The 72,089-nt window shown below is 37.1% G+C and overlaps 1 protein-coding gene and 1 pseudogene across 1 annotated transcript; both read left to right on the top strand.

Annotated features, from left to right (window-relative positions):
* The first annotated feature begins 1,728 nt into the window (after positions 1-1,728).
* Positions 1,729-15,481, top strand: LOC125825720 (uncharacterized; annotated as a pseudogene).
* Positions 15,482-48,965: 33,484 nt separating this feature from the next.
* On the top strand, positions 48,966-53,020 carry LOC125825719 (uncharacterized; the record flags this gene model as incomplete). Its single annotated transcript, XM_049505033.1, has 5 exons — positions 48,966-50,068; positions 50,519-50,775; positions 51,217-51,851; positions 51,969-52,763; positions 52,901-53,020. Coding segments are annotated over 5 exons (2,910 nt in total), but the record flags the coding sequence as incomplete, so codon positions are not given.
* Between the last annotated feature and the right edge of the window lie 19,069 nt (positions 53,021-72,089).

Raw genomic sequence — 72,089 nt, 5'->3', positions numbered from 1 at the left:
AAAGGAGGAAAGGGAAAGGGCAAGGTGCCCATAACTGAGACATCAAAGTACAACTCCGGCAGTGAGAGAGAGTCATATGATTCTCAGGCTTCTTTCTCTGAGCCTGAGGAAGATCAATTACTGCAAGCCTAGAGAGCAGAGCTTCACTCCAAGGCGATGCATGATTTGTCTAGGATCCCGACAGCTCAGACTCCTAATCCTCCAGCTCCAAAACATACAGCGGTCCCAACACCACTAGTACAGGGTCCTCCTCCCCGGTCACTCAACTGGTTAAAGGCCGAAGGATTGAGGACCACTTTAGAGTAGAAGAGACTGTCCACAGATGGTGTGGTGGACAGACATCCAGTTGTGTGGGACACTCTCAAGTTCCACATATTCGAGGTCTTCACCAAGACCCGTGGCCCATACATTCCTACATGGGTCCGGGATTTCTATGCTGCCTATAGTGACTTGGTGCCTCAGGAGAAGAAGAAGGCTAGTGCCTTCAAACCAGTAGACTCTGCGGTTGTTCAAGGAAAGAAAGTAAAATGCTGAACTGATGATATAAATGTTGTGTTTGAGTGTGCTACCAGATTCATGCATGACTATCAGAGTATGATCCAGACACAGACTCTGGATGACCTCAAGGGTTGGCTAGCACCCCTGATTTCTGACACCACCCTAAGGTGGATTGAGGCCGGAGCGCCGATAGAGAAGAAGGACATCAATGTAGTTACTAGATATTGGTTTGGGTTCATCAGTAACACGATCATGCCTTCAGAAAATGAGTCCATTCTCCGCCAACCAAAGACGGCCTGTCTTGGATATTTCATAGCTTGGAAGCGGCTAAATTTGGGTTTGATCATTGAGTAGGAGATGACCATGAGGGCCAAGAAGCGTGAGTCGTCTCTTTTTTTTACAGTGTTGATCACCGAATTATGTCGACGGGCCAGAGTTCCACGTGATGAGAAGAGGGATGTTGAAATTACACCCATATCTTCTATCGACATCCGGCAATAGAGGTTGAGTACATGAGAGATGATTCTGACAAGAGGAGAGCACCTCTAGTGGACACATCCCCGGGGATTTATATTGAGGCACTACCTGCAGAGGCAGTTATGCCTACTCTTGCCACCGGACCTTCAGGTACTTCTAGCTCCGCTACTTCCGACACTCTTAGCACTTTTGCTACTCCTCTGCCCCCTAGATCTACTGCGTGTACTTCTGCCTCTAGACCTCCGATCACCTTGGCGATGTTGTATAAGATGGGGAATTTGGCTCAATCCGCCGATGTGCGTGTTCCCGACTAGAGGCCGTAGTTTGTAGGATTATTGAGAGATTTATCACTGCTACATTAACACCTCTCAAGGCCTCGATTGATGCCCTTATAGCGAGAGTAGAGGTATGTGAGAGAGGATAGGGTGCTACTAATGAGGTAACGACCTTGAAGGCTGACATTATTGGATTGACGAAAGATGTGGACCAGCTGAAGTCCACTGATTTCACCTCACTATTTGGGATAGTGGAGATCCAAGATGACACGAGTGCAGATATTTCAGCCTGTTCTGAGGTGCCTCCGGCTACCACCAGAGATGAGATTAGGGCTGATGTTGTTGCTGCTGCTGATTCCGAGGCCGAGACAAATGAGGAGCAGCTTGGTGTGCCTGAGGAGAATGTTTATAAGGACCTGGATGACTTAGAGGGTGCCATGTTTGAGACAGCTAGACAGGCCTCCTAAGGGATACTTTGATGGTTGCCTCCAGTGAAGCCAAGGTTGATGAGATACCGGGCACTGATGCCCCGACAGATGGAGTGGATGAGATGAAAACTTCACCCAGGCTTAGCCTGGCAGGATGATTTCTCCCCTCCCTCTCTGTTATTCATTTTATACTAATTTATTTTTGGTTGCATTTGAGAACAACTGCTTATTTTTTATTGGGTGGGGGTGAGCTATTTCCATACCTACCACTTGTGACTATTTTATGAATAGTGGTTTTGTTTTGATTGTGAATGTTGAGCTTATTGTGTTATATATATATCTTAGTTGTGATATTGTGGATGTTCTTAGATTGTGGCCCTTTGTTTTGACATGAAAATGGTTTTTGAACCAATTTAAAAAAATTTCCACCTCTTGTGTGTATGATTGTGGTTGTTCTTGTGCAAATTTGAGTGTCAATTTTGATCAATACCGATTACTTGAATAGTTCTCTGAATTGAACGAAATGAATGTACGGCTACGATGAGGCAAACTAAGTTACATAGGCAATATGTGAACTTTTAGCATCTCATTGTGACTAGCCGGTTGTCGAATGAGTCTCTTGTAATAACCATTGCACGCTAGCTAGAAAATGTGAAGTATTGTTTGATATTGGTACCGATGACTTGTGTGGCGAGGCTATCTTGAACATTATGCTTGATAACACCTAAAATTTGCCCTGTTGGTCCGATAGATTGAGTGAAGCAAGCAATTGAAATGATCTTAGGTAAGAATTTTGGAGAGTGAGCCAATTTGACAATATACCACTTTGTGGCCAACCCTGTGAGATGTGTGAGCCTACCTTGGCACCTTTTGAGCCTATCCTTTTCTTGGAAGAAACTTGAGAAACTTTTACCCCTTTATCCCATCACCTGTAACCTTCATGAAGTATTGGTATGTTTGAATAGACAACTTACGCCAAAAGCCTAAGTTGGGGGTGTGGTGAAAAAGAAGGAAAGTCAAGAAGTGTGACAAAATTCCCCCTTTTTGGGATTGTTTTGAAAAAAAATAATTGGAACCCTTCCATATATATAAAAAATAAAAGAGAAAGAAAAAGGCTCAAAAAGAGCAAAAATTGTGAAATAAAGTGTGTGAACATAGTGAAAAATGGGGTATCCGGTGATTCATGTCTAGTTGAATAATGGAGTGGAGTTTGAACATATTTGAATGTGAAAGAGAAGGAGAAAGAGTGATTTTCAAGCCATACTTCATGAAGGTAGATGCCACTAAACTTAAATGCCCATACCTTTGCACTCAGCCCCGTTACAAGTCTTTTTTTTGTGATCTTTAGTGAGCTAAAATGAATGTTGATTGAAAAATATGGGCAAGCCTATGGGTGAAGTCATGCATGCGTTCGTCTTTTTGAGTGTGAGAGTTGTATGTGATTCTGAGACTTTAAATTGTTGAAGAATTTTGTGTGAATGTGGAATCATCTTTGTTGTGAGGGCATTTGAGTACCTTTGTTGAGCTTGAACTTGTTTTTGAAGCAAGTATTGTGAACTTGTGTATCCTTGACAATGGTGAGTCACAATTTGAATCTTTGAGTGCACAATTGAGCATTGTATGTGTAGTTTGAACCCTTTTGTGTGCATTCATGTTGAGTCTTATGCAACACTATTTGAGACATCCTTATTGAACTGTTGATCTTGAGTTTTACTTGAGGATAAGCAAAAGTTTAAGTTGGGGGTGTTGATGAGTTCGAGATTCAAACTCATTAGGGCTTTGTTTTCATAAGTATAAGTGTCCTCAAATGCCTAATTTATGCTAAAAACTGATGTTAAAGCATTGAATTTCAGGTATGTGAGCTAAGGAGCAAGGCAAGGACACTACCCGACAAAAAGGAGCAAAACGAGCTGAAGAAGTGAAGAAAAGTGATCCTAGTGATTGCCAAGACCACTCAGAGAACCACCGAGTGCTCTTATGGTTAGCCTAAAGTTCCAGGTTTCCAGCCCTAAGGAAGAAACCAAGTTAGCAACAAAATTGGCCAATCGGTGACTCGCTGATCCATTCCGCGACATCAAGTTGGATCGCCCAAAGTTACATAACTTAGGACGCTGAAGATCAATGCAAAATAGCGATGAAAGGGAGCAAAGGGAGGGTTTCCGAATGACTCGACGAGTCCCGACTTATCTCGCCCAATGGTTTTTCAGGCCAAATTTTGGGCAATTATAAATTGAGTTTTGAACTGTAAATTAATGAGGATGGGATCATTGAGTAGAGTTTTCTTTTGAGTTTTAGAGTTCCATTGTAGACTTTGAATCTTTTTGAGGCTCAAACTTGAAGATTTGCAAGTGGGTCTTTGAATTTAACCTTTGGAAAACATTGTAAAGGCTTGGAGACTATTACCCAGCTGATGCTTAATCGAGTTGGTAATTGTTTTTATTTTTTTATGATGTTTAGCTAAAACCCAAATTCTTGGGTTGTGATCATTTGATTATAGGTTGAATTAGCTTATGGGTATTTTTATTTACCGATTAAAATGCTTAATTGAAGTGGGTTTTAATTGATAGCTATGTTTTAATCTAAGAATTGTTATTTCAAATGCAATTTGAAATTCTGGGCTTGCTTGAAAAAGAGGTTTTAGAATCAAAGCTTTCAATTGATGATTGTAGTTATTGGGGTGATATGGGTTTAGCTCGAAAGAGTAAATCCTAATCATGATTCTACCTATCTAGCTCAAGAGAGTAGATAATGTGGGTTGTTCTTATTTGTTAAGCTTGTTGATGTTCGAAAGAAAGCACTTGAATCGTGATAGTTATTCCTCACGTTTCCTGGGTCTCACTTTCTCAAGCTAAAAGCATCAAGACCCACTACTGAGGATGCTAAAATACTACGTTGGCTCTGTACTTCTCTCTCAAGCAGGTACAAAACTCTGAAATTTATCACACCAAATATGCAATAATGACGTTAAACCACCATAATAATTTAGACCCACTTCGAATTACCACCACAAATCACTAATTGATGACACCCATTTCGTAGAAGGAAACAATTGGTCACATTGTCAAACCCCCAAGGTTAGGGTTTTAGCCAATCATGATGAAAAGATGATAAGCAACACCTGCCACATTTTCCATAGCTGGCTAAATGTAATTCGGAAGTTAAAATCAACTACAATCTTCTCTATTCCAAAATTACAACGAAAAACCTTGCTAAAATCACTTGAAATACACAATGGTAGTGTTTTCACTCTCAATCTTTTGTTCCTCACATTTCTGAATGCCTTCTCTCTCCTCCAAAAATGAATTTATGCAAATCTGATGTGTGGCTATTTGGGATCAATCGGTGAGATAAGTCACGCTTCGTCGACCGTTCGGCGACTCACCGAGTTTTCTTCATCTCGCCTTCATTTTTTACCTCTTCTTAGTCCAACCACCGTAACTTTAGGCGAGCTAGATCGGATCGCCGAGTGATTACACGACATTCCCTTTTTCCTTTCCTCTCTTTCATTAGTACTTTTGGCGACCTGGTCTTCCATTGCCGATGTGATCGCCGACACACCGAGTGGAACTGCTGCTCGCCGAAGGTACCCCTAATTCAACCTTTGCATTCTGTAACTTTAGCAACTTGGCGAGTCGCCGAGTGACATCAGCAATTGTCAGGATTGTTTTTACCTTCTTTTTTTCGATCGTGTTGTCTCTATTGCCCATTTCTGTCCTAGCTTTGTTCCTCAATCCATGTATATGGAAATCAATTACATCAGTTTTTGGCACAAAATAAGCATTTGAGGACACTAAATCTATATAAATAAAACCCTAAATAAGTCCAAATCTCGGACTCATCAACACCCCCAACTTAAATTTTTCCTTGTCCTCAAGTAAAACTCAAGCTCAGCAGTTCAAAAATGATGTGTCAAATAGTGTTTCACAAGACTCAATCATGAATGCACACAACAAGACTCAATTTACTCATGTAAGATCAATTGTGCACTCAAATATTCAAGTTGTGACTCTATATTATCAAAGATTCTCAAGTTCACAATACTTGCTTGAAATGCAAGTTCAAGCTCAACAAAGGTACTCGAATGCCCTCACACAAGATGATTCCCTATTCACACACAATTTGTTCAACAATTTATAGCTCCGGAATCACAACAACTCTCACACTCAGAAAGATGAACACATGTATGACTTCACCCATAGGCTTGCACTTATTTTCCAATCAACCTTCGTTTCAGCTCACTCAAGATAAAAAAGGCTTTCAAGGCTTGTAACAGGGTTGCGTGTAAATGTATGGTCATTTAGGCTCAGTGGTTGCTATCCTCATGAAATGTGGTGTGCACAACACTTCGTTTCCTTTTGTTCTTTATTTTAATTCATTCTCAGAATTCACCCATTATTCATTTTCCATGAAACTTTGGACACCCCATTTCTTTTTGCAACTTTATTTCAAAAAAATTTCATTCTTTCTCTTTTTCTTCCTTCTTTTCCTTTCTTATTTTTTTTTTGTATGAAGGGGTCCCATCTTTTTCAAAACCATGGGTAGAGGGAAATTTCTTCATATTTCTTGATTAACCTTCTCTTTTCACCACACCCCAACTTAGGCTTTTGGCCTAAGTTGGCTATTCAAACAAACCACATCTCATGAGGATTATAGGTGAAGGGATAGAGAGAGGTTTCATTTGCTCAAGTTTTTTCCAAGGAAAAGGGTAAGGCACAAAGGGTGTTCAAGCAAAGTTCACACACTCACAAGGTAGGCCCAAAAAAGATGTAGTGTCAAATTGTTTCACTCTTTAAAATTTTTGCCTAAGAGCATGTCAAAAGCTTGCATCATTTAGTCAACCGGACCAACGGGGAAAATTCTAGATGTCATCACACATGGTTCTTAGTAAGCTCATCACACAAGGCATTAACACCAATGTCAAACAAGACTCCACACTTTTGCTAGTGTGCAATGTTCATCACAAGATTAAGAGCACTATTCAAGTCATCGGTATTGATACCAACCGTCACTCAAATTTGTACAAGAACAGTTCCAATTAAATACACAAGAGGTGGCAAAATGGGTCCAAAAGGGTCCAAAAACACAAAGGAATTCACTGACCAAGCACACACCCCCACCAAAAGCATTTAACATTGTCCCCCATGTGAGTAGAGAACGGGCACTCCTGCAAATAAAACAAGAATAAAATTAAAAACTAGCAAATAAAGACAAAATTCTAGTAGGTAAACATTCAGAGCAAGGTGAGAAAGAATCTTCACTAAGTGCCTAGTTGGCGAGAAAATGAATCAGTCACCAAATACTTCGGCAGTGCGCCAAATGAGCTGAATATCGCATTTAGTCCAGTGGGTGACATTATCACACATGTTTTGAATGGGTTCGGCGATTCTCAGATCTTCATTTCTTCGATCTTTCAGCTACTTTTGTTCCTTTTTGTTAAGTAGTGTCCATGCTTTCCCTCAACCTTCAAATACTTGAAACTTAAGGGTTTTCATCAGATATTGAGACAAAATATGCATTTGAGGACACTAATTCAATCAAATTATAGCCCTAAATGAGTCCAATTTGTGGACTTACCAGGAAATCGCTGAGAAATTAGAGAAGATTTCCTGGAATAATAAAGCATGGAGAACGCAAAAGTCAAACACTAGAAGAACCACTTTTGCAGTTCAATCTGCACCTAGTCAATCCGTCGATGACATTCGTGAGGAGATGGCTCAGATGAGTACAAAACTTGGGTTGGTGTTGAAGCGTGTGAGTGGAGGTACCAAAAAGGTAAATGCTGTGAATTATTTGACTAGGAATCCACCACCAGTTGAGGAGTGCTACTATAAAGATGATACTTATGCGGTGAATGATCAGACGGGGGGTTTCTGAGCCAAAGCCCAAGGTTCCAATTCAGAAAATTAGTGCAAAGGTCAAGAAAACCAAGGACAGAACTATGGTAAATATAATCGAGAGGGTCAGTATGTCAGGGATGGGAACTACAATCGCGACAACAACTACAATCGAAACAACTATGCCAACAAAAATGATAAGGGTGGTCCTTATGTTCCTCCTCAAAATTGGGAATCTGGTAATAAGGAATCTGGGTGTAGTATGTCACGTATTGAGGATATGATGCAGAAGATGATAAAAAGGTTTGATTTGATTGATGAGAATGTGAAGGAGATGTGAAATGACTTGTCTGGTATTGGTCAAAAAGTTGACGCCCATGCAGTGTCAATCAAGCAACTTGAGCATAAGATGAATCAATTGTCTACTACAGTAAACCCATGCCAGCCTGGCACACTTCCTAGAAACACCATCCAAAATCTGAAGAATGATAGGCATTGTATGACAGTCACTACTTGAGGGGGTAAGAAGACCATTGATCCACCTATGCCGTCTGAGGTTGAAATTGTGGTTGAGAAAGATGATGAAGAGATTGAGGTTACTGGAGAGTCCAGGAATTTTATAGAGAAGGAAACAGAGATAACCGAAAAAGTTGTCCCCATGCCTAGACCTCCACTTCCATTCCCACAAAGGTTAGTGAAGAAGAATGAAGATGGGAAATATCGCAGGTTCATCGCTATATTGAAATAACTTTCCATCAATGTTCCATTGATAGAAGTTTTAGAGCAAATGCCTGGGTATGCAAAGTTTATGATTTGGTGACTAAGAAAAGGGTCGTGAGTTTTGAAGATGATGATAGGTTGCAACATTGTAGTGCTATTGCTACAAGGTCCCTTGTGTAGAAGAAGGAGGATCCTGGTGCCTTCACTATTCCATGTACCATCAGGTTGTTGCATTTTGCTAAGGCGTTGTGTGATTTGGGTGCTAGCATTAATCTGATGCCATTGTCTATTTACAAGAATTTGGGTTTAGGGGATCCAAAATCGACTTCAATGCGATTGCTCATGGCCGATAGAACTGTGAAGAGGCCCATTGGTGTGCTCCAAGATGTACTAGTGAAAGTGGAGTCTTTTATCTTTCCGGCAGATTTTGTGATACTTGATTATGAGGTTGATTTTAAGGTTCCCATTATCCTGGGGAGACCATTTGTTTCCATTGGGTGCGCCTTGGTCGATATGTAGAAAGGGAAGATGAAGTTCCGATTGAATAGTGAAGAGGTGACTTTCAACATCTGTAGATCTATGAAGTAGAGTAGTGAGCTCAAGTTGGTATCAGTGGTGAATCATATTGTAGAGAGTGGTTCTGAGGTGTCTATTGAAGAGAAATTGGGTGTTGATGCACTAGCAACAATTATGATGAACTTTGAGGGTAATGATATTAAAGACTATGATGAATTGGTCGCTGCACTTGATAGGTTTGAAACCCGTTCAAAACCAAAGAGATTGGAGCTAGACATGAAGAATCGCGACTCTCCACCCTAAAGACCGTCTATTGAAGAGGCCCCAAAATTGGAGCTTAAGGCTTTACCATCACATTTGAGGTATGTATTCTTTGGGAGAGATGGTACTTTACCGGTCATCATTGCGGAAAATTTGAATGTGACACAAGTTGAGGCATTGGTTTCTGTGTTGAAGAGGTTCAAGCGGGCTATAGGGTGGACTATTGCGGACATCATTGGGATCCCTCCTGGCATTTGTTCTCATAAAATCCAACTCATGCCGGATTACAAGCCTAGTATTGAGCACCAAATGAGAATTAATCCGCCTATACAAGAGGTAGTTAAAATGGAAATCATCAAGTGGTTGGATGCTGGAGTTATTTATCCTATTGCTGATAGTGGTTGGGTGTGTCCTGTTCAGTGTGTGCCCAAGAAAGGTGGGATGACTGTGTACCTAATGCGAGAAGCAATCTTGTTCCGATGCGGCCCGTGACTGGATGGAGAGTCTACATGGACTATCGAAAATTAAATGTGTGGACAGAAAATGACCACTTCCCTATGTCGTTCATGGATCAGTTGTTGGACCGACTTGCTGGTAAGGGTTGGTATTGTTTTCTTGATGGTTATTCAGGCTACAATCAGATTTCCATAGCTCCGGAAGACCAAGAGAAGACCACCTTCACTTGCCCTTATGGGACTTTCGCCTACAAACGGATGCCATTTGGGTTGTGTAAAGCTCCAGTGACCTTCCAGCGTTGTATGATGTCGATATTTTCTAATATGGTAGAGGAAACTATTGAGGTATTTATGGATGATTTCTCTGTTGTAGGTGACTCTTTTGATTGTTGTTTGGATCATTTGGCCGAGGTGCTTAAACGGTGTGAAGAGTGAAATCTTGTGCTCAATTGGGAAAAGTGCCACTTTACGATGCGAGAAGGGATAGTTCTGGGTCATCGTATTTCTGAGAAGGGTATTGAGGTTGATAGAGCGAAAGTCAAGGTAATAGAGAAGCTTCCACCACTTATCTCTATTAAAGGTGTTAGCAGTTTTCTTGGGCATGCAGATTTCTATAGGAGGTTCATCAAGGATTTCTCCAAAATTGCACATCCATTGTGCAAATTGCTCGAAAAGGAGCGTAAGTTTGATTTTGATGATGTTTGTCTGGGAGCATTTGGAGAGTTGAAGGTAAAGCTAGTTTCCGCTCCTATCATTATTTCATTGGATTGGGGCCTACAATTTGAGGTAATGTGTGATGCGAGTGGAGTGGTGCTTGGTGTGGTATTAGGATAGAGGCGAGAGAAGATTTTCATCCTATTTACTATGCCAACAAATCTCTAAATGTGGCTCAAAAGAGCTATATAGTGACTGAACATGAGCTTCTTGTGGTGGTTTTCGCATTCAAGAAATTTCGATCCTACTTGCTTGGTACTAAGGTCATAGTGCATACTGACCATTCTGTATTGAGGTATTTGATGGATAAGAAGGATGCAAAACCGAGGTTGATTAGATGGGTGTTGTTGCTGCAAGAGTTCGACTTTGAGGTGAGATAGAAAGGGGACACAAAGTCAAGTTGCCGATCACTTGTCCAGATTGGAGAAGGAAGTTATGCTTAAGCTAAGAGATGGGGCTGAAATTAATGATACTTTTCCGGATGAACATGTATTGGTTGCTTCTCATGATCTGATTCCTTGGTTCGCAGACTTTGCTAACTACTTGGCAAGTGATTTGGTGCCACCGGATTTGTCGTTTCACCAAAGGAAAAAGTTTATGCATGATGTGAAGAAGTTCTTTTGGGATGAGCCTTATTTGTACCATATTTGTGTTGATGGGATTATTCGTCGCTGTGTGCCCGAGGTTGAGATGTTGAGTATACTAGAGGCGTGTCATTCATCGCCTGTTGGTGGGCATCGTAGTGGTATTTGGACTGCGTATAAAATTTTGCAGTGTGGGTATTACTGGCCTACCATCCACCAAGATGCTCATGATTTCGCCAAGTCTTGTGACCGTTGCCAAAGAGAAGGAGGAATTTCAAAGAGGCAAGATCTTTCGATGAATCCAATATTGGTGATCTTATTTGATGTATGGGGCATTGATTTTATGGGTCCAATTGTGAGGTCACATGGGATGAAGTATATTCTTGTTGCGATTGATTATGTGTCGAAGTGGGTGGAAGCAATTGCGCTTTCCAACAATGAAGGTAAAAGTGTCACCGCATTCCTGAAAAAGAATATTTTCTTCAGATTTGGTACACCTAGGGCGATTATCAGCGATGGAGGTTCCCACTTCTGTAATAAGTTGTTAAAGCTGTTACTTGAGAAATATGGCATCTGCCACAATATAGCCATTCCTTACCATCCGCAGTCTAGTGGGCAAGTTGAAGAGTCCAACAGAGAGATCAAGCAGATTCTAGCTAAGACTGTGAATGTGAAAAGAACCGATTGGTCAAGGAAGCTTGATGATGCTCTATGGGTCTATCGCACTGCATTCAAGACTCCCATAGGTATGTCCGCCTACCAATTTGTATATGGGAAGTCTTGCCATTTGTCGGTAGATCTAAACATATGGCTATGTGGGCTTTAAAGAAGCTGAATTTGGATTGGGGCGCCGCATCAAATCAGAGAGTAAGTGACATGAATGTGCTTGATGAGTTTCTCTTAAGAGCTTATGAAAGTCCAACCATGTACAGGGAGAAGATGAAGAAGTATCATGATCAAAAGATTGAAAAGCGAGAATTTGTTGTGGGTGATCTGATGCTTCTCTTCAACTCTAGGTTGCGCTTGTTTCCTAGCAAACTCAAGTCCAAGTGGACCAGGCCATTCATAGTCGTGCAAGTGTTCCCACATGGAGCGGTCGAGCTCGAAAACATCGAGGGAACAAGGTTCAAGGTGAACACGCAAAGGATCAAGGTCTACCCAGGAAAAGAGAAGAATGTACAAGAGGTGGTTGAGGCCTACTATCTTGATGAAGGCAGAGTAATCAAGAGGCCTACATCGTGCCGCGAAGTTAAATCAAGCTCTGCTTGGGAGGCAACCCAAGATGTACAATCTAGCCAACTATAGGTTTTTCTTGCCGATTTAGGAGTTTTCTTTGTTTAATTGATTTTCTGTAAATTTTTAGATTATAGTTTATTTTTGTCTAGTGTTGGCTAGATATAGCATAGGGTCTGTGTCTACAAAGTTTCTAAAAAGTGTCTATAAAATGTAAAAATAAAGTCCTAACGGTTGCTACATGTGCGGGGATGAAAAGCAAAATCTGCAAAAAATGACTGTTGCAGAGGTCTACGGACCCCATCGACGGTCCGTAGGTTAATCCACAGACCATGAATGGTGTCCGTAGACCCTAGGTAAGTTTTCAAAATTTTGTCTAAGTATGGAGTGACCTACGGACCCTACCCACGGTCCGTAGGTCGACCCAATACCCATAGACGGGGTTTCGTGGGTCCAAACCTAGGATTTGCCCGACCCGACCTGGACAACTTGTAAATATAACCCTTCATTTTTAATATTCATCCCCCACATTCAAAACTCCCTCTCAAACGTTTGTAACCCCTTCCTCTCCCAGAATCACTCCATTAATCTCCCAAATCCCACAGATCACTCCCCATTCACTTGCACTTCTCCTTCTTCTCAAATCCTTATCTCCAGTCCTCATTATCCGGGTTCGACGTCAAAAGGGTAGAAAAAGGTCTAAGGAGTTCATTGTCATCACACATTCACCCACTTCCATTGCTTGTAAGGTAAACAATTTCAACTTAACTCTGAATTTCGATATTCATTGTTCAAAATATGAAGCCATGAAGTGGATCTTGACCTTGGGTTGTTTTTGTATGAAAATGCATGATAAGCTAAAGTTAGAAAAACCCTTGGGACAATATAATGTGATTGTGTTGTCTTTGTAATAAATTAAATTAGAGAAAAATAGTCTAAATGAAAGTTTCGACTTAGGGTTCCTAGTTTCGTATGCAATACATGTTAAATAATTAGTAATCGGAACCTTAGGGATGACGAACTATCATAAATTATATTGAAATGCATGATTAGACTTTGGTTGATTGTTTGAAATTGTCGGATATGGTTTAAATATGAGGTATGTGTGATACCTAACACAGACTTGACCCACGAGACCCCGTCTACGGACCGTTCTGCACATCAGTGGTTCCCATCGGAGCCCAACTTTTTGGGACATCTTACCTATGGAGGGGACCCACGGACCGTAGATCCACCTATGGACCGTAGGTGACCACTGAAGCTACTATCAGAAACTTTTTTTGTTTTTTTTTGTTTTGGTTCGTTCTTTGTTCTAAAAAAATTTCAAGTGTGTTATTGGTTTATTTTAGTACTAATTATGCCTCCACAGGTACCATGGCTCCTAAGAAAGTCCTGACCTTCGCACCAAAGGAAAAGTCCAAATCAGTTGCACCAAGCTTTCTACTGATTGATAAAGACACTGATGCGGAGACTGATCCTGCATATGTTCCACCTGCCACCAGGACATCCCCCATAACACCTCGTGCTACACAGAATTAATCTTGATAGGTGATTCCCGACGTAGTCACTTCCTCCTAGTTTGATGAGGAGGATACACTAATCGGTTCATCGGTTGGTTCTGCTTTCGGCTCTGAGTCGTCCTCTACTTCTGGTTTCGATTCCGGCTTCGGCTCCGCATCTAGGTCAAGTTCACATGGTAGGGGTGCCTCGTCTAATGAGGCTACTAGTGATGGGGACATCCCTGTACCACCTAACATCGAGCCTGTTGATGAGGAGCCAAATCGGTGGTGTGTCAATGGTCAGTGACAGATATACTAGGACTCCAGGATACTGAATGAGAAGGAGAGGATGGCCCGATTGATTACTGAGGAGCGCCGAGTCCTCACAGGCAGTCTTCATACTATGCCTGACATCCATGCACTCTTCCAGAGACACATGTGCAAGTGGATGGCCCGTAGCCCAGGGTCTTATAGTGAGGAGATCGTGAGGGAGTTCTATGCTTCCTACGCCGCCACCCTACAAGGTTCTATTGACAGACGGGCCAAACCCGCCACACAACCTCCACTCACGGTGACACTAGTACCTAATTTTTCTGTTGATCTATCCAAGGCCACCATTCGCAGGTTCCTCTACGGCCTGGGCCATACACTAGCCATCAATACGGCCGAGTTTGATTATCGTTGGGACATAGTGAGGAGCGGGGCATTCCAGAGGAATGCATAGTAGAGGGAGAGTTTATTGCGCAGGTTGGCTCATCACATTGCTACAGACAAAGAGTGTGCAGAGTGGGTCAGCACCCCGGGCTTGAGCATAAAGAATGCCACTCTCACATTTGTGGCCAAATTTTTCTAGTTGTTGGTACGGAGTTGGGTGCCTCCCACGCAGGCTAATAATGTACTCACTTGGGATCGCGCAGTCATGGTGGCTTCCCTTGGACTTTACCCGTATGATTATTGCAGATATTCACGACAGGGCCTTCAAGGCCACCACCACTTACCTATTTCCATTCCTCATCTTTCAGTTGTGCAGGTATTCTAGAGTGCCGGTCTGGCATTGTGATAAGCTGATCCAGGCGACCAAGACCCTGGATATCGGCCTGATTATAGATGAGGCCAATGTGGCTGCACCGCGCAGAGAATAGGTTGAGGTGCCTCCACTAGGAGCGGACTTAGTGATCGATGTGGAGCAGATATAGGTTGATAAGCCTGCCCTTCTAGCCCCCATTGAGGATGCTCCGACTTCCCATTCTCTGGCCGCCAGTCAGGCCCCTAGCTCATCCAGAGCCACCCCCTCTTCAGGGTTTGCTGTTGTACCTTTAGCTCGAGTCCAGAATTTGGAGGCTCAGATGACCATATTACTAGAGTATATTAGGCCTTGGATGCAACACACAAAAGAGGATTCCGTGACTAGGGTGGAGCAGCAGATGGAGCTGATGATGGACCTAAAGGTTCAGGCAGTACACCAGTGTTTTGATGCATTCGAGCTGCGGGTCTTAGATTGACCAGCCCCAACCATAAATGTCTCTGCTTTCTGGGAGGAGTTAGCTAGTCTCCGGGCTGACATTGACACCCTTCTAGATCCACCAGAGATTGAGCCAGAGTTGGCCCCCACAACACCGGTTGATGATACGGTGTTCGATGCTCTATTTGGGGATGAGATGTTACCTCCTACTTTTTCCCGTCATACTGTGAAGCGCCCCTCTCCATTCGGGCTTTTGATGATACTGAGGCCGGTAGAGCTAGCAAGAGGAAGCGCCAAGAGACTGAGGCGGCTCGAAGGGCATCTATTCTTGATGAGGAGTTGCGGCAGCAGAGGCTTAGGGAGGTTGGTATTGGTGCTTCGAGCAGTGTGAGCACCATTGATGGTGCAGTGAGAGTGGTTAATAACACTACTGAGGGTGCTGTGACAGTTGATGCGAGCACTACTGAGGGTGACCCAAGTGTTGATCCAGCGGGCTCTTGGAAATCGGACCCGCCCACTTGTTGATAGCTCTTCGGAGCTATTCCCCACATGTTTGCTTCACCCGTTCCTTTATTCTTTACTTTTTGTTCATTGGGGACAATTGCACTATATTTTCTTGGGGTGGGGTAAATGGATTGTGAGTGATAAGGTGAAGTCTGAGTAACCCAACTCATAATCCTCTCTTGGGGTTTTCTTGCCTGTGTTCTTTTTCTCCAAGAGACTGTTTAATTTCTGTTGAACCGGCATGTGTAGAATGAGTGTGTAGGATTAGGTGTAGAAAAATGGAAGCATGATGGCATGAAAAACATGATAAAAAATGATCCCTGTCCAAAAATAAAGAATTGTGCTAAATTTGTAGTCTTGATAAGTTGAATGTGTTGGATCTAAATGTGACTTGATAAGAACCGATTTGACGTCATGACTTAAGCTAAAAACTTGAATTGGGTAATCTGATAATCTGATAATGAAACAATGTGCCAAGAGTGTGTGAGAATAGTTGATTGTTTAGACAGTTTTGTGCCAATCTAGAACTTGTCCCGTTGGTTCTGCTAGGATAATCTAGGCTAGAAGTTAGGAAGTGATCATAGGCCATTGTTCAAATTAGTCCACTTAAGCCTAAAATGATCTAACTAAATGGTAGCATTATTCCCTTTTGATCCAAATATTTGAGCCTAAAATTGACCAATTCTCTTGATTCACCTAACTCACCTTCACTTAAAATATTGTCTTGGCCCTGGCCCCTCCTTGGACATTTGCACCTTCACTTAGTCCAAAATCCTAAGTTGAGGGTGGCTAAGCCCAAAAGTTACCTTTATCTTGGCCTTGGTCCGACATCGGACATTGTGCACCTTAACTAATGCAAAATGCATAAGTTGAGGGTGGCTATGAAAAAGGAAACCAAATGGAAAAGGGTATGAAAAGAGTTTAGTGTTGAAAAGAGAAAAAATATGAAAAAAGATGTGGCTTTGTGCAAAAGAATCAAAAGAAAAGTATTGAAAGAAATAAAAGAAAAAGAAAGTGAAAGAGAAAGAAGAAAGTGAAAAAGTCAAAACTCGCATCCTTGGTTGAAAAAAGTTAAGGAAAAGAAATTGAGATGAAAAGTTACCAAAAATAGGTGAAGGAAGAGGTAAATAGCCAATGTAATGTCAAGGAGGGCAAAAAGTCACTAAAAAGTGCCCAAATGTACCACACCTGACCCTGAGCCTACGTTACAAGCTAAGAAAAGTCCTATAGTGATCCTAGCAACTAGTTTGGAGACCAGTGAAAATAAGGGTAAGCCTATGGTATTGAGCACTAACTGTACTTGAAGTCACTTTTGAGCGTGAGTGTTGAATGAATCCTCGAATTCTAAAATTCATATCTTATGTGTGTGATGTTTGCGTAATCAAGACACAACTTCCAATGCAAGTGTCTACGATCGTACAATAGTAAAGTAACCCAACCAAGGGTTGGGGTCGAGTCCCAAGGGAGCGGTTCCTGAAAGTTAGTGGTTAAGCGCAAAAGTGCTAAAGCTAATCGTAGCTAAAGACTTTATCGAACGAAGACATGACAAATTAAAGGGTTTGACATGAGTGTCAAATATCAATGGGAGGTTTGTAAATATGTAAAGAGCAAAATCAACAAAACATAAAGAGAGATACAAATATGGAGACGGGATTCTTAGGATGTGATAGGAATACGGGTTAGACTAGACTATTGGGTACATGCTTATAGTAAATTCATTGAATATTTGTGACTAGGCTAGACTATAGTGGGGGTAAATTCTCTCTCGAGCAACTTACCCCGAATCACATGGGTTCCTCTCGGACATCCACTTGCCGCATGAAGAATAGCCTTCACCTTAGCCCACTCACTTTCTCGAGCTGAGTGTGTGGGAGAAAGTATAGGGTTCACTCTCTTAAGCTGAACCTCATGTCGACCCATTCCCACCGGCCATCAATTTAGTAGTCTTAATTTTACGACCTCTCTCTCGAGCAAGCCGATATAACAAAGGTGAAATCGTATTTGCAACTACAATTTCATTAAGTTCCACTACAACTACTAAACGAAATAACATCTAACCAACAAATAAATCATCAACAAGCAAGACCTGACAGATAATCTAACCCATATTCACAAAATCACACCCCAAGAATTAGGGTTTTAGCTACACAAGTAAAAGAGATAGAAATTTATACCAATATGAGTTTGTATTCAAATGGGTATGAAGATTTAAGTTTTAAAACAAGCCAAGAGTGAAGAACCAACAAGACCCAAGTCCAATTTCTTGGAGTTGAAACCCTTTGAATCTTCAAGTTCTTCCTACAAAAGAAATGAGAAGATTGGTATTAAATATATTAAATTTTACATTCACTATTGAAGTAATAAAAACTGACAAGAATGTTATTGCAGATTACTTATCAAGACAAAGCTACTCAAACTGAGAAAGAAAATACAATCGAAGAGATACTCAAAGCCATTACTACACTTTGTATCAAAGTGGATAGTATGGACAATGAGATACAAAAGCTAAAGACTAATGAAGATAATCTGAAGTCTAACGCTAGTACAAGTCAGCAGCATGACTATAAAAATGTGGAGCTAATACAAAGAATTTAGAAGTAAATACAGGAAACGTAGACATGGATGAAAAACCGAGTACATCACGAGTAAAAAACCCAAAAAAATTAAAATATTATAATGCAAACTATGAACAATATGATAAAGAAAAAACTATATGGGATAAAAGATTGAATAAAAAATGGACACCTACACCAATAACTGAACAACATAATTTTTTAGATTTAGACTGTGTAGCAGATATAAATAAAACAATCCAATTATGGATAGGATATATATCAAAACAATTAATAGATAACAAAATAGGAATGACAGAAACACCAGGTTATATAGAAAGAAAACTTATAGGAATAGTAAAATTATGGCTACAAAATTTATCAGAGGAAAGTTTAAAAACCTTAAGAAGTAATAAAAAATTTGATGGTGAATTAGCTACTACAACTGTGGAAATATTATATAAATACGAAGTAGCTATAAGAAATGAATTTAGTAGTATGACAACAGAAGTAAAAGAACAAAATAAAGAAAAAATCATAAACCGGAATCTAATGACAAAATTATCAATATGTAATATGTGTTATATAGATGAATATACATGTGCATTTAGAGAATGCTATAAAGGAACATATTGTACAGAAGAAAGTAAAGAAATAAGAAAATTATATTTTACAAAATTACCAGAATCTTTTAATTCAAAAGTAATAAAAAGTTGGAATGAAGCAGGATTAACAGATACTTTAGGAGCTAGAATGAAATTTTTACAACGATGGTTTATAGAACTATGTGAAAAACATAAATAAGAAATAAAAATGGAAAAACCTAGCATGTTGCAAAAATAAAACAGCACCCCAATTTGGTTGTACGGATAAGTATTATAAAAATAAAAAAGGAAACTATAAAAAATACAGATCATAATATAAGTATAAAAGACCAAGGAGAAACTACTACGTAAAAAACTACAAAACCAAAATACCATATAGACCAAAGAGAAAACTAACGGAATGTACTTGTTATAATTGTGGAAAATTAGGACACATGGCTAAAGATTGCAAATTACCTAAAGATCCAAAGAAAAAATAAATATCAGAAATACTAGTGGACAACGAAAAATATATACCAATAGAGTATATAGATTATGAATTAGAAAGCAATGATAGTATATATGAATTATCAGAAAACGAAACAAAAGAAATAGAAAATAATCCAGTAACAGAATCAGATAATGAATACTATATAAATGACTGAAACATATATACAAATAATAACTAAAGAAAAACATCAAGATGAAGAATCTTTAGAACAAAAAATAATATTTGATAATAGAATATTCGAACAAATAAAAGGAAAAGAATTAGACCTAAGCGTACAAAAAATATTTGAAATACCAACAATAAGAAACTGGTTTAAACGACAAAAAGAAGAATATTATGTAGTAAGTCAAAGAGAATATATCATAGATTGCAAATAAACCAAAGGAAAGGCTATAATACCAATAATAAACAAACGAATAATAAATAAAGAAATACAAGCTATTAAGGCTAAAAATCCAATTAAATATGTACATTTAGGAGAAACAGAAATACTAATAAAAGCATGTTTTAGAGAAGGAATAGATACACCCATAGAAATATACTTAGCAGATGATAGAATTATACAACCCATAGAAAAAAGTATAATAAGTGCAATAAAAGGTAACCTCATATACCAAAAATTTAAATTTAAAATAAGTGTTAACTACTCAGTAGCAATAAATGACAGAAACATAGATAAATCACTAGTATTATATTGGAAAATGTCAGGGATAGAAGTAGCCCCAGGAAGTAAAATATTTACAGTTAGATGTAAAAACTTATATGTTTTAATAACAAAACATAAAATAACAGCAAAAAATAAAATAAAAAAAATAAAAATAGAAAATCCTTTTGAAAGAATAGTTACAGTCATAGATAATAATGATTATAGTTATAATGAGATTGATATAGAAGAAGATTTAGAAATAGTAAAAGAAAGATTAAGCACATCAAAAAGAATAAACTATGAAATACCCCAAATATCATAAAAAATGAGTACCTCAAGATGAATAGATAAAACTCCACAAAAATCAATAGAAGAAGAAACAAAACCATATCATTACTAAATAACAGGAGTAATGAAACAACTAAAATATCTAATATTAATAAATACATGACAAGAAGAAAACTATATTACAACAAAATTAGTAAAAGAAGATGAAATAATAACTACTGAACAATTATTCCCTGAACTACCAAAGGCATTAATAAACACTGAAGAAACTACAGAAAAGGAAATAATCATTTGGAGGAGTACCAATAGTAATAAATTTTAAAGTATATCAAGGAGAAAAAAAAATGTCACGACCCAAAAATGGATGTGATGGCACTCGTCGTATCCCACCAAGACAAGTCAGCCTAAAACCCAATCATTTTGATAAAGTGCGGAAATAAAGCAAAGTTCAATAGCAATTACTATTACGAAAACAAGTCAACTTAATTCAATCCCCAAAACCTGGTTGTCACGTGCACAAGCCTCTAATGTAAATACTAGAATTGAAATAAAATACGCAAGTCTCAAATGACGTTGTCTTTCAAGTAAAAACAAAATCATAAACAGGAGTAAGAAGGTTCGCTGAGATGACAAACAACTACCTCTCAGATCTCCACAGAAAACCTCGTAAACGAAGAGAATGGAAGGTATCATGAAGATCCGAGCTCGTAACCTACAAAAGATTGTAGAAGCAAGGGGTGAGTACCAAACCACACGGTACTCAACAAGCAAACCTCTAAACACACGCTAAGAGTACAGAATACGGGTACTCCTTACACCCCATCCTAACCTCCATAACTACAACCTGCATAAAACCAACCCAACCTAACAATTTACAGTTTACAAAGCATACAGCTCAACAATAGCACTCTAACAGATCATATATTCTCAATAACACCTCAATATTCGTCAATAACCAATTTCACAGAAAGGCACTCACAAGATTAGCAACACACAAGATCAAGTTCATCAATAATAAAAATATGCAATGCAATGAAATGCAATGTCAAGTATAGTGATGCATGTCTGACCTAATGATACACACCCGCTGTCTCTCAGTCCGGGACCCATGGGGGACATTTCTGTTCATGCATCCATCGCGGCGCGTGATACGTCCCTCGAAATATAATATTCGTCGCGGCGCGCGACACGTCCCTCGAAATATAGTATCCATCGCGGCGCGCGATACGTCCCTCGAAATGGTACATCATCTTTAATTTCTTATTCTTTCTCAATGCACATAACACTTGTCACAACCACGTCTCAGAATAATGCAAATGACATGTTCACACAAATAATGAGGAGATGACCATTTTCATAACATTGCACAAATCACAACTTCAACGATGATTCAACAAGTCTTTCAAACAATTCTCAACACATTACACAAACAATTGATCACATTACTCCCAAACATATACCACAAGGAAACACACGAATTCCATACGCTTAACAAGGGTTTAGAAATCCACTTGCCTCAAATAACCGAACAATCACTCCTAGACTTGAGCCTTCCCTTTTCCTTGAGCTTCCAAATCAATAGAATCTATTCAAGTAAATAATCACAGTAAGATTTTGAAACTAACAACACTCATATTACTATAGGTTTAGCCTAGACCCAAAAACTCACCAAATTTATAATCAAGTTCCTAAGTTTCAAGCCTAGGGTTAAGTTTCAACTTCTTTCCAATATCATAAATCTAAGGGTATTCACATAATATCATACATCTAACACTTAATGACATGTACCAATATATCAAAACTTGAATCATAATTTTGTATTAATAAGAAAACCAACGAAACAATGACATCAATTACACTAGGAAACCACTGTTTCAAACCTCAATTTGATATACCCTATATTCCTAACTATTAATTCCATCATGTCATCCAATCATGGCCTCAACCCTTCCAAAATTTGATTGGCCAACACCTAAAACACCTACTTCCTTCATTTACATTAAAATCTTGAATATATATATATATATATATATATATACGACCTGCCAATTCTTTATTCCAAAAACCCCCTTTCAATTTAACGCTAACATAATATTATTATATACATATATATGTAGCATTTAATGAAAGCATAAGCACTATAAAGAGCAATTAATGCATGCGTAGAGAAATTGAAACTTCAGTTGAAGTTTTACCTAAAGCGGTTCGTAATTGGCGATGTTGTAACCCTTCGTCCGTTCCTTCTTTCTTTTGTTTATTTCTTTTCTAAATTAATTAGTACTAAAAGTGATAAATTTTAGGATACCCACTTATTTTATTATATATGGGTCAAATAGTATAGGGTCTTAAATAAGTTATCACTTTAGTCCATTAACTATCCATTAAGTCAATTATCTACAATTACGCATCAATTAATTAACTATAGTTAAAAGAATAGTTTAAAATTCTTAAACCAACTTTACTTATTGATTATAAATTACTCGGAAAAAAACTATTGGGAGGGGTAAAACGGTAATTTTGAAAAAAATTCTAAAAATGACTATCCGGGTCATTACAAAAAATCACTTTAGGAATAAAATGGTTAGAACAAATAAAACCATATAATCTAGAAGACAAACAATTAACAATCCTATAAGTTAGAATTATTATATAGTGAAGATCCGTTACAAGGATGGGAAAAACACAAAACAAAAGTAAAAATTGAGCTAATTAATAATAATAGCATAATAACCCAAAAACCATTAAAATATAATTTTAATGATTTAACAGAATTTAAGATTCATATAAATGAATTATTAGAATAAGGATACATACAAGAAACTAATAGTAAACATACAAGCCCAACATTTATAGTAAAATAAACATAGTAAACAAAAAAAAGGAAAAAGTAGAATGATTATTGATTATAGAAATTTAAATGCAAAAACTAAAACATATAATTACCCAATACCAAATAAAATATTAAAGAATAAGACAAATACAAGGATATAATTACTTTAGTAAATTTGACTGCAAATCAGGATTTTACCACTTAAAGTTAGAAGAAGAATCTAAAAAACTTACAACATTTACAGTACCACAAGGATTTTATGAATGAAATGTATTACCATTTGGATATAAAAATGCACCAGGTAGATATCAACACTTTATGGATAACTATTTTAAGCAACTAGAAAATTGTATAGTATATATTGATGATATATTACTATATTTCAAAACACAGGATGAACATATAAGGTTATTAGTAAAATTTATACATATCATAGAATATTCAGGCATAAGCCTAAGTAAAAAGAAAGCAGACATAATGAAAAAGAAAATAGAATTCTTAGGAATACAAATAGATAAATATTGAATAAAAATGCAAGCACATATAGTACAAAAAATAATTAACTCAAAAGAACAACTTGATACAAAAAAAGAAATTACAATCATTTCTAGGATTAGTGAATCAAGTAAGAGAATACATACCAAAATTAACAGAGAATCTAAAACCATTACAACAAAAATTAAAGAAAGATATAGAATACCAGTTTGATAAAAAAGACCAAACACAAATACAAAAAAAAATCTACCTAAACTATATTTTTCGGATGAAAACAAAAAATTTACTTATATAGTAGAATCAGACGCCAGTGAAAAAAGTTATGGAGGAGTCTTAAAATATAGGTATGATAAAGAAAAAATAGAACATCATTATAGATATTATTCAGGAACATTTACTAATACAGAAATAAGATGTGAAATAAATAGGAAAGAATTATATTCAGTGTATAAATGTTTACTATCATTTGAACCATATATTGTATATAACCAATTTATTATAAGGATAGATAACACACACGTAAAATGGTGGCTAACAAGAAAAATACAGGATTCAGTAACTACAAAAGAAATGAGAAGATTGGTATTAAATATATTAAATTTTACATTCACTATTGAAGTAATAAAAACTGACAAGAATGTTATTGCAGATTACTTATCAAGACAAAGCTACTCAAACTGAGAAAGAAAATACAATCGAAGAGATACTCAAAGCCATTACTACACTTTGTATCAAAGTGGACAGTATGGACAATGAGATACAAAAGCTAAAGACTAATGAAGATAATCTGAAGTCTAAAGCTAGTACAAGTCAGCAGAATGACTATAAAAATGCGGAGCTAAGTCGATTGGAAGACTTTAAAAATCCAGAGCTAAGAGGTGACGTTGGAAAACACCTTAAAACCCATAATGGTTGTTTAAATACAGCTGCAGGTACAAAGAAACAAGTTATTGAAAAACAACGGAATGCAAATTTAAATCAATTATTTGAAAAACCATTTACACAAAAAAACAAAAAACCCATTAACCATAGCCTACAACATGACATCACAAGGACATACATCGAAAATATATACAAAATACAGAGTTACCTAAATCTCAATCCCAGATCTACCACTACAAAAGATCCAAACCAAGACTATACAACCCGGAAATTACAAGGATACAACAAGCTAATTGCACAACCGAAAATCTATGCTAATCTAGTTAAAACATGTTATAATTATGGATTAATAAGTACTGCATATACCTACGATGGAGAAGAATTAAGCGGTATACCAGAATTATACAAAACATTTATTATATACAAAAGAGTAACAGAAGGGAATTTATTTTATATAAAATTCTATACGGCAACAACAGAAATACTATATGAGGAGATAAAACCTCCGATTCAAGTTGTAAAGATAGGCTTGACCAAAGATATGATAATACCAGAAGATAGCGGAGAACAACCAGAAATATCAAAAATTGAGATACCCAATTTTTATGCCAATAAAAGAATAATTGGTATATCAACTATAATACAAGAACTAGCCAACAATTATTTGAATGGCAATGCTATATGGAGCTACTATTCCAGAGACCAATTAATGATTTATGCCAACTCAAGGGAACTAAGGAAATCAGATATGGATGAAGTCCAGAAATGGATTTTATCATTATTAAAACCAGAAGAAAAGCCTACAACAAGAGCATTAAAGGCAAGATTAATTTCGTCAAAACTGTTAACCAGATATTGTAAGCTAATTGGACATAAATATCCTGACCATATATGTTCAAAATGTAATGGAGAAGATAATGTGATTCCCGATGTCCAGCTGGAATGATCAAATAAGATAAAGACGGAAGAAGATAAGAAGAAAAAGACAAGAAGAGAAGACAAAAAAATAAAAAGAAGATAGACACATGAAGTAAAATGTACATAGAAAGTCGTAGATAAAGGAGAAGACAAAGAGATAAGATAAAAAGAAGAAGACAAAGAAGATAAGAAGAAGACAAAATAAAAAGATAGACACATGTGCATTATTATGTAAAGAAAGTCGTAAAGTGCGCAGTAGTCACATTAATGTAGAGAATAGTATGTAAAAAAGTCGTAAAGAGTACAGTAGACGCATTATTATAGAGAATAATATAGGATTAGAATTGTCTATATAAATGAAGGCACATGTAACATAATAAGCAAGCCTTCAATAAACGAAGCAAGCTTTCATAAAAAACACTCTCAAATACTTAAGATATTCATACTTAATAGATAATGGAACAACCTACAGATATCATGGACAAGCAAGAGGCAAAGGTATATTGTTCAACAAATACGCAGAACTAATTTCATATATTCTTGAATATCATAAATATGATTGAATAAATTTATGTTAGTTATTATGAATTAGAATTATTTGAATCATGATTTCTTGTTTATTAGCACACTGGAAACAGAGAGAAAACTTCTATACTATGCCATCCTAATGTTCAAATCGGTAGGCAAGGAAAGCCATTTAGGGGAGTAAACAAAGTTGAGACGCTGATAAGAAGGAAGTATCCGCTAAAGTACGATGCTAGTAGTGACAGGAGAACATGATAAACAGATAATCTAGTTGATAATGATCTAATATGAATTTAATCAATTATGAATATGATAGGAAGGAATAATTGAAAATAAAAATCCTGCATAACAACGAACATGACTACATACATGCATGATGAAATGATAAAAAACTATGAAACTTTAATCTTATATATACTTAAAGGTATAGAGATAATTGAATTAAGAAGAATCATATGAGAAAAATATTTAATGATGACGAATCAGAAGATATATTACACCAACAATGGTATGAAATAAACCTACATGATCTAGGCCTCGAGAGAATAGAATTATATGACTTAGAAATAGATTCAGATTAAAATAAACTACAAATATTTACAATATTGCACGGAAGCTATGGAAAATATAAAACTGCTAGAACAATTAATGGAGAAAAATTTATATATGTACCTAAGAACCCAAGATATGTTATATCTAGAGTACATCATAAATAATATTAAAGAAATAACAAGATTAAAACCTCTAGCAAAAGAATAGTATAATAAAATCTTTACTAAAAATTAATATAAGAACGATGAAGTCCGCACCCTCGAAAAATGGTATCTGAGCTATGGATGAAGAGAAATACGAAAAGAAACATACTAGTAGAAAGTTAATAAAAATAAGAAGAAAATTAAATAAATTATATCCAAAATATAAACAATTCAATATCACAAAAACTGATAACGACAAATTAGATCAATAAATAGATAATATATCTAAAATAGAATATAAATATATTCAATATTTAAAGATACAATGAAAAACGAGAATAACGAATATAGACAAAAACTTACAGAAATCATTATAGCAAAAAGACAAGAATTGAGACATAGGCAAAATAAACTTAACAGTAATACATTTGCAGGAATTTATGAAAAATCTATAATAGCACAAAGAAAAACTATTTTATATCTACAAATACAAATAGAAAACTTAGAATATAAACTACAACACAATTTATAAATGAATAAAGAAGAATACGCGATAGATGAAGAAACATATGAAAACTATGATGGATTAAAAATGAAGATAATATTTTCTAATTTATGAAGAAGATATAAGAAAATAGGTGACAATCTAAGTTTAATGTTTGAAAAAGAAACGGTAAAACTAGAAGATAGTTTAACTGCTATGATAAGAATGACAAAAGAAAATGAAGAAATAGATAGAAAAACGGAAATTGAAGAATTAAAACAACAAGCAAAACAAGAAGTACAACAATTAGAAGAAGTAAAAAATACTAAAATAATAGAACTAGAAAAAGAGCTGGCAATATTGAAAGAAATGTATGAAATTAAACAAAAAGAAAAAGAACAAAAAACAAAATTAGCAAATGAGATAAATAGATTTAAAGAAAAATTGCAATAAGAACTAGAAGGAAAAGAAGAAAATAATCAAGATAATCTACCTGAAATAAGAATTGATGAAATAAACGACGATGATCTAGATAAACAACATTCAGGAACAAGCGAAACATATACAGAACTTTTAGCAAACATGGAGAATACAAAGAATTTAAAAGTAAATACAAGATACGTAGACATGGATGAAAAACCTAGTACATCAGGAATAAAAAACACAAAAAATCTAAAATATTATAATGCAAACTATGAACAATATGTTAAAGAAAAAATTATATGGGATAAAAGATGAATAAAAAATGGACACCTAAACCAATAACTGAACAACACTATTTTTTAGATTTAGACTGTGTAGCAGATATAAATAAAACAATCCAATTATGAATAGGATATATATCAAAACAATTAATAGATAACAAAATAGGAATGACAGAAACACCAGGTTATATAGAAAGAACACTTAGAAGAATAGTGAAATTATGGCTACAAAATTTATTAGAGGAAAGTTTAAAACTTTAAGAAGTAATAAAAAATTTGATTGTGAATTAACTACTACAACTATCGAAATATTATATAAATACGAAGTAGCTATAAGAAATGAATTTAGTAGTATGACAACAAAAGTAGAAGAACAAAATAAAGAAAAAATCATAAACCGGAATCTAATGACAAAATTAGCAATATGTAATATGTGTTATATAGATGAATATACATGTGCATTTAGAGAATACTATAAAGGAACATATAGCACATAAGAAAGTAAAGAAATAAGAAAATTATATTTTACAAAATTACCAGAACCTTTTAATTCAAAAGTAATAAAAAGTTGAAATGAAGCAGGATTAACATATACTTTAGGAGCTAGAATGAAATTCTTACAACGATGGTTTATAGAACTATGTGAAAAACATAAAAGAAGAAATAAAAATGGAAAAACCTAGCATGTTGGAAAAATAAAATAGCACCCCAATTTGTTTGTACGGATAGGTATTATAAAAATAAAAAAGGAAACTATAAAAAATACAGATCAAAATATAAGTATAAAAGATCAAGTAGAAACTACTACGTAAAAAACTACAAAATCAAAATACCATATAGACCAAAGAGAAAACTAACGTAATGTACTTGTTATAATTGTGGAAAATTAGGACACATGGCTAAAGATTGCAAATTACCTAAAAATCCAAAGAAAAAACAAATATCAGAAATACTAGTGGACCACGAAAAATATATACCAATAGAGTATATAGATTATGAATTAGAAAGTAATGATAGTATATATGAATTATCAGAAAACGAAACAAACGAAATAGAAAATAATCCAGTAATAGAATCAGATTATGAATACTATAAAAATGACTGAAACAGATATACAAATAATAACTAAAGAAAAACATCAAGATGAAGAGTCTTTAGAACAAAAAATAATATTTGATAATAGTATATTTGAACAAATAAAAGGAAAAAAATTAGACCTAAGCGTAGAAAAAATATTCGAAATACCAACATTAAGAAACTGGTTTAAACGACAAAAAGAAGAATATTATGTAATAAGTCAAAGAGAACATATCATAGATTGCAAATACACCAAAAGAAAGGCTAAAATACCAATAATAAACAAACGAATAATAAATAAAGAAATACAAGATATTAAGGCTAAAAATCCAATTAAATATGTACATTTAGGAGGAACAGAAATACTAATAAAAGCATGTTTTAGAGAAGGAATATATACGCCCATAGAAATATACTTAGCAGATGATAAAATTATACAACCCATAGAAAAAAGTATAATAAGTGCAGTAAAAGGTAACCTCATATACCCAAAATTTAAATTTATAATACGTGCTAACTACTTAGTAGCAATAAATGACATAAACATAGATAAATCACTTGTATTATATTGGAAAATGTCAGGGATAGAAGTAGCCCCAGGAAGTAAAATATTTACAGTTAGATGTAAAAACTTATATGTTTTAACAACAAAACATAAAATAACAGCAAAAAATAAAATAAATAAAATAAAAATAGAAAATCCTTTTGAAAGAATAGTTACAGTCATAGATGATAATGATTATAGTTATAATGAGATTGATATAGAAGAAGATTTAGAAATAGTAAAAGAAAGATTAAGCACATAAAAAAGAATAAACTATGAAATACCCCAAATATCATAAAAAATGAGTACCTCAAGAAGAATAAATAAAACTCCACAAAAATCAATAGAAGAAGAAACAAAACCATATCATTACTACATAACGGGAGTAATGAAACAACGAAAATATCTAATATTAATAAATATAGGACAAGAAGAAAACTATATTACAACAGAATTAGTAACAGAAGATGAAATAATAACTACTGAACAATTATGCCCTGAATTACCAAAGGCATTAATAAATACTGAAGAAACTACAGAAAAGGAAATAATCATTGGAGGAGTACCAATAGTATTAAAGTTTAAAATATATCAAGGAGATAAAAATATCACTTTAGGAATAAAATGGTTAGAACAAATAAAACCATATAATCTAGAAGACAAACAGTTAACAATAAATTATGAAAATAAAAGAGTAATAATAAAAAGAACTTTAGTATGATAAAAATATGAAAATATATATACTTGCAAAGATAATAATAGAGGGATATTACAACATATATTATACACCAATGATAGATACAAGAGCAGAAGCTAATATATGTAAATACAATTGTTTACCAGAAGATAAATGGGAAAAGCTAAAAACACCGATAGTAGTAACAGGATTTAATAATGAAGGAATCATGATCACATATAAGGCAAAAAATATAAAAATACAAATATGGGATAAGATATTAACTATAGAAGAAATGTATAACTTCGAACTTACAACAAAAGATATGCTATTAGGAATGCCATTTTTAGAAAAATTATACCACATATAATAACAAAAACACACTGGTGGTTCACAACACCATGTAAACAAAAAATAGGAGCAAAAAGAGTGAATAATAAAAAACGAAAAACAACAAAGTGGATAAAAGGTAGTGAGAAAATTACACAAAAATTAGAAAATATAAAAGAAGAAGACCCTAAAATAGAATTAATTATATTCTCTATAGATAAAGTAAAAACAATCCAAAATAAGTTAGAATTATTATATAGTGAAGATCCGTTACAAGGATTGGAAAAACATAAAACAAAAGTAAAAATTGAGCTAATTAATAATAATAGCATAATAACCCAAAAATCATAAAAATATAATTTTAATGATTTAACAGAATTTAAGATTCATAAAAATGAATTATTAGAATAAGGATACATACAAGAAACTAATAGTAAACATACAAGCCCATCATTTATAGTAAATAAATATAGTAACAAAAAAGAGGAAAAAGTAGAATGATTATTGATTATAGAAATTTAAATGCAAAAACTAAAACATATAATTACCCAATACCAAATAAAATATTAAAGATAAGACAAATACAATGATATAATTACTTTAGTAAATTTGACTGCAAATCAGGATTTTACCACTTAAAGTTAGAAGAAGAATCTAAAAAACTTACAACATTTACAGTACCACAAGGATTTTATGAATGGAATGTATTACCATTTGGATATAAAAATGTATCAGGTAGATATCAACACTTTATGTATAACTATTTTAAACAACTAGAAAATTGTATAGTATATATTGATGATATATTACTATATTCCAAAACACAGGATGAACATATAAGGTTATTAGAAAAATTTATATATATCGTAGAATATTCAGACATAAGCCTAAGTAAAAAGAAAGCAGACATAATGAAAAAGCAAATAGAATTCTTAGAAATACAAATAGATAAAAATGGAATAAAAATACAAGCACATATAGTACAAAAAATAATTAACTCAAAAGAACAACTAGATACAAAAAAGAAATTACAATCATTTCTAGGACTAGTGAATCAAGTACGAGATTACATACCAAAATTAGCAGAAAATGTAAAACCATTACATCAAAAATTAAAGAAAGATATAGAATACCAGTTTGATAAAAAAGACCAAACACAAATACAAAAAATAAAACTATTATGTAAAAACCTACCTAAACTATATTTTCGAATGAAAACAAAAAATTTACTTATATAGTAGAATCTGACGCAAGTGAATCCCGATGTCCAGCTGGAATGCTCAAATAAGATAAAGACGGAAGAAGATAAGAAGAAGAAGACAAAAAGATATAAAGAAGATAGACACATGAAGTAAAATGTGCAGAGAAAGTCGTAGATAAAGGAGAAGACAAAGAGATAATATAAAAAGAAGAAGACCAAGAAGATAAGAAGAAGAAGACAAAATAAAAAGATAGACACATGTGAATTATTATGTAAAGAAAGTCGTAAAGTGTGCAGTAGTCACATTAATGTAGAGAATAGTATGTAAAAAAGTCGTAAAGTGTACAGTAGACATGTAAAAAAGTCGTAAAGAGTACAATAGACGCATTATTATAGAGAATAATATAGGATTAAAATTGTCTATATAAATGAAGGCACATGTAACATACTAAGCAAGCCATCAATAAAGGAAGCAAGCTTTCATAAAAAACACTCTCAAATACTTAAGTATTCATACTTAAAAGATAATGAAACAACCTTCAGATATCATGGATAAGCAAGAGGCAAAGGTATATTGTTCAACAAATATGCATAACTAATTTCATATATTCCTGAATATCATATATATGATTGAATAAATTTATGTTAGTTATTATGTATTAAAATTATTTGAATCATGATTTCTAATTTATTAGCACACTGAAAACAAGGATAAAACTTCTATACTATGCCATCCTAATGTTAAAATCGGTAGGCAAGGAAAACCGTTTAGGGGAGTAAACAAAGTTGAGACGCTGATAAGAAGGAAGTATCCGCTAAAGTACGATGCTAGTAGTGACAGGAGAACATGATAAACAGATAATCTAGTTGATAATGATCTAATATGAATTTAATCAATTATGAATATGATAGGAAGGAATAATTGAAAATAAAAAACCTGCGTAACAACGAACATGACTACATACATGCATGATGAAATGATAAAAAACTATGAAACTTTAATCTTATATATACTTAAAGGTATATAGATAATTGAATTAAGAAGAATCATATGCGAAAAAATATTTAATGATGACGAATCAGAAGATATATTACACCAACAATGGTATGAAATAGACCTACATGATCTAGGCTTCGAGAGAATAGAATTATATGACTTAGAAATAGATTCAGATTAAAATGAACTACAAATATTTATAATATTGGACGAAAGCTATGAAAAATATAAAACTGCTAGAACAATTAATGGAGAAAAATTTATAAATGTACCTAAGAACCCAAGATATGTTATATCTAGAGTACATCACAAATAATATTAAAGAAATAACAACATTAAAACCTCTAGCAAAAGAATATTATAATAAAATCTTTACTAAAAATTAATATAAGAATGATGAAGTCCGCACCCTCGAAAAATGGTATCAGAGCTATGGATGAAGAGAAATACGAAAAGAAACATACTAGTAAAAAATTAAGAAAAATAAGAAGAAAATTAAACAAATTTTATCCAGAATATAAACAACTCAATATCACAAAAACTGATAACGACAAATTAGATCAATTAATAGATAATATATTTAAAATAGAATATAAATATATTCAATATTTAAAGATACAATGAAAAATGAGAATAACGAATATAGACAAAAACTTACAGAAATAATTATAGCAAAAAGACAAGAATTGAGACATAAGCAAAATAGACTTAACAGTAATATATTTGCAGGAATTTGTGAAAAATCTATAATAGCACAAAGAAAAACTATTTTATATCTACAAATACAAATAGAAAACTTAGAATATAAACTACAACACAATTTATAAATGAATAAAGAAGAATACGCGATAGATGAAGAAACATATGAAAACTATGATGGATTAAAAATTAAGATAATATTTTCTAATTTATGAAGAAGATATAAGAAAATTGGTGACAATCTAAGTTTAATGTTTGAAAAAGAAACGGTAAAACTAGAAGATAGTTTAACTGATATGATAAGAATAATTAAATAAAATGAAGAAATAGATAGAAAAACGGAAATTGAAGAATTAAAACAACAAGCAAAAAAGAAAGTACAACAATTAGAAGAAGTAAAAAGTACTAAACTAATAGAACTAGAAAAAGAGCTGGCAATATTGAAAGAAATGTATGAAATTAAAAAAAAAGAAAAAGAACAAAAAACAAAATTAGCAAATGAGATAAATAGATTTAAAGAAAAATTGCAATTAGAAGACGAACTAGAAGGAAAATAAGAAAATAACCAAGATAATCTACCTGAAATAAGAATTGATGAAATAAACGACGATGATCTAGATGAACAACATTTAGAAACAAACGAAACATATACTGAACTTTTAGCAAACATGGATAATACAAAAAATTTATAAGTAAATACAGGAGAGGTAGACATGGATGAAAAACCGAGTACATCAGGAATAAAAAACCCAAAAAATTTAAAATATTATAATGCAAACTATGAACAATATTATAAAGAAAAACTATATGGGATAAAAGATTGAATAAAAAATGGACACTTAAACCAATAACTGAACAACATAATTTTTTAGATTTAGACTGTGTAGCAGATATAAATAAAACAATCCAATTATGGATAGGATATATATCAAAACAATTAATAGATAACAAAATAGGTATGACAGAAACACCAGGTTATATAGAAAGAACACTTATAGGAACAGTAAAATTATGGCTACAAAATTTATCAGAGAAAAGTTTAAAAACATTAAGAAGTAATAAAAAATTTGATGGTGAATTAACTACTACAACTATGGAAATATTATATAAATACGAAGTAGCTATAAGAAATGAATTTAGTAGTATGACAACAGAAGTAGAAGAACAAAATAAAGAAAAAATCATAAATCGAAATCTAATGACAAAATGAGCAATATGTAATATGTGTTATATAGATGAATATACATGTGCATTTAGAGAATACTATTATAAAGGAACATATAGCACATAAGAAAGTAAAGAAATAAGAAAATTATATTTTACAAAATTACCAGAACCTTTTAATTCAAAAGTAATAAAAAGTTGGAATGAAGCAGGATTAACATATACTTTAGGAGCTAGAATGAAATTCTTACAACGATGGTTTATAGAACTATGTGAAAAACATAAAGAAGAAATAAAAATGGAAAAAATATTAGTAAAAAACCTAGCATGTTGCAAAAATAAAACAGCACCCCAATTGGGTTGTACGGATAGGTATTATAAAGATAAAAAAGGAAACTATAAAAAATACAGATCTAATTATATATATAAAAGACCAAGGAGAATAGTATGTAAAAAAGTCGTAAAGTATACAGTAGACATGTAAAAAAGTCGTAAAGAGTACAGTAGACGCATTATTATAGAGATCAATATAGGATTAGAATTGTCTATATAAAGGAAGGCACATGTAACATAATTAGCAAGCCTTCAATAAACGAAGCAAGCTTTCATAAAAAACATTCTCAAATACTTAAGATATTCATACTTGATAGATAATGGAACAACCTTCAGATATCATGGATAAGCAAGAGGTAAATGTATATTATGCAGAACTAATTTCATATATTCGTAATTATCATATATATGATTGAATAAATTTATGTTAGTTATTATGTATTATAATTATTTGAATCGTGATTTCTTGTTTATTAGCACACTGGAAACAGGGAGAAAACTTTTATACTATGCCATCATAATGTTGAAACCGGTAGGCAAGGAAAGCCGTTTAGGGGAGTAAACAAAGTTGAGGCGCTAATAAGAAGGAAGTATCCGCTAAAGTACGATGCTAGTAGTGACAGGAGAACATGATAAACAGATAATCTAGTTGATAATGATCTAATATGAATTTAATCAATTATGAATATGATAGGAAGGAATAATTGAAAATAAAAAACCTGCATAACAACGAACATGACTACATACATGCATGATGAAATGATAAAAAACTATGAAACTTTAATCTTATATATACTTATAGGTATAGAGATAATTGAATTAAGAAGAATCATATGAGAAAAATATTTAATGATGACGAATCAGAAGATATATTACACCAACAATGGTATGAAATAAACCTACATGATCTAGGCCTCGAGAGAATAGAATTATATGACTTAGAAATAGATTCAGATTAAAATAAACTACAAATATTTACAATATTGGACGGAAGCTATGGAAAATATAAAATTGCTAGAACAATTAATGGAGAAAAATTTATATATGTATCTAAGAACCCAAGATATGTTATATCTAGACTACATCATAAATAATATTAAAGAAATAACAAGATTAAAACCTCTAGCAAAATAATATTATAATAAAATCTTTACTAAAAATTAATATAAGAGCGATGAAGTCCGCACCATCGAAAAATGGTATCAAAAGTCTATATTAAAAAATTTGATATTAAGCTACAACTCTCAACGAGTATTTATAGTTTTCAAAAATCTGTGCTGCAGCGGATCATTCGGCGCCGTTAGTCGACATCGCTGATCAACTCGGCGATCCGCCTTTTGGTAGGTTTCATCACCGTCTTGCTCTATCCTTCAGTATCATCGTGTTTTGGATCATTGGGCGACATAGTACTACTTCGTGGAATTGCCCGGTGACACGTCGATTACTCCTTTTTACCGCCAATTTGATCCTTTCTTTCAGGGCTCAGCAAACTGGAACAAAAGGCGAGGTAAGACCTTTTGGCGACTCGCCGAATGTGTTCGGCGATTCTTAGATCTTCATTTCTTCGTTCTTTCAGCTGCTTTTGTTCCTTTTTGCTAAGTAGTGTCCATGCTTTCCCTCAAATTCCAAATACCTAAAACTTAAGGGTTTTAATCAAATATTGAGACAAAATATGCATTTGAGGACACTAATTCTATCAAAATATAGCCCTTAATGAGTCAATTTGTGGACTAATCAACACCCCCAACTTATACGCTTGCTTGTCCTCAAGCAAACTCAAGCTCAGCCGTTCAAAAAGGAGGTCTCGAACAGTGCTACACAAGACTCAATCATGAATGCACACAACAAGACTCAAGTTACTTATGCAAACATCATATGTGCACTCAAAGATTCAAGTTGTGACTCACCAATATCAATGAATCTCATGCTCACAATACTTGCTTCAAATGCAAGTTCAACCTCAACCAAAGTGTTCAAATGCCCTCACACAAGGAATGATTTCATATTCACACACAAAGGTTTAATCATTTAATATTCCAGAATCAAATGCAACACTCACTCTCACAAGGATGAACATAATGCATGCTTTCACCCATAAGTTTGCCCGTATTTTCCGATCAACATTTGTTTCAGCTCACTCAAGATCAAAAAGGTCTTTTCAAGACTTGTAATGGGGCTGAGTGCAAATGTATGGTAATTTAGGCTTAGTGACTTTCATCCTCATGAGATGTGGTGCTCACAACACTTCCTTTCCTTTTCCTTTATCATTCTCTTTAGTTCTCACAACTCATCAGATTATTCACTTTCCATGGATTGTTTGGAAACCCCATTTCTTTTGTACTTTATTCCACAACTTTCTTTTTTTTTTCTTTTTTTTTATTTGGAGGGGTTCCATTTTTCTCAAAACCATGGCTAAGAGGGACTTTCTTGCACTTCTTGATTTTCCTTCTCTTTTCACCACACCCCTAACTTAGGCTTTTATCCTAAGTTGGCTGTTCGATTAACCACAACTTCATGAAGATTATGGGTAATGGATAAAGAAAGGTCTAGTTTTCATCAAGTTTCTTCCAAAGGAAGGTAAGGTTCAAGGGGTGTTCAAGAGAGGTTCACACACTCATAAGGTTGGTCACAAAAGAGGTATCAATCAAATTGGCTCACACTCTTTAAAGTTGCCTAATATCATATCAAGATATAGCCTTACTTAGTCAATCAGACCAACGGGGAAAATTCTAGGATCTATTATCTTGCATGGTTTAAAGTAAGCTCATCATACTAGGCATTGACACTATAGTCAAACAATACTCCACACTTTCACTAGTGTGCAATGATCATCACAAGAGACTCAATTCAATACTAGGCTAGTTATAACGAGATGCAAAGATTTCACATATTGTCTATGCAATTTCATTTGGCATCATCATAGGCTCACATTTATGTTCGTTCGATTGAGAGCACTATTCAAGTCATCGGTATTGATCAGAATAGAGACTTACATTTTGCAAAAGAACAACCACATTCAACACACTAGAGGTGGCAAATTTTTTGAATGGGTCAAAATCATTTCGCAATTTAAAACAAAAGGAGCCACAAGCTCAAACATCCACAGAAAGTAGTGTAAATACAATTTAAGCACAAAGCCCAAATATAAACAAAAATGAACATCAATAGCACACAAAGGTGGGACTCACCCCACCACAAATAAAAACATTTGTCCTCAAATGCAAATAACATAGAATTCGAAATGTAAAATAAAGAAAAATAGATATGGAGGTAAAAAGGTGATCCTGGCTAATCGGTCGCTCCATCTGCCTGGGCTTCAGTGCTCGGAGTGACTCCAGAAAGACTAGCTCCACTGAATCCAGCAACAGGTGCTAACAAAGCCTGCATAACATCATCTATCATAATTGCTTCTATCTCGGTCAGGTCTTCATCTGCAGCTCCCTCAGTCTCCTCATGTATCTCTTCATCAGTCTCTGCTTCTGACTCAGGATCGATTGTCTGCTCCGCTCTATCCCCATGTCCAGTGGTGGTCTGAGGCATCTCAGGCACGTCTGGAATTTCCACTGTTCTAAAGACCATGGACACATCAGTGGACTTTAGGTGGTCTACGTCTTTTCGCAACTCAGCAATGACATCTTTTAAAGTCGTCACCTCCTTTGTGGCCCCTTGGTTGTGTTCACACACCACTATCCTGGACGCTAGGGGATCAATGATAGTGTTTAAAGGTGTTACAACATCAGCTAGGGCAATCTGGATCATTCGCCTCTAGATTGGCAGTCCGATGATAAGCAGAAAGGGCCAGCTGTCCCATCCGGCGTAGGGAAGCTTCGGTTAGTGGAGGCCAAGAAACAACAGCAACAATAGTGGGTCTGGGAAACTAGGCAACAGCAGAAGAACTTGGAGTATCAGCAGGAGTTGTAGTGGTAATGGATATACCTGAAGGCCCAGGGGTTGGAGTAGGCAGAGGTGCCTCTGTAGGTGATGATTCTGTCTTTACTAACTCCACTGATGCTGCCTTCTTCCTTTATGCTTGATCCTTAAGGTACTCGAATTCGATCCTCCGGATATCTGTAGAGGCTGTGGGCATCACTTCAACATCTTTCTTGGCATCCCGAGGTACCCGAGCTTGTTTGCACAATTCTGTGATCAGTACTGGGAATGAAAGTGAGGTCTGGCTCTGCCTTGCATGCATGAGTATCTCTGAAGCAATGATTGTACCCAAGTTTATCTGAGTTTCCTCTATGATGCAACCCTGGCAAGGTGCCTTGGCAAGGCGAAAGATCGATTCATTCTGGGATGGCATGATCGTGATGCTGATAAAACTGAACCAGAACCTTGCTTCTATGTTTAGTTCTTTCTTTTCAATCGAAACTCCTTCCGTCAACCACTTCGGAGTCTCTCATCAGAAATTAGTGGGGCTAACCACTTTTTCATCTCATCCAGCTTTTTTGTTCTGATAAGTGCTGGCAGTGATTACCAATATTCGTGGACATGCCCAAGACTGCATTGATCGCCTCGTTATCACACTTCACCCTCCTGCCTCTAACAACCACATAGTCCACTTCTTTGAAGGCTGTTGTTGGCTGCTTTTTTCTGGGGTATTAGTGCATTATATGCACTATAGAACTCTCTTACCCAATTTGGAATATAAGGGCCACGGGGTTTGGTGAAAATTTGGAACTTATGGTATCTCAGGCACTCTATTATCTCTGGGTGCCTGTCTATAACCCCATCTATGGATGATACACTCAAATTACACCTCTTTTCAAAAGCATAAGCGATCGTTATCACGTAAAGAACCCAACTTGTAGGCTGGGGTCGATCCCAGGAGGAATATGGTTTAGACTTAAGTTCAATAACGATTATATTTGTTTAACCAATGTATTTTCGAGACAAATAAGTAAAAAGGGAGGAGGGAGACTTGTGTAATTTTTTTTGGAAATTATGAAAGTAATTAGTAAACAAGATTCAAACTTTTGTCGTTATCAAATTGAGAAAGAAACTAGGGCGTACGTGTTCCCCGTAAGCTCATAACTTCGTAATCCTAGTAATAGCAATCCCTTCCTAGTGTATTACATGCAAAGCGATAAGTTATGTATCTCTAAATCCTTGGTCAGACATCTAAGGAACTTCACCCAGCATCTTGGTCCGGCTACGTGTGTATAATTTACGAACCCTTACCATTACTTCATATTAGATATCACATTGATGTATGACATAGTTTTCACCCTCGCACCAATCGACATTAATTCTATTAGATAGTATCACACTAAATCTATGTTGCTAGTTCTTTTCTTATTAACTACCTCCTTGGTCCGGCAAGTAGCAACAACGCGAGTTCTAACGTTGCGCACCATTAAAAATACTTCTAGATGAAAGAATTATCAATGCATGCAAAACACTATTTGGGAATTACTCAGTTACTATTCGTACTTCGTTAATCGCTCATGGTTCCCACAACCCTAGTTGTGGATTTAGTTACCCATATTAGCAAGAAAACAATTCATAATGTTTGAAGAATAAAACATGAACTTACGTAGTAGAGTAGAATAATCCCAGAATTTCAAAGTAAAAATCACCAAAACGTGCTTAGAAAATTAAGAATTGCTAAAGTTGCAAGTTAATCTCCCAAGCCAAAAACTAGAACTAAATTAATAAAGTCTAACCCCCAAAAATGAGGTTTACATGCCCTATATATAGAAAAATAAGTGCTAAACAAAATAAGGAAATAATGTTTCAGGATGCAGTTTCGATCGACGATACTGACCTACGGATCGTGGATTGATGTACGGTTCGTAGGTCCCTTCCGTGACTCAGGACTTAAGCAAATTTCTAACTTCAAAATCTTCAAATCTCTGAACCAAATGACGGAGCACCATTACGGACCGTGGATTGATCTACGGTCCATGAATCCTCCTCCGTAGCTCCATACTTAGAATCTTCAAAATCAGGTACTGGAACCCCTCTCTGAATCATTTGACGGATCAACAGTACGGTCCATAGATCAATCTACGGTTTGTCGATTGCAACCGTGGTTCCACACTTGGTTGAGAATTCCCTGATTTTCCTCAAGCCCTGCCTGTCCATCTACGACACCCATCTACGGAGCGTGAATGGACCTATGGTCCGTGGATCACCACCGTAGATGCCCTTTTCTGCACATCCTTCAGTTGCGTTTTTCAGTTTCCACGTCTGAACATATTTCCTGCAAACATGAGAAAAATACATAAAAACCAATACAAAATGGCCCTAGACACACACAACTCTTAAGTGAAATGTATTAAAAATACCGTAAACTCACGGTATATCAACACCCTCAACTTAAATTCATTTTTTGTCCTCAAGTGACGCACTAAAACTCTAAACGACACTTTGTATAGAAGCAAGCATTTCAAGCACAAGCAATCACATGGCTCGCTACCCCGACTCTCTTCTCGAGTGCAAATCTTTTCTCTCAGACTCAACAAGCTAACTTGTGTGGATCCAAACATGACAAAGACTGACCCACCAACACACAACATACACTGTTTTACTATCACCAAGGTGCCAACTTTCCGACAATGTAACTAGTTCCCTTACTTCAAACGAAATCCCTTTTTCACACAATAAATTTGATTTTGAGTGCAAGGATTTATTCAACACTCACACTCAGAAATAACTTCAATTACAGTTAGTGCTTAATACCATAGAGTTGCCCTTATTTTCATTGCTTAGACTCTCCAAACTAGGTTCTAGGATCACTATAGGACTTTCTTGGCTTGTAACATAGGCTCAGGGTCAGGTGTGGTACATTTGGGTACATTTTAGTGACTTTCGGCCCTCCTTGACATTACATTAGGCTTTCTACCTCTTTTTGCCCTATTCTTGACATCCTACCATTTTACCTTCTTTCCCTTGATTCTCTTCAACCATGGATGCCACTTTAGACTTTGTAGCTCTTTATTTTTCACTTTCATCTTTTTCTTGCGTTTTATTCTTTTCTTTAGCTTTCAACAAGTCACATCCTTTCCTTTTTTTTTCTTTTTCTTTTTTTAACATCAAACTCTTTTTGTACCCATTTTTCTTTCGGTTTCCTCTTTCATAGCCACCCTCAACTTATGGATTTTCCATTGGTTGAGGTGCACAATACCCGATGTCGGATCAGGGGCAAGATTGAGGTTACTTTTTACATTAGCCACACTCAACTTACGCTTTTGGCCTAAGTCGAGGTGCACATGCCCAAGGAGGGATCGAGGCCAACATAGTAGATTATGCGAAGGTGAGTTAGGGGTTTAGAAAGAAATGGTCTAATTTAAGCTCAAAGCATTTGGATCAAAGGGAGCATTTATTTCATTTGGTTGGATTCTTCTTTTAGGTAATTTATGGACTTATCAGAACAAGGGCCTATGATCACTTCCTAGCCTCTAGAGTAGATTGTCTTAGCAGGACTAACCGGGCAAGTTATAGATTGGTACAAAAACTGTTTGAACAATCAATTATTCTCACACACTTTTGGCACATAGTTTCATTATCAGATTATCAGATTACCCAGTTCAAGTTTTAGCTTAAGTCATTCCATCAAGTTGGTTCATTATCATGTCATACTCAGAGCCAACACATTCAACTCGTTCTAGCCTACAGATTTTAACACATATCACAAAAGTTTTTGGACGGGTATTATTTCTTTCAAAAAGTTTCATATTTTTTCTATCATGCTTCATTCTATCTCGTGCTTCTACACATACAATCCTAACACCTGCTGATTCAATAGAAATTAAGCAGTCTCTTGGGGGAAAAGAAACAAGCAAGAAAACCCCAAGAGAGGATTATGAATTGGGTTACTCAGACTTCACCCTATCACTCACAATCCATTTACCCCACCCCAACGAAAAATAGGTGCAATTGTCCCCAATGCACGCAAAGAGCAATAAAAAGTAATAGATTTGGGTGAAGCAAACATGTGGCACATAGCGCCGATGAACCATCAACAAGCGGGTGGGTCCGGTTTCCTGGAGCCAGCTACAACAACATTGGGGCCACCCTGAGTAGTGCCCACGTCAGCAATCACAACACCCTCAGTAGTGCTATCAATCATTCTAACTGCACCATTAGTGGTGCTCACATCATGACTCTCAATAGTAGGAACCTTAACAACGGGCATAGAACTTGAAGCCTCACGCGCACTCTCACGAACCTTTTGCTGGCGCAACTCCTCATCTATAATAGAGGCTTTTCAAGCCTGTTCAGTCCGCTGGCGCTCCCGCTTGTTTGCTTGTCCCTCTTCAGTAGTTTCAAAATTTTGGCTGGAGCGGTGCCTCTTCCCACGAGCACGGGTGGGCTCGGGCTGTGCAGTTGTGTCCTCTCTGAATAGAGCATTGAGTACAGTATCATCAGCCAATGAAGTGGGTGCAGACTCTGGATGATCTGTGGGCACATCAAGGATGGAATCAACGTCAGCCCAGAGACTGTCCAACTCAGTCCAAATGGAGGAAAAATCTGTGACCGGGGATGGCCGTGCGAGTACTCTCAACTCGAAGGCATCCAGGCGCTTATGAACGACCTGAACTTTCTGATCCATCATGGTTTCCATCCTCTTCTCCATCCTAGCCTCAGAATCTGCAATGGATTTCTGCATCCATGGCTTCACATGGTGAAGTAGTGTGGCCATCTGCACCTCCAATTTCTGAACTCGAGCTAACGGTACAACAGTGGCTCTAGAAGGCGGGGTGGCTATAGAAGAGCTATGGGCTTAACTAGCGGCCTGAGAAGAGGAGGCTGGGACATCATCAGTGTGTGCTGGAGGGGCAGGCTCATCACCCTGCATCTGCTCCATAACATTTACTAAATCAGTACCCAATGGCACATCGATCCGCGACCTTCTGTGAGGTGCTGCCACATTTGCCTCGTCCCGAATCAAGCCAATATTTAGGGTCCCCGTTGCTTGTATCAATTAGTCACAATGCCAGATCGGCACGCCAGAGTCCCTACATAGTTGAAAAATAAGGCACGGAAAAGGGTAAGTAGTGGAGGTCTTGAACGCCCTCTCATGAATCTCTGCCAGCAGTATGTAAGTGCATTGTCGGCCTTTGTAGGCGACACTCTGTTCCGCACCAGCAACCAAACAAACTTGGCCACCAAATTCAAGGTGGCCTTTCGAATTCCCAAACGTGGTGAGCTAACCCACTCCGCACGCTCTCCATCTGTAGCTATGTGCCTGGCCAACCATAGTAAGACAATCTCCCTCTGTTCGGCATTACGCGTGAAGGCTCCACTCCTCACAACATCCCATCTGTAATCAAATTCAGCCCTGTTGAGTGCCCAAGTGTGATCAGGGCCAGGGCCATAGAGGAATCGACTGATGGTGGTATGTGATATGTCCATTGGAAAACCTCGCACCATAGTAGAAGTGAGAGGGTCCTGGGTTGTGGTCTTGGACCGTTTGTCAATCGAACCTCAGAGAGTGGCAGCATATGAGGCATAGAACTCCCGCACAATGTCCTCGCTATAAGTCCCAGGGTCTTGATCTATCCAATAGCACTTGTGAAGCTGAAAAAGCCAGTGGATGCCGGGAATAGTGTGTAAGCTCCTCGTGAGGACCCTATGCTCTTCAGTAATAAGCCGGGCCATCTTCTCTTTATCATTCCGCATTATGTCATCCCGATAGATTTGACATTGCCCCTCAACACACCATCTGTTTGGCTCCCCAGCCATCGGATCAGGATTGTAGCTTTGTGGCACCGGGACTTCTCCCGAACTAGTGGTCTCATCAGACGAGGCAACTTTATAATGTACCCTGAGCCTGTGGTGGATCCAGAACCGGAGCTGGAAGCATGGGCGGGCATAGAGAAGGAGGCAGAGACGGACTTTGATCCGGAAGTAGAACCAGTCTCAGAATCGGAAGCAGAAGTAGCCGGTGACCCGATCAGTGTGTTCTCCTCATCAGACTGGGAGACAGTGACTACATCGGTGACCACCTGTCGGGATGTATTCTGGGTAGCCCGTAGTGCATTCGGGGATGTCCTCGTGGCCGTTGGAACATATGCTGGATCTTTTTTTGCGTCAGTGTCTTCATCAATCAACGTAAAAGTAGGCTGCACGGATTTTGATTTACCCCTTTTGGAGTAGGTCACTTGCTTCTTAGGCACCATGGTACCTGTGGATGTCTAATTAGTACCAAAATAAACTCATAACACACGAAAAGATTTTAGAACTAAAAACGAACAAAAATGAAAAACAGAAAAAAAAATCTGACAGTGGCTTCAGTGGCCACCTACGATGGGAATCTACGGTGGGCATCTACGGTTCGTAGGCTGACCTATTGTCCATGGGTCCCTTCCGTAGATTAGAGGTACAAACGTGCAAAACAGTCTATAAATTGATCTACAGACCGTAGTCCACTTCTATGGTTCCACACTTAGTGAAATTCTCATGTGCCACCAACCACGAACCTGATCTACGGTTCGTATATTGACCTATGGTCCGTAGACGGGGTCTCGTGGATGGGATATGTGCCAAGTTTCAGGCATCCTTCATGTTGACCCTAATTTGACCAATTTCAACAATATCACCTAATCTAATCATGCATTTCAACAAAAAATATGCTAGTTCGTCATTCTAAGGGTTTCGATTACTAAATTCACAGGAATTGCACAAAAAATTAGGAACCCTAAGTCGAAACTTGCATTTAGACTCTCATTACACTGGTTTTATACATTATAAAGACATACAATCACTATTAGCATGCATTTACATACAATCAACTACCCAAGGTCAAGACCCAATTCTGGACTTTCTATAATCAATCACTGAATCGAAATTCTAACTGAAAGGAAAGTCTATTACCTTACAAGCAATGGGAATGAGGTGATTGTGTGATGACTCGAGATTCCAACAACCTTTTGCTCGCCTTTCGCACCGAACCTGGACACCGAACCTTTGAAAATGGGGAATGGGATAGAGTTGGGGGAGGAGAGAGTGCTTTGTGAAATGGGAGGATGAATATGGGGTGATTGATGGTGGATCTATGGTAATATGGAGTGATTGGAGTAGTTAGAGGGGTGTAGAAACGGTTTGGGAGTAAAAACGAGGGAAGTGGGAATGATTTGAAAAAGAGGGGGTTTTATTTAAAAGATGTCTGGGTTGGGTCAGGCAGACTAGGGTTGGGACCCACAAGACCCCGTCTACAGTCCGTGGGTCTATCTACTGTCCGTAGATGAGGACCATAGATCACACTTGCACTTTTAAAAATTCAGAAACCTTACCTGGGATCTACGAACAGCATCACGGTCCGTGGAATGAACCACGGACCGTCGATGGGGTCCGTAGACCTCTGCACCAGACCTTTTTCTGTAGATTTTGCTTTTCGTCCCTGCACATGTAGCACCCATTAGGCCTTTCTTTTTACATTTTCTGGACACTTTTTAGACACGGACTCTATGCTATATCTAGCCAACACTAACAAAAAAAAAGCACCTATCTAAAGGAATACAGAAAATCAACTAAACAAAGAAAACTACTAAAACGAAAACCTATAGTTGGCTAGATTGTACATCTTGGGTTGCCTCCCAAGCATCGCCTGATTTAATGTCCTGGCACGACACATGCCTCTTGATTACTCAAACTTCATCAAGAACATAGGCCTCAACAACCTCTTGCACACTTCCGCATTTCCCAGATAGATCTTGATCCTTTGCCCGTTTACCATGAACCTTGTTCCTTCACTGTTCTCAAGCTCAACCGGTCCATGGGGAAGCACTTTTGTGAGCAAAAATGGTCTGCTCCATTTGGACTTGAGTTTGCCCGGAAACAAGCGCAACCTAGAGTTGAATAGAAGCACAAGATCACCCACAACAAATTCTCGCTTTTCAATTCTTTGATCATGATACTTCTTCATCTTCTCTTTGTACAAGGCTGAACTTTCATAAGCTTTTAGGTGAAACTCATCAAGCATATATTCGAGTCATTCATTCTATGATTAGATGCGGCGCCCCAATCCAAATTTAGCTTCTTCATCGCCTACATAGCCTTATGCTCTAGTTCTACCGGTAAATGACAAGACTACCCATTTACAAGTTGATAAGGAGACATACCTATGGGAGTCTTATATGCAGTGCATAGGCCCATAGAGCATCATCAAGCTTTCTTGACCAATCCGTTCTATTAGTATTCATAGTCTTTGCCAAAATCTATTTGATCTCTGTATTGGACATTTCAACTTGCCCACTAGTCTGCGGATAGGAAGCTCTACTCCATTGAAGGACAAGGATGACGCTTTAGAAACTCCAAGAAGGCCCATAACAAGATCTCAAACCAAGGAGTTCAATGATAAGCTCAATGGGCTTCAATCGCTGATCCAAAGGTTTCTTATTGGGGAAGAAGAGCTCAAGCCCAAGGGAGAGGAATTGTCCAAATGCTACAATTATTTGGTGGCCCAAATTCAAGCCCAAGATGAGGAATTTTAAGGTCCAATTTCGTGCAAAAAAGGTCAAGAAGAGTCCAAGAATCAGCCACAACAAGAGTTGCTTTCTGCCCAAGTTTTGAGAGAAGACTAGTCAAACTTTCCAAGATTGTCAAGATTCTTTTCCTAGTTGGGATTTACCTTATTTATTTATTTATATATAGGTTATTAATATTTTCCTTAGTCTATTTATGGTCTCCTAAGTACCATTTAATGCTTTCCTAGAAGTACTAAATTTGTTCCTAGTTAGGTTACTTTATTTCCTTTCTAGAGTAGGATTCCTTGTAATTGTTTTTTTAGGGTTTGGCTTCTTGGACGTTTTTCCCTTCTCCTATATATAGGAGTCCTTTTCATTCATTAAAGACAATTTAGATTGATATTAATAATATTTGTGAGAGTTCTTTGAACCTTTGTGACTTGTTCTTTGAGAATTTATCTTTAAACCTTTACTAGTTTCATAGTTTAAGGTATAAAGTAACTTCTTCTTGTGATATCTTTGGTTTCTTTTTGGTATTCTTTAGAAGGTGATTAGTTTCTACATACTAATTATTGTCTTTAGTTACTCATAAAGCGGTCAAGATCCGAATCTATCGTTTTGATTCGTTTTCTCAAGTAAAGGCGTTAGATTTCTTCCATAAATCTATACGTTGTTACTTGGATCTTTTCAAGGCCTTAGAACATCTAATCTTTGGAAATTCGTGGATCTTTCCTTCGAATTTCCCATATCTTTATTTAGTTTTTTTGTTTCTTTTCTTTGTGCTTCCGCATTCTAATATTTAATTCTCTATTTGTGATCTCCCTTAACCTTGCTGTTATCAAGTGGTATCAGAGCGGTTCTATCAAGATTCCGTTCTTGATAAGTCTTGGGATTTCTTCTTAGAGCAACAAAAAAAAAAAAAAAAAAAAAAAAAAGCGTGAACAGTAGCGTCGTGAAAAAAAAAAAAATTATTACAGTTGCGTGAACAAAAAAAAAAAAAGTTATAACTTGGTCTCTAAGAAATCGGATTACTTGTCCTCCAAGAAATTTGATTACTTGATACCCAAGAAAGCTTATTACTTGCTATTCAAGAAATCTTATTACTTGCTCTCCAAGTAAACTTATTACTTGCTCTCCAAGTTTTGCATTAATTTGTTTCCAAGCAAGAAGGTAGCAAGAAGAGGGGATTCTAGACCTTTAAGAATAAGAGGAATTTTATTTTTTTTCGTTCTTATAATTCTAAAATAAGTTCCTTTTTATTCGCGTTTTGTTTCAACTAAATCCTACTTGTTCTAGGACTAGTTCTTTACTTTCTTTTGTACCCCAAGATTCCATACTTTATTACTACGAACTTGATACACGTTTTGGTTTAATTATAAATCTACAAAGTATTCTCGTTCAAAGGTGATTTTGAGTGGAATAAGGCAAGTGTGGGTGAGTTTAAAAGAGGGTAAAAGCCATATTAAAAGTGTGATACTTGATCATTTATTCTTTTTTTTTTTTTTAGATGTCTAATTCAGGTGGTGATGAGGAAAGGGCTCGTTTAGAAGCCGAGGTCAAAGGAAGGAACGACTTCACCCTTCAAGCTATGCACCAACAATTTGAGAGATGGACCCTTCAATTTCAAGAGATGAGGGATATGATTATCGAGCAGAATGACACCATAGCTGCAATTAGGAGGGAGAATAATGTTGTACCCCCAAATAATGTTAGACCCCAAGTTAGAAGGAATGTACCCCATATCCCTTTTGTAAATCCTGAATATGATAATGATGATTTTGATGTTGAATTTAATCTAGAAAGAAGAGATAGGAGGGGACAAAGAGGTAGAGTAGAAGATGATAATATAAATAGTATAAAGATGAAGATGCCATCTTTCAAGGGGACAAGGGATCCAGACTTGTACCTTGATTGGGAGAGACGAGTTGAAGCCATCTTTGATTGCCATAACTACTCTGAGGGTAAGAAAGTTAAACTTGCTGTTGTTGAGTTTTCTGATTATGCTGCTTCTTGGTGGAAAAAGCTTGCTAGGGACAGATTGCAAGAGGAGTTACCACCTATTGCTACGTGGGCAGAGATGAAGAGGGTAATGAGGAAGCGATTTATTCCATCATACTTCCAAAGAGATCTACAATCTCGCCTTCAACGCTTGAAGCAAGGCTCCATGTCGGTGGATGAGTACTTCAAAAGCATGGATATGGCTATGATCCAAGCTAACTGCATGGAGGAAGAAGAGGCTACAATAGCTAGATTTTTAAATGGTTTAAATACAGAAATAGCTAATGTAGTAGAGATACAACAATATGTAACTTTAGATGAGTTAGTTGATTTGTCTGTAAAAGTTGAAAAACAAATTGAGAAAAAGCAGCAAAATAACTCATGGAGAAGTCGACCAAACACTATCTCTAAGAAGCCATGGTCAACTCAAGAGGGGAAAGCTCCTTCCAAACCTCAAGATGATAGAGGTAAAGGTAAGGTTGAGGAGGGAGGTAAAACCTTTAATCCTAAATCTTCTAAACCTTCAAGTTCTATTCAATGTCACAAATGTCATGGAAGGGGGCATATGATGCATGAATGTCCAAGTAGAAGAAACATCCTACTTAGAGAGAATGGAGAATATGAGAGTGAAAAAAGTGAGGGGGAAGAAGAAGAGGGAGAAGGTGTAAGTGAGGAAGATGATTTGGAACTGCCTAATGATGGTATAATTGGGGTGGTTAGGAGAATTATGACTATCAATTTGGGTAGTGTTGATGAAGGGCAGAGAGAGAATTTGTTTCATACTAGGTGTGGGATAAAAGGGAAGACTTATTCTATGATTATTGATGGGGGAAGTTGTGCAAATGTGGTGAGTTCATACTTGGTGGATAAACTAGGAATTGCATGCATGAAGCGCTCTACCCCATATAGGCTCCAATGGTTGAATGATTGTGGAGAAGTAAAAGTAAACAAACAATGCATGATTTCATTCAATGTTGGTAGGTATGAAGATGAGATTCTTTGTGATGTAGTTCCAATGCAAGCATGTCATGTTTTACTTGGCCGACCTTGGCAGTATGATAGGGATACTACTCATCATGGGAGAAAGAATAGGTATAGTCTTCTGCATAATGGTAAGAAGTATACTCTTGCACCATTATCTCCTTCTCAAGTGTTTGAAGATCAAAAACGATTGAGGGAAACAATGGGAAAACAAAAGGGAGAGGTAAAAAGTGAGCTTGAGGGAAAAGAAAAAGGCCAAGAGATAGAAAAAAAGAGAGATGGCCGAGAGAAAGAGAGAGAGGGCAGCGATCTAAGTAAAGAGGTAAAAGAGGGTGTGAGTAAAAAAATAAAATGTTTTGGTGAGAGGAAAGAGGCTAAGGAAAAGAAAAATGAGAGCCTTTATATAAAAGCCAAAGAGTGTTTGAATGCTAGGAGAGAGGGACTGCCCATAATACTACTTACTTACAAAGAAGTATTGATTAATTTTGAACAACTAACTCCTTCTTTGCCAAATAGTGTTTCTTCTCTTTTGCAGAATTTTGAAGATGTTTTTCCTGATGACACTCCAAAGGGATTGCCACCTTTGAGAGGGATTGAGCACCAAATAGACTTTGTGCCTGGGTCTCAACTTCCTAATAGGCCTGCCTATAGGAGCAATCCTGAAGAGACCAAAGAATTACAACGGCAAGTTGAAGAATTGCTTGTAAAGGGATTTGTTCGAGAGAGTATGAGCCCATGCTCTGTTCCAGTCCTATTGGTCCCCAAAAAGGATGGAACATGGAGGATGTGTGTAGATTGTCGAGCCATCAACAAGATAACGGTAAAGTATCGCCATCCTATCCCTCGTCTTGATGACATGTTGGACCAACTGTATGGTTCCAAAATCTTTTCTAAAATTGATCTAAAGAGTGGTTACCATCAGATTCGTATGAATCCTGGAGATGAATGGAAAACTGCTTTTAAGACCAAATATGGACTTTATGAGTGGTTAGTTATGCCCTTTGGCTTGACTAATGCACCAAGCACTTTTATGAGACTAATGAATCATGTTTTTAAAGATTTCCATGGAAAATTTATTGTGGTGTATTTTGATGACATCTTGATCTTTTCTCAAAATCTGGATGAACACCTAGAGCACTTAAAACAAGTTTTTGAAGTTCTTAGAAATCAGCGCTTATTTGCTAATCTCAAAAAGTGTACTTTCTGTGTGGATCGTGTGGTTTTCTTAGGTTTTGTGGTCAGTTCTAAGGGAGTTGAAGTAGATGATGAGAAAATCAAGGCAATAAAAGAATGGCCTAAACCTAATAGTGTAACTGAAGTTAGGAGTTTTCATGGACTTGCTAGTTTTTATAGGAGGTTTGTGCGAGACTTTAGCACCATTGCTGCTCCTTTAACTGAAGTTATTAAAAAAGATAAGGTTTTTACATGGGGAAAGGAACAAGATGATGCATTTAACTTGCTGAAGGATAAATTGTGTTCTGCGCCTCTTTTGCAATTGCCTGATTTTTCTAAGTCTTTTGAAGTTGAGTGTGATGCCTCTGGTAAGGGCATAGGTGCAGTTTTGATGCAAGAGTCCAAGCCAATTGCCTACTTTAGTGAAAAGCTAAGTGGAGCAACATTGAACTACTCAACTTATGATAAGGAGCTATATGCCTTGGTGAGGGCGTTAGCTACATGGCAGCACTTGTGGCCTCGAGAATTTGTGGTCAAGACTGATCATGAGTCATTAAAATACTTGAAGAGCCAAGGTAAACTTAGTCGTAGGCATGCTAAATGGGTAGAGTTTATTGAAACTTTTCCTTATGTAATTGCTTACAAACAAGGAAAGGAGAATGTGGTTGCTGATGCACACTCAAGAAGGTATGTTTTGATCTCTACTCTTACTTCAAAGTTATTGGGTTTTGACCAAATCAAGTTCCTCTATGCTAATGATTCTGATTTTGGTGAGATTTTTGCTGAATGTAAGTTAGGTCCTTTTGAGAAATTTAATCTTCAAGATGAATTTCTATTCAAGGAAAATAAATTATGTGTTCCTAACTGCTCGTTGCGTGAACTATTTGTTAGGGAAGCACATTGTGGAGGGCTAATGGGACATTTTGGTGTACCCAAAACACTGGAAATACTTTCTGAACATTTTTATTGGCCTAGCATGAGAAAGGATGTTGAAAAAGTGTGTTCTTATTGTCTTGAATGTAAACAGGCTAAGTCTAGAACATTGCCGCATGGTCTTTATACTCCTTTACCTGTTTCTAATTCCCCTTGGATTGATATTTCTATGGATTTCATATTGGGGCTGCCAAGGACTAAGTATGGTAAGGATAGTATATTTGTGGTAGTAGATAGATTTTCTAAAATGGCTCGTTTTATCCCATGTAAAAAGACTAATGATGCATCTCATGTGGCTGACTTGTTTGTAAAGGAAGTGGTTAAATTGCATGGAATACCTAGAACTATTGTTAGTGATAGGGATGCCAAGTTCTTAAGTCACTTTTGGAGAATTCTTTGGGGAAAGTTGGGAACTAAATTGCTATTTTCTACATCTTGTCACCCACAAACGGACGGGCAAACGGAAGTGGTTAATAGAACTTTAGGGAACATGTTGAGGGCTATTTTGAAAGGAAAGTTGACTTCTTGGGAAGATTACTTACCTATTGTAGAATTTGCTTATAATAGGACCTTCCATTCTTCTACTGGTAAGACTCCTTTTGAAGTTGTATATGGATTCAACCCCCTTACCCCCTTGATTTATTGCCTTTGCCTACTAATGATTTTGCTAATCTTGATGGTAAGAAGAAGGCTGATATGATGAAGAAAATTCATGAACAAACAAGGCTTGCAATTGAAAAGAAGAACAAGGAAGTTGCATTGCGAAGGAATAAGGGCAGAAAATATGTTGTTTTTAAACCTGGTGACTTGGTTTGGGTGCATATGCGAAAGGAAAGATTTCCTTCCAAAAGAAAGACCAAACTAGATCCTAGAGGAAGTGGGCCATACAAAGTCCTTGAAAGGATTGGAGACAATGCTTATAAACTTGATCTTCCTGGTGAGTTCCAAGTTAGTGCTACTTTTAATGTTTCTGATCTTTCCCATTTTGATGCAGATTTGAATTCGAGGACGAATTCTCTTCAAGAAGAGGGGAATGATAGCATCCAAGGAAGCTCTACTCCATTGAAGGACAAGGATGACGCTTTAGAAACTCCAAGAAGGCCCATAACAAGATCTCAAACCAAGGAGTTCAATGATAAGCTCAATGGGCTTCAATCGCTGATCCAAAGGTTTCTTATTGGGGAAGAAGAGCTCAAGCCCAAGGGAGAGGAATTGTCCAAATGCTACAATTATTTGGTGGCCCAAATTCAAGCCCAAGATGAGGAATTTTAAGGTCCAATTTCGTGCAAAAAAGGTCAAGAAGAGTCCAAGAATCAGCCACAACAAGAGTTGCTTTCTGCCCAAGTTTTGAGAGAAGACTAGTCAAACTTTCCAAGATTGTCAAGATTCTTTTCCTAGTTGGGATTTACCTTATTTATTTATTTATATATAGGTTATTAATATTTTCCTTAGTCTATTTATGGTCTCCTAAGTACCATTTAATGCTTTCCTAGAAGTACTAAATTTGTTCCTAGTTAGGTTACTTTATTTCCTTTCTAGAGTAGGATTCCTTGTAATTGTTTTTTTAGGGTTTGGCTTCTTGGACGTTTTTCCCTTCTCCTATATATAGGAGTCCTTTTCATTCATTAAAGACAATTTAGATTGATATTAATAATATTTGTGAGAGTTCTTTGAACCTTTGTGACTTGTTCTTTGAGAATTTATCTTTAAACCTTTACTAGTTTCATAGTTTAAGGTATAAAGTAACTTCTTCTTGTGATATCTTTGGTTTCTTTTTGGTATTCTTTAGAAGGTGATTAGTTTCTACATACTAATTATTGTCTTTAGTTACTCATAAAGCGGTCAAGATCCGAATCTATCGTTTTGATTCGTTTTCTCAAGTAAAGGCGTTAGATTTCTTCCATAAATCTATACGTTGTTACTTGGATCTTTTCAAGGCCTTAGAACATCTAATCTTTGGAAATTCGTGGATCTTTCCTTCGAATTTCCCATATCTTTATTTAGTTTTTTTGTTTCTTTTCTTTGTGCTTCCGCATTCTAATATTTAATTCTCTATTTGTGATCTCCCTTAACCTTGCTGTTATCACTTATGCTCTAGTTCTACCGGTAAATGACAAGACTACCCATTTACAAGTTGATAAGGAGACATACCTATGGGAGTCTTATATGCAGTGCATAGGCCCATAGAGCATCATCAAGCTTTCTTGACCAATCCGTTCTATTAGTATTCATAGTCTTTGCCAAAATCTATTTGATCTCTGTATTGGACATTTCAACTTGCCCACTAGTCTGCGGATAGTAAGGAGTGGCTACAATGTGGAGCATACCATATTTCTCAAGTAGCGCCTTGAAAAACTTATTACAAAAGTGGGAACCTCCATCACTGATAATCGTCCTCGGTGTACCAAATCTGGAGAAGATATTCTTTTCCAAGAATGCGGTGAGACTTTTACCTTTATTGTTGGGGAGCGCAACTGCTACCACCCACTTCGATTCATAATCAACTGATGCTTATCGTGACCAACGACACTAACCTACGGTACGAGTGTCAATGATCGTCGATAATATAGTAACCCAACTAAAGGTTGGGGTCGTGTCCTAAGGGAGTGGTTTTGAGAATTAGCAGAAAAGTAAAATTAAGCTCTAACTAGCCGTAGCTAAAGATATTAATGAACAAAAACATGGTAAATTAAAGGGGGTGACAGGAAAGTGTCAAATATCAATTGGGGGTTTTGTCACAAGTAGTAAAAATAGCAAAAATTAACAAGAAAATCAAGTATGGGGAAATGTTCTTGGGGTGTGACCGCAATACAAGTTGAGATAAGTAGTTGGGTACATGTTGTTGAAAGGAAATTTGTAAGATAATAGTGACTAGGCTAAGCTTTAAATGGAAATAAGTTACCTCTTGGCAACTTACCCCATTTCAAATGCATTCCTCTCGGACACCCATTTGCCATATGAAGACCAGCTTACGCCTTACCCCACTCAGTCTCTCGAGTTGAGTGTTAGGATATGGGACTAGGAATCACCCTCTCGGGCTGAACCTCATGTCGACCCACTCCTTAGGCCATCAGTCCAGTGGTCTTGGTTTCGCGACCTCCCTCTCGGGAAAGCCGAAAACACATGGGTGACTTTGTATTTGCAACTACAAACCCTTTAGATTAAACCACAACCACTAGGTGAAATCGCCATTAAACAACATCTAACCTATCAGCAAGCAATACCCAACAGTAATATCAACACATATTTGCTAAATCACACCGCAAGAATGGAGGGTTTTTAGCCACACATCAAGAAATAACAAAATACACCTAAAATGATAGTAAAATCAAATGGGTATAATAAATTAAACCTTGATTTAAACAAAGGAAGAAGAATGGAGAAGACCCACTTCCAACTTGGGGAAGATGATATCCTTCTTTCTTCAAGTCTCCCAAAAACCCTCTCCAAACTTGAGAGAAAAATATCCAAAATGTACTATTCTCTTCTGGAAATTAAAATAAATTTTCAACTCTCTAAAATTAATAACAAGTTTAGTATTTATAGACTTCAGAAAATAGCACTGGAGGATCTTTCGGCGAAGTTAGTCGATATCGCCGAATGAGTTCGGCGACTCACCCTTCGTCTATCTCATCGATGTTTCGTGCTTGCCTTCAACATCTTCACGTTTTGGACCATTGGGCGGTATAGTACTGCTTCGCGGAACTAATCGGCGAAGCGCCGACTGTTCCTTTCATCGCCTTTTTGGTCCTTCTCCTTTAGGGCTTTGCGTACTAGAACAAAGGGCGGAGTAAATCCCTTCGGCAAATTGCCAAGTGTGCTTGGTGATGTTCGAGCTTCAACTTCTTCGTTCTTTTCGGCCTTTTTGTTCTTTTTTGCGCCTAAGTGTCCATGCTTTCACTAAAACTTCAAATACCTAAAACTTAAGAGTTTTTATCAGATATTTAGACAAAATAAGCATTCGAGGACACTATTCTTATCAAAATAAAGCCCTAAATGAGTCCAATTTGTGGACTCATCAACACCCCCAACTTAAACTTTTGCTTGTCCTCAAGCAAAGTCAAGTTCAGCCGTTCAAAAAGGGTGTCTCAAATAGTGTTACACAAGACTTAATCATGAACATACACAACAAGTTTCAAATTACTCATGCAAAGATCAACTGTGTACTCAAGATTCAAGTTGTGACACACCATTACCAGAGATTCTCGTGCTCGTAATACTTGCTACTTGTGCAAGTTCAAGCTCGACAAAAAGTATCTAAATACCCTCACATGAAGAATGATTTCATATTCACACACAGAGGTTAATCAATTCAAGATCAGGAATTAGATGAATGCTCACACTCAAAAAGAGGAACACAATGCATGTTTTCACCCATTGGTTTGCCCTTATTTTCCAATCGACTTTTGATTTGGTTTACTCAAGATCAAAAAGGTCTTTCTAAGGCTTGTAACGGGGCTGAGTGTAAAGGTATTGTCATTTAGGCTCAGTGACTTTTTCATCCTCATGAGTTGTGGTATTCTCAAGGTATTTCCTTCTCCTCCTTTATCAATTCTTTTTCTAATGCTTCTAAGTCACCTGTTTATTCACGTTCATCGATTGCTTGGAAACCCGATTTCCTTCATACCTTATTCCACAGGTTTTTTTTTGTATTGAATGGGTTTCCACTTATGCAATCCCATGGGTTTGGGTTCTTGACTTCTCCTTTTCCTTTTTACCACACCCCCAACTTAGGCTTTTGGCCTAAGTTGGCTATTCACTAAATCACAAATTAAGAGGATTGTAGGTAGTGGGTCAAGTAAGGTCTAGGGTTCATCAAGGTTCCTCCAAAGAAAGGTAAGGCTCAAAGGGTGTTCAAAAGAGTTTCACACACTGAGGGGTAGGCCACAAAAGAGGTATATGTCAAATTTGGCTCACACTCTTTAAAGTTGCCTAAGATCATTTCAAGAGGACACCTTTCTAAATCAACCAAACTAATAGGGCAAATTCTAGGTTTATTCATGCATGGTTCAAAGCAAGCTAATGACACAAGGCATCGACACTTAAGTCAAGCAAGACTACACACTTTTGCTAGTGTGCAATGGTCATAACAAGAGAATCAATTCGATAAATGGCTAATCACAACAAGATGCAAAGAGTTCACATACTGTCTATGTAACTTCATTTGGCCTCATCGTAGCCATACATTCATGTTCGTTCAATTGAGAGCACTATTCAAGTCATCGATATTGATCGAAATCGAGACTTAAATTCTTGCAAAAGAACAGTCACATTCAACTCACGAGGGGTGGCAAAAATGTGCAAAAAATAAAAAAAATTTTGGAAGGGTCAAATTCATTTTGCAATTAAAAGTAAATGGAGCGACAAGCTCAAACATCCACCGAAAACAGTGTAAACACAATTTTAAACAAAAGAACCCAAATATATACAAATCACGAATCACAAATAGCACACAAAAGGTGAGCCTCACCCTACCACAAATAAAAGCATTTGTCCTCAAATGAAAATAATACAGAATCCAAAAGGCCAAGTAAAGAAAGATAAGACATAGAGGTGAAGAAGTGATCCTGGTTATGCAGTTGCTCCATCTGTCATGACATCAGTCTAGTTTTTTTTTTTCATTTGGCGATATTAGGTCTAATTGCCGAAAATCTTGGCGATTCGTTGAGTGAGCACTCGACTCGCCGAGTTTTACAGAATATGCAGTTATTGTGACGATCCAAACAACGGTTTTTATCGAGATCGCTGAAATTGTCGGTGAATCGCAGATAATCTCCAAATCTCATCGATTTTAACAGACTGCAGTGTTTACGATGTTCTAAGTCAAACGACGGATAAGGTCAGATTCGCCAACCCATTTGGCGACTTGCCAACATGATTTATTGTTTGCCATCCTTCATTCATTTTAGTACTTTTACCTGCACAAACAACATACCATTTTATTACCGGGAAATAAGTACTGATAATAATAAAAGTAAAGCAATTAAAGGGATTTTGGGTTTCCTCCCAAACAACGCCTTAGTTAATGTCGTGGTACGACGCAACACCGCCTTCAGGCTTCTTCCAAATGTACGACTTCAACCAACGAAATCTCTTGACAATCTCCTAGATACAATTTCAGACGTTGACCGTTCACTGTAAATGGAGGTCATTCCTGATCTTCAACTTCTATGGCCCCATTGATGAACACTCGCGTTACTCTAAATGGTCCAGACCATTTGGATTTGAGACTTTCGGGGGAAGAGTCTAAGTTGCGAGTTATATAGCAAAACCCAATCTCTTACCTTGAAGTCTCGCTTGAGTATCCGAGCATCATGCCATTTCTTCATCTTCTCTTTATAGATGGCTGAACTTTCATATGATCTGAGTCTAAATTCATCCAGTTCGTTCAACTGCTCTGTTCTCTCCCTTGAAGTTTTTGACCAGTCTAAATTTAATCTTTTCAATGCCCATAATGCTTTGTGTTCTAACTCAACGGGTAGATGACAAATATTACCATAAACCAAATGATATGGAGACATCCCGATAGGTGTTTTGTAAGCAGTTTGATATGCCCATAGTGGATCATCGAATTTCCTAGACCAATAAGTTCTATTGACATTTACTGTCTTCGCCAAAACGCTTTTGATTTCCCTATTCGACACTTTGACTTGGCCACTTTTTTGGGGATGATATGGGGTTGCCACTTTGTGTTTCATCCCATATTTACTCAGTGCCATTGAGAACCAGTTATTGCAAAAATGGGATCCCCCATCGCTTATGATTTCTCTCGGAGTGCCAAATCTTGCGAAGATGTAGCGTTTCAGGAATTGGACAATGCTTTTTCCTTCGTTGTTTGGAAGTGCGATGGCTTCCACCCATTTGGAAACATAATCCACAGCCACCAAGATATATTTATTTCCAAACGAGCTCACAAATGGGCCCATGAAATCTATCCCCCATAAATCGAATAACTAAACCTCTAAAATAGGAGTGAGAGGTAATTCATGTCTTCTAACACTCCGCCTTGCTGCTGACATTTAGAGCATTTCTTTGCAAACTCATGCGCATCCTTGTAGATTGATGGCCAGTAATATCCACTCTGGAGAACTTTAGCGGTGGTGTGAACACCACCATGGTGACCTCCCACTGGTGATGTATGGCAAGCATAGAGTATTTCTACCACTTATTCTTCATGAACACACCTTCTATGACATGGTCAGCACACTCTCGAAACAAGTATGGCTCGTCCCAAAAGTACTTTTTAACATCGAACAAGAATCTTTTATGTTGGTAAAAGGTCAACTCATCTGGCATCAGCCCACACACAATGTAATTTGCAGAATCTGCATACCATGGCGTATGTTTGAGGGATATTGCAAGCACCCGTTCATCTGGGAAAGAGTCATCTATGTCAACCTCATGCTCGACATTCTCCCTTGCTTCCAACCTTGATAAATGGTCAGCCACTTGATTTTCGCACCATTTTCGATCTTTCACCTCGTAATCAAATTCTTGTAATGGTAGTACCCACCTAATCAATTGTGGTTTTGCATCATTCTTTGCCATCAAAGAGCGGAATGCAACATGATCAGTGTGTATGATTACTTTGTTGTCTAGCAAGTACGCCCTGAATTTTTTGAATGCATAGACTACTGCAAGCAACTCTTGTTCGGTGACCGTATAATTTTACTGGGCCCTATTTATGGTCTTGCTTGCGTATTAGATTGGGTGAAACAGTTTGTTGTGCTTCTGCCCCAACACAACCCCTAGTGCCATACCGCTGGCATCACACATTAACTCAAAAGATTCCGACCAAATAGGGCAGATGATGATCGGGGTGGATATTAGTTTCTCTTTCAAACACGGTAATGCAGCCATACAAGCATCATTAAAGTGGAATTTCACTTCCTTCTTTAGGAGTTTGCATAAAGGGAGTGCAATCTTTGAGAAGTCTTTAATGAACCTTAATATGTCTCGCTTGAACCTCTTTAATATGTCAACCAAACACTCTATTTATCACCCATTCAAATCAGCGACAATAATGACCGGTAAAGTATCATCTTTTCCCAAGAACCCGTACCTCAAATGCGGTGGTATAGCCTTAAGCTCTAATTTCGGTGCCTCCTCAACAGACGGTCGTGCAGGTGGGGACTCACGAGTTTTCATGTCCAACTCCAACTTCTTTGGTTTTGACTGAAATTCACACTTATCAAGTGCGGCGACAAGCTCATCATACTCTTCAATACCATCACTGTCGAAGTTCATCATAACCGATGCTAATGCCTCAACACCCAGTCTCTCCTCAACCTGCACCTCAGAAACACTCTCAACGCTATAGGTTATCATCGATACCGATTGGATCTCACTACTTTGCTTCATATACCTACAAATATTGAAAGTTGCCTCTTCATTGTTCGATCTGAATTTCATCTGCCCCTTTTCCATACCAACCAAAGCGCGCCCAGTAGCTAAAAATGGTCTCCCAAGAATGATGGAACCTCAAAATCAACCTCACAGTCAAGAATCACAAAATCTGCAAGAAAGATGAACGACTCCACTTTCACTAGTACATCATGGAGCACACCTATGGGCCTCTTAACAGTTCTGTCGTCCATGAGCAATCGCATCGCAGTCGGTTTTAGATCTCCCCCAATTACTTGCTTTGCTCATAGAGATCATGTGCTTGAATATGCTTCGATGAATGATATGTGTCTTTTTGAGGGTGAATTTGAATGTTTTAATTCTTTCCTAGTGGCTGATCATTCCCTCTTTAAGTACAATATCTTATTTGAAGATGATCAAATCACTCCTAGTGGTGTGAATCTTAAGAGTAGTGTAGTTCTTAATAACTATACTGTCTATGGCAATCCACTATGGTGTGAACCTTTTCCTCCCAAAGATGGAAATCTCTTCTTAGAAGATGAGAGTACTCCTGTAGGGAAGGAATGTGATGAGGAGGAAGGTGCTGTTTGTTTTCCCATTCCCTTTTCTTCTTGGTGTGTCCCAATTGTCGATGGTATGACCCATGAGTTTGAATCTATTAGTAGTCATTCCCATGAAAACAGCTTGGAGGAAGTTGAATTGCGGGACACCTTTCTCTATTACTTGTTTACATATGATGATGCTCATGCTGTTGAGTGGTGTATGTTGTCAGGAGGAAAGAGCGTCATCCTAATAAATGGAGGGGCACTTGATCCAGTTCTGTGGGCCTTCTATCCTTTTGATACCGGTGGATATTTTAGGGTATTTAAACTGGTGAGAGTATCATCCATTGGGTGGTACTACCATGTTGATGCGAAGAATAACCAATGTCCTTGTTCTCCATTTGTGGATTTAATAGCCATGACAATAAATGATGTTTTGTTGTTCCTTGAGTTTGAGTCTCCTCGTTTAAACGTTTTAAGTGCTAACCTTTGCACTACCCATCATGCTAAGAGGATAAGCTGTCCAATTGAGACGCAATCAAAGGTGTGTAAACACGAGTGATTGTGAGTTCAATTTATTAACGCTAACATTGTTTGTTATTTGTTTTGTTGAGTCTTTCTTATTGCTAAGTACCATGGAAACCGGAAACAAAACCTACCCACCAAAGGGAAAGGTTACCTTAGGATCTTCCATGAGGACTCCTATTGAAGAGAGTCGGATGATGAGGATATTGGAAGGAAGCTTGGTTGAGTTTAGAGGTCATCTATCCGAGATGAATTCTATACTGACCAAGGTGGAGGATGAGATTTGGGCCAAAGAGACAGGGTTCACATTACCATCTTATGTGGTAAGACGAACTATACCTAGGAAGGCCATGATCAATCACGAGCAAAGGGAGAATATCTTCTACTCCAAGTGCTTCATCCTGAGCCAAGTATGTGTTTTGATCATTGACAGTGGAAGTTGTGCCAGCCTTGCTAGCACGGCTGTGGTAGACTACTTGAAGCTTCCTACCACTAATCATGCTAAACCATACACACTTCAATGGTTAAATGAGGAGGAATTGAGGGTACATGAACATGTGTTAATTAAGTTCCAAATTGGGAAATATCATGATGCAGTACTTTGTGATGTGATTCCCATGCAAGATAGTCGTGTACTACTCGGAAGGCCAATACAGCCACGCGTCAATACCTGATGGAAGGCACAACACCTATACCGTCATGTCGATGGGGGGTAAATATGTCCTTAAGCCAATATCACCATCCCAAGTCATAGAGTTGTATTGAAAGATGGATGAGTTGAGGGATAAAAGGAAAAAAGAGAAAGGACATGTGGAGGCTGAGGCCCAAGGAGAAGGAGAAAGGAGGAGGTTGAAAGGAAAGGCCAAGTTGTTGTTGGTTGAGCATAAATAGATGAGGGAGGAAGTGGGAGTCGAAAGTGAATGGATCCTTTAGGATCATGAGTTGCAAGCTAACCCATCTCACTCTTCCCCTCCCTATTCTATTTCTTTCCTTTTGCAGGATCCTCGTCAAGCCCTTTCAATGGTTACACTTGTGGGTTGTCCAATCATTCCTAAGGGAGTGTGAGTTGAGGGTAAAGAAGATCTTTCTTGCGGGCATCAAGGTAAAATAACTAAACTTAACACTTTTACCATTCCAAATGAACAAAGTGTGAATGTTAGCTTGTCTATATGTGAGCCTATTGCTTTTTTACCATGTGCTGATAATGTGCTTGTTAAGAGTGTGGATACACTAGTTGATCCTATTGATGATCGAATTGATTCTTCTAGTAAGATCGATTTGTGTACACCTAGTGTTGACACCTGTGATTTGAAAGATAGTACATTCTTTAATGATAATTGTGTTCAGCCTGTTTGTAAGTGTAGTTTACTGGCTGAGGGTCCTTGTAATGTGATTAAGGAACCTCAAGTTGGTGGCACTAATGAGAATGTTGAACATTTGATTAGGAGTGACTCTTTGAGCATAATATCTATTGTGGAAGATCCGATTGTTTTCTTTTCTCATAAAGATCATGTGCTTGAACATGCTTCGAAGAATGATATGTGTCTTTTTGAGGGTGAATTTGAATGTTTTAATTCTTCCCTAGTGATTGATCATTCCCTCTTTAAGTACAATATCTTATTCAAAGATGATCAAATCACTCCTAGCGGTGTGAATCTTAAGAGTAGTGTAGTTCTTAATAACTATACGGTCTATGGCAATCCACTATGGTGTGAAGCTTCTTATCCCAAAGATGGAAATCTCTTCTTAGAAGATGAGCGTACTCCTGTAGGGAAGGAATATGATGAGGAGGAAGGTGCTGTTTGTTTTCCCATTTCCTTTTCTTCTTAGTGTGTCCCAATTGTCGATGGTATGACCCATGAGTTTGAATCTATTAGTAGTCATACCCATGAAAACAGCTTGGAGGAACTTGAATTGCGGGACACCTTTCTCTATTACTTGTTTAAATATGATGATGCTCATGTTGTTGAGTGGAGTATGTTGCTGGGAGGAAAGAGTGCCATCCTGATAAATGGAGGGGCACCTGATCCAGTTCTGTGGGCCTTCTACCCTTTTGATCCCCATGGATGTTTTAGGGTATTTGAACTGGTGAGAATATCATCCATTAGGTGGTACTACCATGTTGATGAGAAGAATAACCATTGTCCTTGTTCTCCATTTGTGGGCTTAAGGCCATGACAATAGAGGATGTTTGGTTTTTCCTTGAGTTTGAGTCTCCTCGTTTAAATGTTTTAAGTGCTAACCTTTGTACTAACCATCATGCTAAGAGGATAAGCTTCTTGCTTATGATCTATTTTTACAAGGTTTGGATTCGAGGACTCACTTTTATCTACTTGCATATGATGATACTCACACTTGTGTGGGTTGCATATCTTATGATAATAGTGGTTTAAATTAGGCAAATGAGAGTCTCCTTGACTCGATGCTATACGATCCTTTTCCATTTGACCCCAGTGCTGTCCTTAAGTGTGCTGAATGTGGTAGTAACACCTTCTGTCATTTGCATGATTCTTTCGTGGTGTTATTATTTGATCCAATGTTCTTGAATGAGGTATGTTTACCAATTTGGGTGGGGAACACTTATGTACTTGAACCTGTTCTTGAATTGGGACTGATTACTGTATTGAAATTATCTAGTTCATTGGATGTGGTCGTAACTTGGGTCAACACTACTTATGCCTTCGCACTTAGGTATGAGACTGTTCTTGTGCGGCTTGACATAAGGGAGGCCTTGTTCTTATTTTGATGTGGAACCAATGAGGGTTTACACATGAAGTTGTTTAAGTGTATTGGTTCCATCTCTCTACCCTTTTGTCAATGTTTCTTACTTAGCCAAGTATCTTTCACTTTGATGGGCTCCAAACCTTTTGTTAATATTTGTGATGCTTGGTTATATGTTAAGTTTGTGCATCCTTGGCATGGTGATGGACTTGTTATTGCTAACACTAACCCTCATGCCATAAGGATCTTTGTCTTGTTTGTTTCCCCTATGGTTTTGAAAGGTATGGATTCGAGGACGAATCTTTTTCAAGAAGGGGAGAATGATGTAAAATGGATTACATCAAGCCTATCCATTCATGAACTTCAATGCTTTGATGGAGTGTTCACAAGGATGGAGGTTGTTTGGCATGTATGCATTCCAAGGAGGGAGTTCCTTGCCTTGCATGTGAACATATGCACCTTGAAGGAGCTCCCAGTTGGGCAACACCATGCTTGGAAGATAGATTGGAGCATGGGAGGCCTAACGAAGCGATGAGGAACAAGTGAAGAATGTGCTCCATTCGGTGAGCTGGAGGACACTTCGGCGACTCGCCAAAGCCCTTTGGCGAGTGTTCCAGGATCACTAACTAGCCCAAGGAGCTATGAACGGGAAATATGCTCATTAGCCGAGCTGAAGACCATCGACGCATCGCCAAGTGGATTGGGCGATGGTCCCCAGACCGCCCAAAGTTCCAGTAACTCCCCAGCCAAGGCAAGGAAAAAGATTCCTCGCCGACTACATTGGGCGCATCACCGAGCCATTAGGCGAGCCCGACTTGCCTCGCCCAATGGCCCATTTCGGTTCACTTTTGGGACTATTTATGTAATAAGTCCTAACACTATAAATAGGTGTCTTAGAGTTCATTTTAGGGAGAATATTTTGAATATTGATGAATGATAATTTTAACTCCTTGTGTGAGTGTTGAAAGCTTGGTAAGCTTTTGTTGAACATTGTTTAGAAACGAGGGTTGCTTGGGATATCGATTCCCTTGAGGTCTTCGTAAGAGTTACGTGCTTTATTGTGGATTAATCGATTGAGGTCTTTAGGTTTAATATACTTTTAGGTTGCTTTTGATTTCCTTTTCTTGTGTCTGTCTATTTATCTAGATTTGGTACTTGTTAGGATCTAGATTGGAGGTTATTGGATTTAATACATCCTTTAGTTGCCAATTGTTTCATCTCTTGTGTCTCTTCTTCTATATTTCTTTTTTTTCCACTGTTATCATCGTTTCTCTTGTGAGAATCGTATCATTTGGTATCAGAGCCGAGTCTTCGTTCTTACGAATCTAGTCTTGGGGTTTTGTTACAAAAAAAAATCTGGTTATTTTCGTTTTTGAGATTTTGCTGAAATGGGTTTCTTAGATCTGAGTCTTGTTTGAGTTTCTAAGGTTGGAATAGTGTTCTCTAACTATATTTGAGTCTTAGGCTGAGATTAGTAGGGGTTTGGAGCTTTGTTGAAGAACCCACCATTGAAGACTTGAAGAAGACAAAGTGGGTTTTGAAATCTAAAGGTTTTGGCTTGGAATTGAAGGTTAAAAGGTATTTTGGGTGTTGTTCCCCATATCAAGGAGAGCCGACACCTAAATTTTTGTGAAATTCCGAGACAAAAATTGTAAGGGTTTTATTTTGGTGTTCATCCTGTTCTTGAAGAAAATTCATATCTTCAAGGAAGAGGATTGTTGGAAAGGTAAGTGTTTGATTCAAAAGGGGAAGAAAGAGAAAGAGAAAAGGTGTTTGTAAAATGGAATTTACTAAAAGGGTAAGTCCTAAAGAATAAGACCAGGGGGGACCATTAGATTTCAAATTTCAGAGCATTAAAGGAGCTGCAGAGGGTCCATTTGGCGAGCAACGACGTGCATCGCCTAACCAATCGGCACTTCGCCCTTTGGGCAGGTTGCTCGCCGAATTGCTCACCCATTTGAAGGAACTACTGGAAAATTAGGCGGAACCAACCCTTGGTCGCCTAGTCCCATCGGCGCATCCCCAAACTATTACCCCTTTGCCGAGTTGCCTTGTCCGTTTGTAGAGTTTGGCGAGTCCATCTTCAAGTTGGCGAGCTGAACTTCAACTTAAGCGAAGAAACAATGTCATTCGGTGATCGAAAACTCTAGTTACTCCTAATCTCAGGTTTTAAATTCTTAGTTTCTTTTCTTTTGATTCTGAAACGTTCTCAAGAATCCTAATCCAATTTTTAACTCGTAATTACTCTACTTGTTGGCTATTGGTTCTTGAATTCACTTCTTTGTTTGTGCCTTTACTTTTCGTGCTTTTCTCGTTTTCATTTCGTAGTTAATTCTTGATTCCAGTCCATTTGTTTAGTCGATTCGTCCATTCTTCTTCAAACAAGAATCCATTCCTACCTTGAGTTGAAATTGGTACCTTGTGATCGACGAAATATAACAATTGTCAACATTAGCCGCGCCAATTGAGAGGCAATCAAAGGTGTGTAAACACGAGTGATTGTGAGTTAAATTTGTTAACGCTAACATTGTTTGCTGTTTGTTTTGTTGAGTCTTTCTTATTGCTAGGTACCATGGAAACCGGAAGCAAAACGTACCCACCAAAGGGAAAGGTTACCTTAGGATCTTCCATGAGCACTCCGACTGAAGAGAGTTGGATGATGAGAATATTGGATGGAAGCTTGGCTGAGTTTAGAGGTCATCTATCCGAGATGAATTCTAGACTGACTAAGGTGGAGGATGAGATTTGGGCCAAAGAGACTGGGTTCACATTACAATCTTATGTGGTATGACGAACTATACCATGATCAATCACGAGGAAAGGAGAATATCTTCTACTCCAAGTGCTTCATCCAGAGCCAAGTATGTGTTTTGATCATTGATAGTGGAAGTTGTGCCAACCTTGCTAGCACTGTTGTGGTGGACTACTTGAAGCTTCCTACCACTAATCATGCTAAACCATACACACTTCAATGGTTAAATAAGGAGGAATTGAGGGTACATGAACATGTGTTGATTAAGTTCCAAATTGGGAAATATCATGATGCTGTACTTTGTGATGTGATTCCCATGCAAGCTAGTCATGTACTACTGGGAAGGCCAACACAGCCACACGTCAATACATGATGGAAGGCACAACACCTATACCATCATGTCTATGGGGTGTAAATATGTCCTTAAGCCAATATCACCTTCCCAAGTCATAGAGTTGTATCGAAAGATGGATTTGTTGAGGGATAAAAGGAAAAAGGAGAAAGGACATGTGGAGGCCTCACCCAAGGAGAAGGAGAAAGGAGGAGGTTGAAAGGAAATCCCAGGTTGTTGTTGGTTGAGCATAAAGAAATGAGGGAGGAAGTGGGAGTCAAAAGTTAATTGATCCTTAAGGATCATGAGTTGCAAGCTAACCCATTTGAGCTCAGCAATAGCCGTTGGATGTCCTGTTCTCATAATGGGGAGATCTACTAGCTCTTGTACCTGCAACATGAATTGCAGGTCCCCTAAGAGAGGTGTCAGTACGGGAGAATGTACTGAGTATGTAAGGCATAAAGTATTGTATGTGAAATAAGAACTCAAATGAAATCTTATACCAATTTATGGATACAAGACCACCTTTTCTCATATTATGGAATCAGGTACTTCACATTATTTTCTTTACTTTATCATTCTTTTCTTTACACTCTGTGCACATCAAATAATACGAATGACCAGCTGATCAATGGTAGACATATAAATTGGGATGGACCCATGCTAGGCTTTCCTTTAACCCTTGGGATACCACTCGTAATATTGGGATCAACCCATGCACGGTGATTCTTCCACCCCTGGGATACCACCCATCAATAAGCAGATTCATTTAATATCTTTCCGTTAACATTTGAGATGATTCTTTTGATGGTCATAGCATTTTGAGTTGTAGGACTATGTAGTCAACCAATGACGTGTAATAATCATATAATGCAAGAACAACAACGTAGAGAGTAGTTACACAATTAGTGAAATGCATAGGAGCTGAAATAATATATGGACATTATTTAGTTAAAAGGAGAACTCATGCAGGGTATTCAATGTATATGTACAAATTTGACAATGAACATGTATTGGAACGTGCAGACATGTTAAAGAGTGAGAACAAGGTCATAAGTCATGTTAGAGCTGGTAGGCTGCCTCTATGTGTCGAGGACGAGTCTAGATTTCATGCCAATTAGTAGGAAATCGAAATCCTTACATACCTTGATGTACCACCTTGTAGTTACCTTTAAGTATCTTCCTTTCTTTTCAAATACTTATCTAGAATAGAGTAAGTGATAAACTAGTATTAGTAGTTACTAAACATGCTTAGGCAGTCCAATCTCACTCAACAATAATGCTCGGGCAGCAAACCCGTAATTACCAATCTAAGGGTGTTCTTTCAACCCCGCCTTCTTTTATTGCATTTGTACACTACACATCTATATTTCAATATCAACAATTTACACCCTTCCCAGACATCAACCAAGCTGTCCCCAATATGTTTACACATCAACCTATCCCAAAACAGTCCTAACAATCCAACATACTATAGAGGATGTGAAACCATGGTTTCCCATCATCATCCCATGAGTTCCTATCAACAGTAGACTTAAAATATCATACTTAGACTCGTGTTTATGGAAGACAAAGATAGGGCAGGCATTTCACCTTAATTCTTATAACTTATTTTCTTTTAACTTTAACACTTCAATAACTTGATCTTCCCTTCACATACACCAAGAAAAAGAGCAAAGCCTCTCAATAACAAAGGAAAGTGAGCACTTAAACTTTTGACAGATTCAGTCCTCTACTTGTTCTTAACTAATAACATGTTTATCTAGCATTCCATGAGAGAACTAGGCTAAATCCATTAGTAATTTCACTTATCCTACCTTGCAAGGGCTTGGGTTTATCCAAGAACCCTAGGAACTTGTGGCTGCTGCTATGCTTTGAAAGGGAGAGGAGCAGCTTAGAGAGAAATCTGATTTTTTTTATCTGTTCTTAAAAGTGAGGAAATGGCCAGCAACTTGGGGATTATAAAGGTCTTATTTTTCCCCACCTCTTATGTTTTAATATTAGCCACTAATTTATGAAATTGGTCCAAGTAGGTGACGCATCTGCTTGGAATTATATATACACAAAATGGGCCCCTTGTGTACTCATCTTGGCTGCAATCTTTCCCCTTCCTAATAAAGCCATGGGCTAGAATTATACCCTTAATTTGGGCCTTAGTCTTTATTGGGCTCAACTAGTTGGACTTGGACAGATTGGTGTGAGGCCTCATCTCCATTCTTTTTCCATTTTATTTAATTTGGGCCTCAAGTGAGCCCACTAATGCATAAACTAATCTTCCCCATTTACCTAACCCATTTGAGCTAAGCAAGGAGGTGACACCTGCTAGCTTTATAAAGTCCAACAAGCACCTCAATTCTTTTATTCGTTTTTCGAGCGTAGTCTCCTTAGTTTAAGTCAAAACTTATATACACTTGATCACCTTAAGTTTTAGACCCACATATAGCCCTTCAATCCACAATTTAAATACTTCTAAAATTTGACGTTCACTCGATCGTGCAATATTGCAATGTACGGGAGTTACCCTAATAGCTTTTTTATTGTCACCATTCATCTAGGAAATCAAGTTCATTACTTATACCACCAAGCTAACTCAAGTTCCATATGTGTAGGACTTGTACACATAAAATTCGGGGTGTTACATCCTCCCCCCCCTTAGGAACATTTGTCCTCGAATGCTAGCATAATCAGATAGCTTAAATAAGTTCAAACTTTAGTTTAAATCAATTGTTAACCACATAATAAATACCCTTTCATGCGTACCTATTAATACCCCCATTCAGCACTTGGACTTCCCCTTTAGGTTCAAATAAATAAGGGTACTTGGATTTCATCGCTTCCTCAGCTTCCCATATTACTTTTTCTACTTGTTGGTTCTTGCCAAACACCTTTAATAAAGCGATTTCTTTATTTCTTAGATTTTTAACGTGACGATCCAGAATAGAAATAGGTACTTCTTCATAGGTGAGATCCCCTGTAAGTTGTACATCTTTAATAGGAGTGATATAGGATGGGTCACCTACGCACTTCCGAAGCATTGAGACATGAAACACCGGATGAACTGCTGAAAGCTCCTGAGGTAGCTCTAACTCATATGCAACTTGGCCAACTCTTCGAATAATCTTATATGGCCCTATGTAGCGTGGACTCAACATTTTCTTTTTACCAAATCTCATTACCCCTTTCATTGACGATACTTTCAATAACACCCAATCTCCTATAGAAAACTCTAATCCTCATCTTTTAACATCTGCATATGATTTGTGTCGACTTTGAGCTGTTGCTAGCCATTGTTGTATCACCTTAACTTTTTCCATAGCTTGAAGAACAAGGTATGGTCCAAATAAAGCAGTTTCGCCTACTTCAAACCAGCCAATTGGTGATCTGCACTTCCTTCCATATAAAGCTTCATAAGGTGCCGTTTTGATACTAGTATGATAACTAAGGCAAACCTAATAGGTGGCAAATTATCATCCCAGCTACCTTTGAAATCTAAGACACAAGCTCGAAGCATATCCTCAAGTGTTTGGATTGTGCGTTCTGCTTGACCATCCGTTTGAGGGTGGAAAGTTGTACTTAAATTCACTTGTGTTCCCAAACTCTTTTGGAATGATTTCCAAAACTTTGCACTGAATTGAGCTCCTCGATCAGATATAATAGAGATTGGAACCCCGTGTAGCTGAACTATCTCTTTAATATATAACTTTGCATACTCTTCAGCTGTATAATCATCTTAACTGGCAAGAAATGTGCTGACTTGGTGTCTATCAACTATTACCCATATGGAGTCAAACTTACGAAACGAGCGAGGCAAACCAGTGACAAAATCCATGTTGATCATGTCCCACTTCCGAGTTGGAAGCTCCATACATTGCATAAACCTCCTGGCTTTTGGTGCTCTACTTTGACTTGCTGGCAGTTTGGACATTGAGCCACAAATTCTGCAATGTCCTTCTACATGTCCCACCACCAATACACTCCTTTCAAGTCATGGTACATTTTAGTTCATCCCGCATGGATGGAATATCTTGAATGATGTGCTTTTGTGATTATCCTCCTTCTTAGCCCATTAACATTAGGTACACACAATCTGTTTTGACAACAAAGTACTACATCTTGTGTAAGCTCAAATCCCTTTGTCGTACCTTGATTTACCTTCTCCTTAAGTTGTTGTAGAGTAAGATCTTTGAACTGCTTCTCTTTCACCACAACTACTAATGAAGATTCTGCCACATTATCACTACAATCCCTTCTTTTGGGGTTTCAAGAAGACGAACTCCCAAACTAGCTAGTTAACGTAGATCCTTCGCCATCCCTTATTTTTCCACGGTCTGCTCATTAGTACTTGATATTGTCTTGCGATTGAGAGCATCGGACTACTACGTTTGCTTTCCCTGGATGGTATAGTATATCAACGTCATAATCTTTTATTAACTCTAACCATATTCGCTGCCTCAAATTCAGATTCTTCTGCTTGAAGATGTATTTCAAACTTTTATGGTCTGTATATATGTCAACGTGATCCCATATAAATAGTGGCGCCATATCTTTAAACAAATACAACCGCTGCTAGTTCAAGATCATGTGTTGGGTAGTTTCTTCATGTGGCCGCAGTTGTCTTGAGCCATAAGCTATTACTTTACCATGCTGCGTGAGTACACATCCTAAACCAACCCCTGAAGCATCACAATATACTGTATACCCCTTTGTGCCTTCCGAAGTACTAATATTAGTGCGGAAATTAGCCTACTTTTCAACTCTTGT

This window comes from Solanum verrucosum, unplaced genomic scaffold, assembly GCF_900185275.1.
Source record: "Solanum verrucosum unplaced genomic scaffold, falcon-dt-bn FXZP01000003.1, whole genome shotgun sequence".
In the NCBI taxonomy this organism is placed as follows: Eukaryota; Viridiplantae; Streptophyta; class Magnoliopsida; order Solanales; family Solanaceae; genus Solanum; species Solanum verrucosum.
Note: the sequence above shows the minus strand (reverse complement) of the source record. Positions and strands in the feature narration are given on the sequence as shown.